Genomic DNA, 72,089 nt, shown 5'->3' on the forward strand with positions numbered 1-72,089 from the left:
TGGCTCTCCATTGAGGTTCAATAAATTCTGTAGTATTTATTTGTCATCTGTGAACCTCAAATGGTTAGTTGGGATTTTAAATGATTTGAAATGTAAATAAAAAACATTCAAATTATGCTTTATTTGGTTTTAACTGTTTTACTGCAAAAAGTTGTTCTTTCGTGGGAAAATTTGTTAAAGACAGAAAGAATGTTCTTTAAACTAAAACAAAACTATTTTAAGAACTGTTCAATGAAAGGTTCTTTGGGAACCAAAATATGACTCTTCCGTGGCATCACTGCAAAAACTAGAACCTTGAGGAACATCAACTACACTTAAAAAAAAAAAACTGCACTTTTAGAAGTACAGCTATTAATATCTACATATATAGCGCTATGTACCATCAGGGTATTACTATGAAACTTAATAGAGCTGCTGAACTGAATTCATTTTCAGTGAATTCAACTTTACAACATTGACTTTACTAAACCAACCTAAATAATGACACTATTTTCCTCTGTAAAACGGCTTTACAGCTGAAATTAATTAATTAAGCATCATCTATTTATTTTTTTCCTGTTCATTACTGTGAAGCTTCTTTGAAACAACCTGTACTGTATAAAGCATTAATGTGACTTGACTTGAATTAAGGTACAAAGTTGTTACTTTGAGGTTTCTGCTCCAAAGACAAACTGTTTGTTCCCCTAAAGCTAAAATGTTTGTATTTTTCTGAGAGCACAGAAACAGTTCAGAGAGTAGAGATCTCGTTTGTGATGTTTCTCCAATAAGCAATATGAATATCTTTGTTACATCTCTCTGTCTCCAGGAGACGCTGTATAAATTCAGTATTTATGACAGATTGAAGATTATGGCTGATTTTGAGCAGTGATGATGAAAGCCCTCAAGATGCCCAAGGCGAATCTGATCCGCTCATGATTAATGACATCTATATTTTCTCCAAAAACTCACCGAAAATGACCTCAGAGCAGCATAACATGGGAAAGATTCTTATGGTATGAGAAAGACAATGTGCATATTTGTTTTTTCAGCACAAAAGAAACATCATAACAAGTACGGTTGGCAGCAGACCATCATTTTCTGGAGGTCTTTTTTGTACAAATATATTTTTGCAATCGTCAGACATCAGTGCCATTAATCCATCAAGATGGTGCTCTGATGATCTCTTACGGGAAAAGAAAGATCCAGATGCCAACACTGTTTTTTTCTTGTTCACTGTTGTTATGCCAGATAAACGTCATTGTTTAAACAAATGAGAATTTTCTTCATTATAATTAGAGCTGGTTTTCCTTTGAACTTCAAGAAACAGACCGAAAATAAGAAGATGAGTCATTAACATTAGCTAAAATAAAACAATGATTTACGTATATGCACACCTATTAAGTTGCATTTGTTTGATAAAAAATACTGTAAAAACTATGAAATATTATTGCAATTAAAATAACCATTTTCTATATGAATATATTTTCAAATGTAATTTATTCCTGTGATGCAAAGCTGCATTTTAAGCATCATTATAAGTATATATATATATATACAAGTATATAATAGGTCAAAATTTTTCTTTTATGCCAAAAATCATTAGGATATTAAGTAAAGATCATGTTCCATGAAGATATTTTGTAAATTTCTTACCGTAAATGTATCAAAACTTTTTGATTAGTAATATGCATTGCTAAGAACTTCATTTGGACAACTTTAAAGGCGTTTTTCTCAATATTTTGATTTTTTTTGCACCCTCAGATTCCAGATTTTCAAATAACTGTATCTCGGTCAAATATTGTATTGATCCTAACAAACCATACATCAATGGGAAGCTTATTCATTCTGCTTTCAGATGATGTATAAATCTCAATTTCGAAAAATTGACACTTAAGACTGGTTTTGTCATCCAGGGTCACACACACACACACACACACACACACACACACATATATATATATACACACATATATATATATATATATATATACACACACATACAGACATACGTAGTTGTTGGTCTTGTCATAAAAACCAAAAAAAGTCCATGAATAACACTTAAAAACGAAAGAAAAAGAAATCACAGCATTTCTGTGAGAAACAAACAAAAGAAAACTCTGTCTAAAGCAAAACAATTCAGCTCTTGCTATGGATCAGAAGAAAAATGAGACATCATAAACAGTGACCCACGCTATCACATGGCCATTTACAGATCCCACATTCCCACATCAAGCTCTGGCGTCTAAGACTACTCTGAAATGGAAACAAGGGGCCAAAGGGGCAACACATTTAGAACACATGATTTAATGTTCTGGTGACAGAAGAGTTTGAAATACGATTCAAAACGCTGTTAGAACATGATACAACCTGAGACACAGAACAGCTTGGGAAACAAACGCTCCAATTCATCTTTTGACTTTTTAATCCTATATGGACTCCCTGATGTTTTTCTGCACTTCCAAGTTATTTTTGGTACTTATATGTGGGCCAAATGCCTTCGTATATGAATCTGCATAACCTAAGAATAACAACATCCAATGTATTTATTGTTCATTGTGTTTATGGTTTGTATATACATTTTTATTTATTTATTTTTTTTCATAACACATGGCAAAAACTGAATAATCATCATAAAACATGAATTAGAAACATTTAAACTGTGAAAACATGCTTTCATATGTGCCTTATAGGAATAGTTTTGGAGAAATGTAGCATTAAATTACTTGCTCAGCAATGGATCCTCTGCAGTGAATGGGTGCCGTCAGAATAAGAGTCCAAACAGCTGATAAAAACATCACAATAATCCACAAGTAATCCACACCACTCATTAAAGTATTGCAAAAGTGAAAAGATGCATGTTTGTAAGAAACAAATCTATCAAGACATTTTTAACTATAAAAAAAAAAAAAAAAAAAAAAATTTTTTATAATAATATAATATGTAATATTTCTGGTAATTTTTATGCATAACATTGATCCAGATTCATTTTGATTGCATTGTAAAATCAAATCAATTAACTTATAAAGGTGAACAGACCCTCAGCTGTAGAATTTACACATGCTTTGAATTTCCATGACACTCTAAGTCAAGGCTTAGAAAAACACAAGAAACTTGCATAAAAGCAACCTGACAATCAGAAAGTAAAATGTCGCTCATTAAGATGCCACGCCAAAAGGTTCTTAAGGTAGGAAACATGATATGCTATAACATCTGTGCTTTTAAGCTGAAGCATGCATGTTTGCGGAGGTTGAAATCCGATGCACTTTCTCCTGTCACTCGTTTTTTGTGTAATTTCAAAATGCTAGAAGTCTCATTCAACACGAGTCAAGTTTAAACAGCCCTGCGTTTGGCTTACATTTCTTAAAACGCTGCAAGGCCCGAATTTGCGCCATAATTGTGTATCGGATTTTTTTCTTTATATAATACCTGGCAAGTACTGAATGATCAGCATCAAATATGCATAAATTAGGTACTTTGTTGCACTATGCAAGCCAAACAAAAATGTGCTTTAATATAAGGCTTACAGGAAAATAAAATGGTAGTTTTTGGCCAGTGCTTATGTGATAAAACCCAAACCAGCTGCTCAATATTTTTGCATTCACTTCCTAATGATTAATACTGTGTGCAATTTATATTTTCATGCATTATTACTGTGACAGATTTAATTGGTGTAATGAAACATTTTAATGGAAAATGACTCAGATCTGTTCCTCACACAAAGCTATCATATGGCATGCATGAACTACAGTTGTCCATTTCAACTGTGCTTTTTATTATTTTTGGAAAAACAAAATAGCCTTGACAATCACTACACTGTAAAAACAATTTTTCATGGAATAGGTTTTACTCCAAAAAAAAAAAATTAAACTTCAAAATGTAATGTTTAATTCAAAGTGTACCTTGCCATTTCTCAATAATTATTTGTGATATTTACTATACATTTTTGAATGAAATTTGTTTCTGCAGCATTTTTCTTCTCTGCATGACAACTTACACTTTTCCATTATCTAAAACAATAAAAACTGAATATGTGCAATACATGGTTTCATTCCTATTAAAAACAACAGTTTTAAACATTATTCAACAGTACTGAATAATGCAATGCAGCTTTTGGCTTCACAAGACGTTAACTGAGTGGTGTGGATTATTGTGATGTTTTTATCAGCTGTTTAGACTCTCATTCTGACGGCACCCATTCACTGCAGAGTGAGTGCATTAGTGAGCAAGTGATGGAAGGCTACATTTTTCTAAATCTCATGAAGAAACACACTTATCCACATCTTGGATGGCCTGAGAGTGAGTCAATTTTAAGCAAATTTTTATTTGAAAATGAACTACTCCTTTAAACTAATATGTTGGTTAGCCACATCAGAACCAAAGATAGACAAATCGGTTACTGTGGTTTTCATTTAACCAACCATGAAAGCTGATCTCAATGTCCCATCATTTCCTCGTGAGGGATGTGGCTTCACCTGGCTCAGGTATCAGGGTTGGGCCCATTATAAGTCAATGCAGCTGGGAAACCTGCACAGAATCCTGGTACTGAGAAGAAACTAAGCTTTTCTATACAAACAAGGTGAGCAGTCTAATATGAAAACAACATCATTTTACAGCATCTAATGTTTAACGGAAATCCATTCAAAATCTAAACTCTTTAATGATGCAAAACTGTACAATTTTAGTTTTCTCTTTGAAATGCCGACCTTAACCTGTTGGGTTTGCGAGTAAATTTGACGTAGTGATTGTTGCGACTGTAGTGTTGTGCATGTGTTGGAGTGACCGGAAAACAATCCTAACACTGCTCAATATTCATTAATGATTTACTAAAGATAAATTAAGATTAATGTGTTCATGAACAAAGCGTGCATTCAGTTAGTCTTAGTTTTCTTCTCATAAAATGTGTAGGTTTGTCTTTATGTTGCAAGTTTTGTTCAGAGATGATGAAATTATATTTCATTTCATTTTAACTGCTTTTTGACGACACAAAGAACTTTCTTAATATGTTACTGATGTCCAAGGGTCAAGGCTGGAGAAATAAGGATACGTGTGCTGGAAAACACGCCTTCGGTGCTGATAAGGTTTATGGAGGCTCTCAATTGTGTGGGCATGTGCTTGTGAGTATACCTGGTGAAGCGGTTCATGATTTTCCGTCTCATTTTTACAGTAGAGACACTGGGAAATCATGCGGTTCAGCATCTTCTTCTCCGTCATCCTCCTGGGATTCCTCTACCTCACACTAGCACAAGGTAAAAACCACAAATGATGATTGTATTACAAATATGGCTCTTTTACACCAAAAACACTTCTTCGAAGTTGCAATGTTGAAGTTTAAGAAAATGTACTGGAACACATTGCACAATAGTTGATTTTTTTTATAGCATCATATAGTTTGCACATGTGAGATTCAGAAAAACAATAAATTAATGCATTTTTAAATTTCAAAATCAAATGTCAAGGGTGTACTTTGCCTTTTCAAATTATTTCTAAAGAGGCAAATTAATTTAAAATGAATTCCAATTAATTTATTTAACGGAGGAGCAATTCACGTTACAATTAATTATTTTAAATGTTGATTAAAATCATTCATGCAATGTAAAGTTTGGTAAACATTTCCTGTTTTTGTCATATCCATACCATATGGTTAGCATATTTGTAGCATGATATGTATTATATTTAAATGATATTTATTTATGCTATTTATATATTATTATTAAAGTAAATATATTATTATTACAGTATCTGTCATAGTTTTTCATATTGCATATAAGATAGTGTGTCTTTTTGGAAACAGAAATTAAAAAAGGGAATGATTATATTACTCCCATTTATCCTCTTCAGTTTAAAAACAAAAACAACAACGCAAATAATTAATTGAAAAAAATTATATAAAATGGTAAAAATGGTAAAAAGAAAAGAAAAGGTAAAAGTAACTGAAGACAGTGTGTCCGCCTCATCATGTTCCTCTAATTAGTTTTAAAAAGAAGTCACTAAACATTTCGTGTTTTCTCTGCAGTATATGTGCGTACTTTGAATAGTTATTGAATTCAGTTTCACTTCTATTGACTCTGCTAACAGTTCTCAGAAGCACCTGTGTTGTCTTTCCACCACTTCCTTGTTTGTCACTATTTAGGGTTTTATGAGACACATTCACTAAATCATCCATCTGTAATTGCCTGTAAAAATTGATATGTTATGATTCATTGATGCATGTGTTTTTTTATGCCACTGATATGTCTGTCTGTCTGTAGGCTCGTATGAGGACTGCTGTCTGCAGTACGTCAGAAAAATTAAATCGTCCACTAGGAACAGAGTGGTCAGCTACAGAAAACAAGAGCTGGACGGAGGCTGCAACATCCCAGCTGTTGTGTAAGTAATACATATATGTTACTTAATAAATATGGGCACAGAATCTGCATTGAATGAAAGATCAAAAGGATTAACACTACAGTATTTATTTTTTATAGCCCTGTTTGCTCATATATATATATATATATATATATATATATATAGTATATGTGTATGGTTGGGTCTTAATCTTTTCCGTAAATTAAGTGAGTGCATAAAATGTTTAGGCACATGACACACAGTGAAGCGATGCAATAAAATGCATTGCACTGCAGTGAACTGCAGGAGAGAGATATCTGTCTTTTATACGTGATTTCCTATTTTAAGCCTCATAATTAATAATATTTAATGCAATCGTCTCCCCGCAGCTTCACATTGAAACGTGGCCGTATGATGTGCACTGACCCCAGAGAGAAATGGGTCCATGAACTCATGCGGAAGGTGGACATGACAGAAAGATCATTTATAAAGAGGAAGGTGTGTATATTTTGAAATTGAACTATTTCAATTTAATTTTTTAAAGCTTTTATTTATCACCTATTGACTTAAATACTTCTACAGTCAGGGTTATTATAATTAGTTAAAACCATAAAAAAATCTTTACATCAAAATAAAATAAATTAAAAATAAATAAATAAATAAAGTAAAAAAATAAAATAATAATAATAAATAAATAAATATATATATATATATATATATATATATATATATATATATATATATATATATATATATATATATATATAAAACATTTAACTTATTTTATTTCAGCTAGTTGTCAGGGCAACATTTCATATGTTTAGTTTAATCTGCCTACTAATAACTACTAATAAACTAATAAACTAAAACTAATATATTGATGAGTAAAAAAAAAAAAAAAACGAAATTACTAAAACTTAACTAAAATTAAAATGAAAACAATATATATATATATATATATATATATATATATATAAATAAAATGTAATTCAAAATACTAGTATATATCAGATGCCTGCAGTGTCATAAAGTGTGCAGTGTGATCAGTTTTATTTTAATGCTTTTAAATGTAGCCTACTAATATTCCTTAATATCAATTAATAATAGGCTAAACCATAAACATGGCATGTGTGATAATTGTAAAATAATAATTTTGTCAAAAGACACACTATTTGAAACGTGATACTTTTATTAAATCACTTATTTTTTGTTTCGATGTACAGAATTCACGGGGTTAAACAAGCCAGTGGTGGCCGAGAGAGGACCAGAGGGAAAACAGCTCGAGTGTCTCGGCCAATCACGTTCTTTCTTTGAGTTCTGGCTCTTCAGCATAGATTGACTGATGTTCTCAGTAGTTCCGGTGTTCTGTGCTCTATCTGGTATCAGGTGGCATTTGCTGTTTCCAGACATTTGTCGCTTCACTGACGGATTGCTGGTTAAATGCTCAGAATGGAAGATGGCCATTATTTTCCCTTTCCACCTGCTGCTGCTGTCATCACTTCCAAGCTCTGTCGTAAAACCTTGTGAGCTCCCTGCTTGACGCATGCGCACTACAAAGATTTATTTCTTGTGCAGTGTCTGCACTTTTCTCTCCAAAGTTATGAGCGATAAAAATGTCTTTGTGCTCATTTAGACTATAATATCGCCTCCTCACACAAGCACGGTCTTTAGCAGTCAGTCTCCTCCGTATATTTTCCGACTGTGAAGCAAAGGGTGGTTCAGACAAACTGATTACTGCAATAAATAAATAAATAAATAAAACACATGCGCATACAGTACGAGTGTACTGTGCTGATGACGAAAAAAAAAATCGCCTATGAAGTAAAAAGTGACTCTGCATAGCAATCAACGCAATCAGTTAGCTAGTGTTCCTCATGTAAATCGCATTTAAATTACAATGCATTTAAATGTCTTTTACTGGTTCTTTTCAGTATTTAATAAAATGTATATTTAAATTTCTTCCGCTTTGTCCGCCATATTTCAATGCATGCAATGCTGCTTAAACCTACGGACTACATAGGCAGCTCACTAGGTTTTGGAACAGAGCTCATGTGTATAGCGTTACCTTGAGGGTCGTGTTAAGCTACTGTATTATCAACTTTCACTTTGTACACTTTGATTTACCGCTTTTGCCCCACAGTATCAATAAACAGTCAGTGTGATAAAAAATATTATTAGTCGTAGATGTGGGTGGGAAGGTTTTGCAATCAAAGCAGATAATCCTTCTATTTCCTTATGAGTTTATTATACTGCCGATGCACCTACAAGTGATTTTTGAGTTTGTACGATATTATAATGCTTTGTAAATTATGATTTGTTATTTTTCTTAATGCAATGAGCTTAATGAGTGATTATTTTATAGGCTAGTTATTGATAGAATGAATCCTCATAGATCTCATTTATATTCATAAATCGCAATTTCTGCATATTTTGTTTTATACCTTTGGTTCTTTTTTAATTTAAGTGGAACTACTGTTTTTTACTTTAATGTTCACGCTTGATCCAGTGAGAATGTATCTTTATAAAGGATGTGATGCAGTGAGTTTTGAAACTGGGTCATAAGCTCTTTGATAAAAATATTCTTTACACTACAGATATTTTCTCATATATCAAAAATAAAATATTTTGAAAATAACTGGACTTATCCTTTTTCGCATGATGCATTTTATGGTTTTATTTATTATTATGTTTAAATATCAGTTGTTTCTCCTAATATCCCTTTGAAGACGATAGACACAATAAATCAATATCTCTCATACAAAGAGTATAATGCTGTAAAATGAATGTATCAGCTGATTTTAGTTAATTTTTTGAGTTCATACAAAGATCTCTGAATTTTGATTGCAGACTTTAGTATCTTGCAGTTACATGTTTTAAGACACATGACAGTAGTAAACAAATCTGACAGCCCTAATCCATTTCAGACTATATTTAATATAGTTTTTATTGTGTTGTAACCTACTTTCACTTTCCCGTGAAACAGAAGAGCTGTTGTGCAATAAAACAGGGTCAACAAAAAGCCAGAGAATTATAGCCTATGGCGCTTGTGAAACAGATTGTTAAATTTACTTTCTAAAGGTTAACTTTTACATGAAAGTACCGTGCCAGTACCATGGTACAATGAGGGTATCAGAGAGTACTTTGATGGTAGTCACAAATAATCTTTCCTATAAGATGCTCTTTTGATGTAAACATTCAAAGTGGCACAGTATTGTACCCAAAGGTTCTACTATGGCAAATCTCCAAAAACATAGTGCCATGCCATTGTTTTCTTAGTGAAGGAAACTCTACAATGCAAGCAAGCTAATGGCGAACGCTTTAGACACGCTGTATGAATATCTGCCTGCTCTGCGGGTTCCAGCATGCTGCTGTCATCCTGGAGTTCTCATTTCACATGTAACGTGTGAAGTCCCATTTCTGCACCTTTATGGCATTTTTCCTCTCTCTTCCTCGCTGGTGGTGCAGGAGGCCAAGGCATGTCTGCTCAGATAGCATCTCAGCGAGACGTGCCTTCAGAAGTTGGCTTCCTTCGTGATAAATTGCTTCCAGTTGCTACAGTTCATTCTCCCTTGGAGGCAAAAATATCCTGCAGCAAGGTTGGATTTCTGTGCTTCAAAAGAGAAAATGAGATGTGGAGGCCGTAAAAACGTAATTTATCCTGATAATGATGTGACTGAGTCAGTTCTTTTTATCTTTCCCTGCGTGAGGAGCACAAAGCCTGAGGACTGAAGCATTACACACAAGTTGTTTTTAGTACTTTTTCTAGTTAAGTTCAGGAACAAATTACTCTCATGAGCCGGTTCTTTTTAGCGAGTCAAAAAAATTCAGTGCAACCAGGGTAGTCCCATTCAGAAAAATGACTAATAAATTGGTTTATTTTAGTGAATTAACAACATGTGTACTTTGCGACTAGTGTAGTTAAACACACAAACAAATAACTCTTATAATCCAGTTCCTTTTAGTGAGTCAAAAACATATATAGGCTACTATGCGACTAGTATCTCAATTCATGAACAAACAATTGTAATGTGCAGGCTCTTTTTAATTAGTCAAAACATTCAGCACAACCAGCATAATCAATTATAAAAATAATTTTTGGTGAATTAACAACACAGAATGCAACTAGTGTAGTCTAGTTAAAGAACAAAATAGACTCTTATACACTGTTTTTTTTAGTGAGTAAAAAACATTCACACGTAATAGTGTAGGTCAATTCACAAACAAACGACGAGCTCCTTCACTGACCACTCGTTCTAAATGAACTAGAGAGAGTACATAAGAGTTGGGTATACTTACTAAATCATCAGCTGACTCACTTAAAGAACTACAATTCATCCTAACTTTCACCGATGTCCGTACTGAAAGCAAGAACTTTTCATCTAAACAATTTCATTGTCAGAACACCAAAAGTTCTGTCCATTTTAGGTGTAAACTGACCAATTTTTCAAAAGTCTGCCGAGGCGAAAAGGGATTTTAACAAAGCAATACAATAATAATGTAATACGATGCCTAAAATGTGTGCATAAATGTCTCTGAATATTGAATACATGTACCCTTACAAAAAAATGTTTTTTATTATAGTAAAACCTTTTTTTTTTCTTTGCAGATTGATTACCATTTGTATAACCACCGTTTTACTACACTGTAAAAAAAATTCTTTAAAATCTACGGTAAAAAACGGCAGCTGTGGTTGCCGGGAATTTACTGTTTTAACTTAAATTTACAGTTAAATACCGTAATTTCATTAACTGATATAATGTTAATATACCAACCTGTTAAAGTACTGAAATATGTTTTGTACCTTTGAAATACACTGATAGCCACCAAATGCAGGTGGTGATGAGAAAGTCACATGATGAACTAAAGCCCATCACAAGCAGCTTTTAAATAATAACATATATAGAAGGTGCACCGTGTCATTCACACAAGCACTAAACACCATCATGGTGAGACTCATTAAACTGAAATATGCAATAAACATTAATTTAACAACATTAGATGTAACATACAACCCTAATAAACATAACTGATAAGAAAAAAACTAAGAAGAAACAGTTATTTCAAAGAAAAAACATAAAATTCAAACAAAATTTGAAATGCAACGCAGGGAATTCTGGGAACATCAGTTTACGGTTTTTCCCTGTAAATTTCACAGGAACCTACCGTTAACAATTTAACAGGTTTTTACTGTAGCATTTTCACAGTTTTTTACCGTTAAAATCACAGTCATTTTTTACAGTGTACACATACAATGGTTAAACTATAGTTAGTGCAGCAAAACCATGGGTAATTTGTGGTTACTATGGTTTAACTACAATATATATACCATGGTTAATTTCCATTAGGGTAGGAGAAAGTATTATTCTATACTATCCTCCTTTAAGTATCCTGACCAACCCTGCAGGTGATCGGGCCCTCAGGTGAATATTATCATCAGGGATTAATGCATAAAAACCAATTCAGGTGTGCAATAAGCTCATCCTTTCAGAGCCAGTAATGCAAAATATTAGGAAAGCAAACAGCATCCAAATATGTGGGTCAGGTTATATATATTGAGGCCACAAATGTAAAAACAACATTCAATGCTCATTTTGCCTAAGGAATCACAACTCTTTCTGTTTAATGTATTTCCATTCTTTTCCATTGTTATTTTAATCCAAGATAACTGCTATCATTGGTATTGGTGGTTTCAGGAACGCATGCATAGCTTAGAGGGATTAGATTTCCTCTTCAAAGAGGTTTTATTTAAGGCAACTCAGTCCTGAACATGTTGGAGCTCAGCTTTAACATGCAGGAATACACAAGCACACTTTACTTCATGCCAACTATGAGAAACATGATAAGTCTCTGAGGTTGGTGAAACATTTTGGATGAAAGGGTCCCATAAAGAGACAAACAGAAATAATTTCCCCTGAAAACTTCCTTAGCCTAAGCAATACTTTCTGAACATCTAGTGAGGCTTTGACATACTACTGTACGGGGTTGCCACTATTGCAATGAACCATGCAGTTATTTACAATTCTTACAAGAAACTTTCATTTATATGAATGCATTTGGAAGATGCTTTATTTAAAAAGGTTTATATTGCACGCATGCATACACGGCATTGCCATGCTTTAAACAGCTTCAAGGTCATGGTTTTGATTCCCAGGGAATGCATGAACTGCTATACCTTGAATGCAATATAAGTTGCTTTGAATAAAAGCATCTGCCAAATGCATTAATGTAATTGCATTCAAGGTATGCATTTTATCAGTTCATGCGTTCCCACTGGGAATCAAACTCATGACCTTGGCATTTCAGCTCAAATCTTTATACAAAGCTCATTATTTTTAACTTAATACTTTTAGTCTTAACATACTTTACTGTATGCACAATAAATACATTAATACATCAATTATTAAATTTATGCATTAACTAGTAGTCAATGACAATTTTGAGATATATTGTTTCAGTTGATGTATTTAGTGATATGACTGCACTTCGTTATCAGGAAATATGACTGAATTTTCATTTTCCATGAAAAGGAAACTAGAGCATCATATACAAACAGAAAGAATAATGAATCCAAAATGACAGTAAGATGCAACCCCTGACTATTTGAACATTAAATATAGACTTAATATATGACAAATTTTAACACAATAAAAACTGTGTTGTATATTTTTTATAGCTAAAATATACATATTTGCTGTTTTACATATTTATATACATATAAAAGCCAAAGTATCTGGGGAACTCCAAGATCTGCGGTTGCAATCTCAATGCCAAAAATGTGCTGTGGCTAAAACATGATAAAAGCAGTTGCTTTGGGGAATAGATTGTTAAGCTTAAAACAAGATGTATAATCCTCTGATAATTATGAAAATCTTTTCATTTCATACCTAGTTTGCTGGTTATAATGAACCGATTTTGCAGCTGAAATATAATCACTGACTCCATGAACAATAATTGGAATTATTTGACAGCATCTCCAGGGTTCATGAAGCAGGTTGCAGCATGTGCCATATGGTATGCAATGATCTTATTTTGTTCTGATTTCTATGTCAATATATTGTAAAATGTAATCCTGTGATCAAAGCTGAATTTTCAGCATCATTACTCTAGTCTTAAAGAGGTCCTATTATGCTCTTTTACAAAGTCTTGATTTTATTTTGTGGGTGTACTAGAGCATGCTCTCATGCTTGGTGGTTCGAAAATCGCATTATTTTTCACATAATTTACATTATTACAATACCTTTCTCGCCAGCATGGCATAAACGGCTCGATTAGTTCCGGGTTTGATGAAGGCCCACCTTCCGAAAAACGAAACGTATTGTGATTGCCAAAAGCAGCAAGTTCGTCAATATTGCCATATCAATTCAGACCTCGAGAATATTGAACAAGAGGATCGCGCAGAATCTTTGCACGCACGGATATTGCAAGACATATTAAAGTGGTAATGTTATTGTTTTTGTTCTTTTTTGGCTAAATCACATTTTAGATATGATGTCAACAACAGCTACATGTAACATGCCACAACGGTAACATGTATTATGTTTATTGTTCTTTAATTCTAACATTATAACATGAATTGCAGTGAAACTGTTATACAGTTGAATTTATTTATACCATAGTCCCACAGACTTACACTATTTGTGGCGGCATACACAGGTGCATCTCAATAAATTAGAATGTCGTAGAAAAGTTCATTTATTTCAGTAATTCAACTCAAATTGTGAAACTCGTGTATTAAATAAATTCAGTGCACACAGACTGAAGTAGTTTAAGTCTTTGGTTCTTTTAATTGTGATGATTTTGGCTCACATTTAACAAAAACCCACCAATTCACTATCTCAACAAATTAGAATATGGTGACATGCCAATCAGCTAATCAACGCAAAACACCTGCAAAGGTTTCCTGAGCCTTCAAAATGGTCTCTCAGTTTGGTTCACTAGGCTACACGATCATGGGGAAGACTGCTGATCTGACAGTTGTCCAGAAGACAATCATTGACACCCTTCACAAGGAGGGTAAGCCACAAACATTCATTGCCAAAGAAGCTGGCTGTTAACAGAGTGCTGTATCCAAGCATGTTAACAGATAGTTGAGTGGAAGGAAAAAGTGTGGAAGAAAAAGATGCACAACCAGCCGAGAGAACCGCAGCCTTATGAGGATTGTCAAGCAAAATCAATTCAAGAATTTGGGTGAACTTCACAAGGAATGGACTGAGGCTGGGGTCAAGGCATCAAGAGCCGCCACACACAGACGTGTCGAGGAATTTGGCTACGGTTGTCGTATTCCTCTTGTTAAGCCACTCCTGAACCACAGACAACGTCAGAGGCATCTTACCTGGGCTAAGGAGAAGAAGAACTGGACTGTTGCCCAGTGGTCCAAAGTCCTCTTTTCAGGTGAGAGCAAGTTTTGTATTTCATTTGGAAACCAAGGTCCTAGAGTCTGGAGGAAGGCTGGAGAAGCTCATAGCCCAAGTTGCTTGAAGTCCAGTGTTAAGTTTCCACAGTCTGTGATGATTTGGGGTGCAATGTCATCTGCTGGTGTTGGTCCATTGTGTTTTTTGAAAACCAAAGTCACTGCGCCCGTTTACCAAGAACTTTTGGAGCACTTCATGCTTCCTTCTGCTGACCAGCTTTTTAAAGATGCTGATTTCATTTTCCAGCAGGATTTAGCACCTGCCCACACTGCCAAAAGCACCAAAAGTTGGTTAAATGACCATGGTGTTGGTGTGCTTGACTGGCCAGCAAACTCACCAGACCTGAACACCATAGAGAATCTATGGGATATTGTCAAGAGGAAAATGAGAAACAAGAGACCAAAAAATGCAGATGAGCTGAAGGCCACTGTCAAAGAAACCTGGGCTTCCATCCCACCTCAGCAGTGCCACAAACTGATCACCTCCATGCCACGCCGAATCGAGGCAGTAATTAAAGAAAAAGGAGCCCCTACCAAATATTGAGTACATATACAGTAAATGAACATACTTTCCAGAAGGCCAACAATTCACTAAAAATGTGTTTGTTTTTTGTTTTTTTTTATATTGGTCTTATGAAGTAATTAGAAGAAGTAATTTGTTTTTGAGCCAAAATCATCACAATTAAAAGAAACAAAGACTTAAACTACTTCAGTCTGTGTGCATTTAATTTAATACACGAGTTTCCAAGACATTCTAATTTATTGAGATGCACCTGTATATACAAATTAATTCTTTGCCAGCAGGAGGCGCTGTTGGAGCAGGAGAGAGCGAGGTTTCCCCGCTAACGCTGTACACAAAGCAGAGCTCCGCTCACAAATGCTGCTTTATCAGACATTACATGCAAGATGAAATGAAAATGACATCCAAAATTTTCGACAGTCTGTTTCCTTCAGAAGTACAGTGATATAAAAACACCCGCACCGGGTTTCTATTTTGAAATGTGCAGTGCTCAACCAAGCTGATTTGCTGCTCAAGAAACATTTCTGATTATTATCAATGTTGTAAACAGTTACTATAAACCAATAATTTATTATCAGGATTCTTTGATGAATAGAAAGTTCAGAAGAACAGCATTTATTTGAAATAGAATCTTCTGTAACATTATAAATGCTTTTACTGTCACTTTCATTCAATTTAATGCATCACTGCTGAATAAGAGTATTGTATTTCCCCACATTTCCTTCTCAAACTTGCTGATAAAGAAGTCTTAAACAGAGCTTTTGGCGTGTTTAAACACAGGGCAAGGAACATACAGCTCTGTGGAAGAGCTGCGTGTCTGGATCTTTAGTTGCTCAATAAATTGTATCAATGTCAAGCTGCAGATCAGATCTGGATGTGTTTGAGTACAGTATCACTGCAGGGCTCTGCTGATCAAACAGTAGAGAGGGTGAGCGTGACTCACATGTTTTCATACTTCTCTGTGCTTTGTATATTTCATAAAATTACAGTGAATCAAAATGAAAAGAATTTGGCACAGAGTTCAGCTGTATTATGATTAATCAAAAGCGGGTGTGAAAGTCTTGATAGGATGACATTAACTGCTTCATCATGGTGTTTCATGTTAATGACAGCAATCGCACTGAATCTGTTTTGTCAACACGCGAACTATTAAAAACCATGAATTGTGCCTGATGGGTCATTCAGGTGCCACTCATGTGTCCCTCAAATACATGGGTGCAAAATGAGTTCAAGAATGAATAACTACTATGCTACTGTAAAAATCTGTCTTGGTTCACACTCTTTCAACTAAAGGATGCTTTTTGATCTGTACACTTTTCTGTATAAAATGCACATTTTGATGAAAACTAAACGAATAAACATTAAATACATATTTTGTCTCTGCTTTTGATCTTATCTTTGATGTTTGTAAATAGGGAGCATCTTGAAACATCCACCGGTTATAGTTTTGTAAAGTAAAAAAATGATCTTTGAAAACAATATATCAGCATTAACCCATTTAATCCCAAATTGTTCCCAGACATGAAAATATCCAAATGATGTGTCATTAGTAACCCTTTGAAATAATCAATAATAACAATATTTTATTTTTATTTTTTGGAAAAGTGTGTGAAAAATTGTGTTTTATGGTCCCGGTGGGATAATGTATGGAATTAGATTTGTGCCAAATAAAATGAATGTAATTTTTAAAGAAACTTGAATATTTGAAAATATCAAGTGAAACTGAATAAAATGTCTTTGAAACTAAAAAATAAATAAATTACAGGCAAAATCTTTGACCTCGTTTTTAATACACTGCAGGTTTTGCAACTGTTTTCTCATCTTTCATTCGTTGATCTGTACTTACAAATGCACTTCCAGAGTTTTCATTTACGCTTCTGAAGTTTTCGTTCGCCATTCTGGCACAAAGCTCTCGTGGGGGCGGGGTTAACAGCGGTGTGTTCTCATTGGCTACTGAGTTTTTGATTGACAGCTTCTTGACCTGGAAGTGAAGGCGTCAGTATCGTTGCACCTGTGTGGATGTAAGCGTCTGTTAGCGGCTTCCTATTTCATTTTAATGATATAAAATGATATATAAAGATTTTTTATTATTATTTTATCAGTATTTTTCTGCTGCTACACTACATTGATGAGATGATTTCTTAGGAATAGCACAGATGAATGATATAATCATCATGATCATCAATCATAGTTGTTATCAGGATACTCACGGTAAGTGTTCTTGATTTAGTCCAATCACAGGACCTGGTTATCTACACATAGTTACAGTCTTCAATTAGATCATATTTGCTTCGATTAGTTCATATTTCCCCCCAGCACATAGAGTGTACAGTACTAAATTTACTCTATCTGACAATAACCAATGCTATTTTACAAGCGCGCTGTCAATCACTGCGCTGTCAACTTTAGCAATGTAAGCCTTTTTACCATGCTTTTTCTTGGATATATATTTACCTCTGCCTAAATATATATCCAAATGCAAAACCTAATACATGCAAATAATTATGACTGAAAACAGTTTCCAGCAACTAGGGTATACACAGTCATGATTATATAGGGCTATACAGAGCCATCTAATGGTTACACAGCGGTATTACAGATGATTAATGGTACATAACTTTGAGGTATTTTAGTACCAAGTTAATACTAATATATATATTAAATAATTATATTGTGTATTTATTTGTTTGAAATATTTTAGGTTTGAAATGTGCCATGGGAGTTCAAAGCAGTTTGTATTGTTAGACTATGATACATGTCCTTTCTCTGTTTCCAGAGAGAAGAGCAACTCTTCCATAAACTTCTGATGCTGACCCAGAGGATGTAGTGATAGCACCAGAGATCCACTGCCCTCATCAGACAAGAATCTTATTGTGTTCAGACACATCACCTTTGAATGACTGGGATCTTGATCTTCAGGCACCTGATATTATGCAAATATTTTTACTTCTTTGGAGCTCTAGATAAAACAAACACTGTTCACAAGTACACAAGAGGTTGCACTTTATTCTTATTAGTCTATGCTGATCTTGAATTGGCATACCAACAGCATGTGATTGTTAAGGGGATAGTTCAAAAAAAAATATATATATTTTTTTAATTTTACACACCCTCATGCTGTCTCAAATGCATTACTGTACTTTCTTTCTACTGGACAGGTAAACACAAGTTAAGATTTTTAGGCAAATAATTAATCTCTGTGAGTCCTAAAGATGCTTTAAAAACCACACACAGCGACCATGACCGTAATCCATCTGACCTTAGTTTTTAAATCAGTATCTTTTGAAATGAAACAACAGATAAGAAAAACACTAATAATATAAACTTTTGACTATTAATAATCGCTTCCACTCAACTGTCAAATGTGCATGGGTTACAGTTCACTTGTGTTATGTGAATTCTCAGAGATGGATTATTTTCTTAAAAATCTTTGTGTCAAGAAAGAAAGTTATATACATCTGGAATAGCATGAAGGTGGGTAAATGAAAGAATTTTCTTTTTTTGGCGTGGACTATCCCCGTAAAGACTGATATTGCACTCCAGTACATTACATACTCATTCACTGTTTTGTAACTTATACTGTAACAGGAACATCGCAGTGTTTAAAACATATGAATTTTAAACATTCTGTATGTTATGTTCTTGTGCATTTTGTGTGGTAATGTAAATTATAATAATACTGTGCATTATGTATATATGCAGTTAGTGTTTTGTGGATTCTGGTCTTTCCTGTCACAACATAATTGCATCCAAGACTTTCACTTTGATACTTGTGTATATGCTATAGTGACAATAAAGAATGTCAATTTATTTGAATTAATTCATATTTTCATTTACATTCATTCAACTGGTTTATAAAAGTCACACTTGAAAGAGTTGATGATTGTTAAAAATATATTTCCAATTTTAAATGTTAGATGATGTTAACTAAATAAAATAACTAAACAAAATGATCAGCATGATAAAAACAATAGGCAGCAAGAACATTGTTTGTGTGGGATATGTAATAAAATGAGCTTGATTGCCTGGTTGGAGTGAGACTTTCTTGACATCTGAATATCACAGTATAGTATTGTATTTCAAATGTAACAGCTCAACCTAATTAGACCCTATAATGCAAAAGAATCAAGAGCAATAAACATATAATAAGAGAATACTGGACATTATACAATATTTCCAGTATTACAGTACTTTAATAATTAAACCTCAATATGACCTTTTTCTCTCGCGTTTTCTCATGCTCCTAAAAGCTTATGTTGACAGAGTAGTAGCAACAGATGAATACAGATTGAATTCAAAAACAAAACTCCTAACTTTATATCATTAAAATGAAATAGGAAGCCGCTAACAGACGCTTACATCCACACAGGCGCAACGATACTGACGCCTTCACTTCCAGGTCAAGAAGCTGTCAATCAAAAACTCAGTAGCCAATGAGAACACACCGCTGTTAACCCCGCCCCCACGAGAGCTTTGTACCAGAATGGCTAACGAAAACTTCAGAAGCGTAAATGAAAACTCTGGAAGTGCATTTGTAAGTACAGATCAACGAATGAAAGATGAGAAAACAGTTGCAAAACCTGCGGTGTATTAAAAACGAGGTCAAAGATTTTGCCTGTAATTTATTTATTTTTTTAGTTTCAAAGACATTTTATTCAGTTTCACTTGATATTTTTATAAGTTTCTTGAAAAATTACATTCATTTTATTTGGCACAAATCTAATTCCATAATAATGTGTGTACTGAATTAACATATTTCTACAGTCATAAAAAATTATTATATATGTTAGCCCAGCTTTTTATTTTTATTTGTTTGATCACATTCTAGGGTTACTATTATGCATAAAAAAAGCCCTTCTACAACATTGATAGGAATACTGAGATAAAAGACAAAAAATACAACCAGCAACATTTTTTGTAACATATATCATAAAATTGTTATATTAGTGCTACCAGTATTACAACATCAATATTGTAGCTTATAAGTAGGCTATTCAAATGTATACATTTGACATATACATTTGAATTTTTAATTTAGTGCAATATTTTGTCATTGCAACATTTTAGTGCAATTTTCACTGTATATCTAAGTTCACTGTTATCCCACTGGTCACTATTGTGACCATCAACATGTTTACTCACTCTGTGACCACACTCAACAAAACTGAATATAGTATGTGAATTCATATATTAATACTAGACACCCTAAAGATAATGTGTACCAAAAATCTTTGTCATATCCTTATGTTAACATACTTTACAAGCCTTTCGTTTTGGAGCTTTGATGCATCCATCATCATCTCAAGGTGCAAACAGGAATTAAACTGCTTTGGTCATGAGGCAATTTGCACTAATCATGTGAAACTGCACATATTTAATTGAGACCCTTTATTTTTTTTCCATATTTGCAGGAAGTGCACTAAAACATCAGTCAGTAAGTTTTTTTTACGGTCACTATTGTGACTGGTGGGATTAAATGGGTTCAATTCTAATAAACACATCAAGCGTCTTGGTATTAAATACAAGGCCTTTAATGTCATATTAATCTTTAATACAACTTTCTGTAATATGAGTTCTGTTACACACACACACACACACACACACACACACACAAATGTCTCATGAAATGTCTAAAAAAGAACTTTAATGGATCAGATCAGACCATTATAGTATTTAATATTTTGACAATGATATTAATATTTATCATTCAAATTGATCAAAATAGAAAGAAATGATTGCAGATGCAACGCACGTTCTGTCATCTCTACTTCACTGCATTAACATCAGTCTCTGTCGCCCTCTGCTGCTCATCAGTGGGGAAACACAGTCAGAAATGAAGAATAGCGATGCTGATTACACGATATTGCTCGGGTGTTACCTCTTGGGTTGGTGTAGTGATGAGAGAAACGAAGCTTTTGGAAGCTCCGACTCAACTGGACCAGCTGCTTCGTAAAATGATTCACTGTTTAGATGTGTTCGATACAACACAGGCTGGCGGCACCTGCTGGCTAAAACCCTGCAAATGCAACAAAAACTCACTTCAAATCATGCAGTATAATAATGACACTATTTACAAACAAATGTTTTCACAAAAGTGTAATGTAGGATAATCTAAAAATAAGCATATACCATCAAATATGAATGTTCTGTAAAATTCTCTGTACAAGTTTTTATTAATATGGAGTACTTTTCTTTTTTTGTGTGTTTGGCAAGCTAGAAACAATACTCAATCCCATCTCAAAACCAGTACAGAAGTGCCATATATGACATAGCCTATTGCCCTATATCAGTAGTGATATTGCCATATACTGTATACCTGTAAGGCAATATATTATTTTCTCATCCATACATTCACTGGGTAGATAAAGATGTAAGTTTGTAACATACAGGTGCATCTCAATAAATTACAATATTGTGGAAAAGTTCATTTATTTCAGTAATTCAACTCAAATTGTGAAACTCGTGTATTAAATAAATTCAATGCACACAGACTGAAGTAGTTTAAGTCTTTGGTTCTTTTAATTGTGATGATTTTGGCTCACATTTAACAAAAACCCACCAATTCACTATCTCGGCAAATTAGAATACTTCATAAGACCAATAAAAAAAATAAAAAAAACATTTTTAGTGAATTGTTGGCCTTCTGGAAAGTATGTTCATTTATGAATTATGTATATGTACTCAATACTTGGTAGGGGCTCCTTTTTCTTTAATTACTGCCTCAATTCGGCGTGGCATGGAGGTGATCAGTTTGTGGCACTGCTGAGGTGGTATGGAAGCCCAGGTTTCTTTGACAGTGGCCTTCAGCTCATCTGCATTTTTTGGTCTCTTGTTTCTCATTTTCCTCTTGACAATACCTTGCCATAACTTGCTCTCATCTGAAAAGAGGACTTTGGACCACTGGGCAACAGTCCAGTTCTTCTTCTCATTATCCCAGGTAAGACGCCTCTGACGTTGTCTGTGGTTCAGGAGAGGACAACTGTAGCCAAATTCCTCGACACGTCTGTGTGTGGCGGCTCTTGATGCCTTGACCCCAGCCTCAGTCCATTCCTTGTGAAGTTCACTCAAATTCTTGAATTGATTTTGCCTGACAATCCTCATAAGGCTGCGGTTCTCTCAGCTGGTTGTGCATCTTTTTCTTCCACACTTTTTCCTTCCACTCAACTTTCTGTTAACATGCTTGGATACAGCACTCTGTGAACAGCCAGCTTCTTTGGCAATGAATGTTTGTGGCTTACCCTCCTTGTGAAGGGTGTCAATGATTGTCTTCTGGACAACTGTCAGATCAGCAGTCTTCCCCATGATTGTGTAGCCTAGTGAACCAAACTGAGAGACCATTTTGAAGGCTCAGGAATCCTTTGCAGGTGTTTTGAGTTGATTAGCTGATTGGCATGTCACCATATTCTAATCTGTTGAGATGTGAATTGGTGGGTTTTTGTTAAATGTGAGCCAAAATAATCACAATTAAAAGAACCAAAGACTTAAACTACTTCAGTCTGTGTGCATTGAATTTATTTAATACACGAGTTTCACAATCTGAGTTGAATTACTGAAATAAATGAACTTTTCCACAACATTCTAATTTATTGTGATGCACCTGTATGTTAATAATATCTATATGATAATTGTTTGTATGTTATATATGTAGCAACCATAACCGTCAATAATATGTATTTTATTTATATATGCAACTTTACATGTATTGACAGGATTTAGGGTGGATGTACCTGTACATGACATACGTTCAAAAATACTATGCTACACATACTTAAACATACATATTTCTATAGGCAAGATATATGTTACCATATGAAATTTTTGACCTTGTATGTTGATTGTGCTGTAATTATTTACAGGTCTCTGCGATACACTTTAAAATCTTCCTGGAGATTACCAGTTATTTCTTTTGCATTCATCATTGTATACTCAAAGTGAAACTTATTTTTTTTCATATTTATGACATAATTTCAATAAAAATAAACATTTATGATGCATCAACTTGGTCACTGATAAACTGTGTGATATGCTGTTTCAGTTGATTTATTCAGAGATTGTTTCGTTGTCAGAAATGATGAATTTTATTGTTTAAAACTGGGTCAGTAGTTCACTGGATTTCCATATAAGATAAAATCCTCCTGGTCACAACCTTTAACTTTTAACATTACAGAATTGATTAATTGAAGTATATTCTATATATTCTACCTTTTTGGGAACAAACATCACTGACAGTCACAGTTACATTGAAACCGCAACAAACAATGAAAACAATAAAATTCAATAATATTTAAGCTTTTTTCATTATTTGACAGAAGCAGTCACATAGAGCTAAATGAAAATGTGGTTTACAAAAACCCATAATTTAATTTTAGGCATTTTATTTTAAATATTTATAACTAAAACAAACAAAACTGTCATGAGGGGTACAATAATTAGTCTTATGATGGTAAGCCAAAGCAATAAATGCACAGACTGACAAATCAGAAACAACATAAAAAATGACACATGTGTTTATGTCATAATGACCCGTCATTGCCTTGAAGGATGTGGCTTGGGCTCATTATGAGTAAGTTCAAGAAAGTGCGCTTTAACAAACAAGGTGAGCAGTCTAATATGATAAGGTTTATGGATGCTCTTTGTGTGTTTGTGAGTGTATCTAGTAAAACAGTTCATGACTTTCTCTCATTTTTACAGTAGAGACAATGGGAAATCATGCGGTTCAGCATCTTCTTCATCGTCCTCTGGGCTTCCTCTACCTCACACTGGCACAAGGTAAAAACCACACACGATGACGCTGCCGTTATGCATAAATGTACATCATTAATCCATTTGAACTATGAAAGCAGTTCTGTTGCATGTTAATGTTGTGTCTCTTAGACGAGGACTGCTGTCCGCAATACATCACGAAAGTTAAAAAGTCCACGAGGAACAAAGCGATCAGTTACAGAAAACAAGAGCTGGGCGGACGCTGTGACTTCCCAGCTATTGTGTAAGCAACATCTGTCTGACTGACTGATTTATAACTGTTTTTATGCATAAAGGTGGCCTGTATGAATCTGATGTCTATCAGAAAAATGTGTGCAATGTAAAGAAAATTATGCTTCCCAAAATGAACTGTGTCCTTATTTATTGCTTATATAGTTATAGACTCAAACATGTGTATTCTAGCTGCTTATTACAGTGGGGTCAAAAAGTCTAAGACCACATTAAAAAATCTGGGGGCTTTATTATTTATTGGAAATGTAAAAAAAAAAAAAAATACCCCACTGTATAGTTATCTGCTACACTAAATTGCTATTAAATTTCACAAACAATTACAAAAAAATGAGAAAGTAACACACTGAAATAATGTGAAATTTTGATATACTGCAGTAGTAAACCGTACTCCAATAATCTTTAATTTACAGCTTTAAAAATCTTTATTGAGTATGAATTTTGAATATGCATTCATCGCATTTCAGGTAAGAAGTCTTTCATGCAATTCTGTCTCTGCAGCTTCACACTGGAAGATGGCCGTGATTTTTGCACTGACCCCAGAGAAAAATGGGTCCATGTCCTTATGCGGAGAGTGTACAGACTGTCTTTGACAAGGAAAGTGCGTGGCGACAGACCCAGGCATAGGCAAACTTCACATCGGCGTGGTGTGGCACAAAAAGTCTTTCAGCCTCCACGGGCCCACCGACCACAGAAATCTCTCAAGAATAAGATCAATAAGAGCAATCAATATTCATTCAATCCACAGCAACCTTACAAGAGTCATCAAAACCCTAAGTTTGCTCCTAATAAACAAATATATAGACAAATGAATGCATTTTTAATTGTAGTTACATATTTACTATCTTTTGTTTGTATTTAATACAATTTCTGTTTTCAATTTTATCTGTGTAGTTCTAAAAGTTGTAAACATTTTTAATTTTGTGAGTCCTTATGCTGCTGGTTAACTACTAAATGGTTCTCAAAAATTAGCCATAAATGAGGGTGGAAAGGTTTCACCAAAAAAAAAAAAAAAAATTCGGTTTTATTTTGATTCAATTTGATCTGACTGCTGGGACAAAACAACACAATCGCTGGGTTTGTCCATATTTGACCCAGCGCTGGGTTGTATTTAACCCAGCATTTTTTAGAGTGTATGGAACAAGGACAAACATGGACTCCTCAATCCAAGCTATACTTCTGAACACTTTATCAGAGTAGCAAAAGTAAATTGTTTTCCCTGTTACTTATATTTTTATGTTGTATGTTGCCTGTGCTGTAAAGTATTTACAGGTCTTTGCAATAAACTTAAAAAAAAAAAAAATATCCTGGTGATTGCAGTTATATCTTTTGCTTTCATTATTGTACATACTAAAAATGAAACTTAATGTTTCATATTTATGGCATACATTTCTGTTATTTTGAAATTGCAATACATTTCCGATCCAATCCAACAGAGACAATAAAAAAATTATGATCAATCAACTCTGGGGTGTGATTTATTGATCAGAGACACGTGTTTCTTTGTCAGAAAGTATGACTGGGTGCCTTCTCCATTAAATGGAAATTCAGATCTTCATACAAAGCAGTTTACCTTTAGGTGTGCAGCAAATGCAGTAATTAGATAACAAACTTTACAGAAAATTATTCATTTTTGGTCATGCAATCAGGGCTGCGTTTCCTAAAAATGAACCTAAAGTTAGTTGATCATGAAAACCATTATCACCTGTGGCTGATACGATCAACTTAACTGGATGCTTCTGGGAAACACAGCTTTCATTGTTTATGAATTAATGCATGTTTTTAATCTATTCTGACCTACTTAAACAAGTTAAAAACTGAGCTGTGCTTTGCGCCGCTATTTCCTGGCACACGCAAATGTTGCTCCTTGAACTTTGTAACATCTGCATCAGTTTCATCTCTTTCTGCTCGTTTCTCTCTGTCTATTTAGATAGATCATTTATCCTTATTGTGCTATATAACAATTACAAGACTGTATCATTATAGGCAAGTACCTTCAGTAATTAAAAGAAACTAAAAGAACCTTTTCCTTTGATTGAAACTCAACATTTATTATTGACAATGTTTATTATTAAACTGAAGGAAAGATTATTTTATTTTTATTGATGAGATGAACTTCTATAGACCTCATTTATATTCATGAATATTTTGTTTCTTGTAGAGATTTTTGACATGGTGTGCTGTAAATCATTTACTGGGCTTCACAAGAAACTTGAACACTGCTTCGTAATTGCAGCTGTCTCTTGTGTTTTCTTCTTTATATCCTGCAAATGCACTTCTCATATTTCTGGCATAATTTCCTATTATTTTGTAACTTGCAATTGCATTACACTTCGTAACATTTGTCATGGTGCACACAGCAGGAAGGAACAAGGAACACTGAGACGAGGAGTAACTTCAAAATAATAGTCTTTAATGTAGACAAGGCAGGGCTGACACACAGGAACACCGGGGAGTAACGAGTAGACCAGACCAACACTAACTGAAAAGACAGGATTATAAATACAAAAGGATAATCACAGATAAATAGACAAACACAGCTGGACAAGAATTAACTGATAGTGACACTTAACAAGGACAGGAACATGACCAAATATGGAAACATGAGGGCGGGAAACAAGACACACAGAGGACTGACATAACGCCCCCCTCCCGGAAGGCGCGACCCGCGCCGTAACAGTACGACCGGGGAGGGGGGAGGGAGGGCACTCTGGAGGCCCCTCAGGACAGACATGGACAGGAAGACAGGACGGGGACCTCCAGAGCGGAACAGTCAGAACGGGCCAAGGCGGAGCTGGGAGCTCTGGAGGCCATGGCAGGTGGTCTTCGTGGCTGTGGACATGGCCTCCTCCCTCGGCCCGGCCACTACAGCCGGAACCTTTCAGACAGGACTATAAATGCACAGGATAATCATAGATAATTAGACAAACACAGCTGGACAAGAATTAACTGATAGTCACACTTAACAAGTATCTAGTAGATGTAGGCAATAATTATAAACATTTATGATGTATCTTCATCAGGTGCTGGTGACATGAAGCTGGTGAAATCTTATTAACTAATTTAGAGTCGCAATAAAAATAAATGAATTGCATATGGATTTGGATAATGCATGTTGATACATTAAATGTCTTTGTTGTGTATCTCTTAGAAGAGACCTGCTGTCTGCAGTATGTCAGTAGAGTTAGACATAAAGAAAAGAGTAATAAGCTACAGAAGACAAGAACTGGACGGACGCTGCAACATCCCAGCTGTTGTGTAAGTGACATCAGTCTGTCTGTCTGCAGATTTCATGTTTATTGCAAGTCTCTCTCTCTCTCTCTCTCTCTATATATATATATATATATATATGACCTTGGGCCACAACACCAGTCAGGGTCAGTTTTTCAAAATTGAGATTTATACAAAAAATCTAAATATTGAGAAAATCTGTCTAAATGAACTCCTTAGCAATGCATATTACTAATCAAAAATTGCATTTTGATATATTTATGGTAGGACATTTAGAAAATAAATTCATGAAACATGATCTTTACTTAATATCCTAATGATTTTTGGCATGAAAAAAAAGAGATAATTTTGACCCATAAAGTGTATTTTTGGCTATTGCCCGTGCTACTTAAGACTGGTTTTGTGGTCCAGGGTCACATACTGTGTGTGTATGCAGTATATGATTGGCATGGAGCATGAAATAATTTGTTTTGCTGTAATGAAGATTACTAGGTTGAACATTTTGTTAAACAAATTGTCAAAATATCTTCAAGTTCAGCTGTTTTGGGGTGAGATGTTCTGACCAGTGACAACATGCAAAGCCGTCTTCAATGAAAATGAAGTATTTGAATATCAAAATTTTTCGTACCTTGCCATCGCAGAAATCAGCATATGTTTTTATTGTGTTTGTCATGTCTGTGGGCAAAAGCATTTAATGCTACAATGTTCTTTACGTAAACAAATAAACATTTTAGACTTGAACTTTTAGAGAAAATAGCATTATATTATGGTGCAGACTGAACCTCCTCATCTAATTCTGATGCTCATTCTGAAGTTTAAATGTTAAAAGGAATGTAATTTAGTGAGGGGGAAAATCAGTTAAATTATGTGGATTTAAACATGGTAAAAAGGAATTGATCGGTGTAGAATTGAGGGACAGGATTTGTTAGACTAATTGGCTGAAGATCAGGTCCACAATACAGCTTATTTTGTTCTTCACACTCTCAGAAATAAAGGTACAAAAGCTGTCACTGGGGTGGTACCTTTTCAAAAGGTACATGTTTGTACCTAAAGGGTCCATTTTGGTACCTTAAAGGTACATATTAGTACTTAAAGTACATATTAGTACTTTTGAAAAGGTACCGTCCCAGTGACAGCTTTTGTACCTTTATTTCTGAGAGTGCATGGCCAAGAACTTTTAAGGGTGTGTTTATTGGAAATGGACCAAAGAGAGTGGGGAGTGTTGAATACGCAGTGATTTATAACATCATTATTTTAAACAATTAGAAACTAGATAAAGGGTTAAACTCACTCCTTTTCATGTCCATCACCCTCCTGAGGAGACAGTAGCAGTTGGAAGACTCCAAAGGATTTACAGAACAAAAATCAATTAGAGGTAAGCAATGAAAACATCACATCTAGCCATAATTTGATTTGTGATCATGTTAATGGATGTTAATTGACAGTTAGTCATCTGAATCTTGAATTTGATATAGAAAAACCTTACTCGTTTGGTCATTTCTTTCTAAAATCCAGCAGAGAGGATCTGTGTGAGCAGCCATGCACGGGAGTCTGTTTGTGCTGCTTGTGTTGTCAGGTTGGTGTGGTCGTTTATAATCTGTATTGATGATGATGTGCTCATGTATTGATGGTTTAACATCTTAATGTGAACAGGGCTCTTCTGGAGCAGTTCTGCTCTTTCTCGTCAGTACCACTATATAAATGCGAGCATGTCGTGGCCAGAGGCTCAGAGTTTCTGCAGAGAGAGATTCACCGATCTGGCTACTGTAGACAGCATTGCTGATGTGAACAGGCTGGTAAATATAGTGGATGCTGGATACAATGGATCAGTGTGGATTGGACTGAAGAAGGGGACACAGAAACGCTGGGGTTGGTCTAACGGAGATGCAATCGGACAGTTCAATAACTGGTTCAACGGTGAACCACAGAGTTCAAGCGACTGTGGTATAATTGAAGTAGATTCATGGAGGAGTTTTGTATGCTCATATTCCACTCGCTTTTCATGTTACAATAGTGAGTTAAGAGTTTATGTGAATAAATATATTGTTTAGGTGAAAATAAAGTTGAGATCTGATTGAAAATTTTTTTCACTTCTTCATAGAAAGCACTGGATACCTCAGGATAGATTTGTCGAAAAATTGGACTGATGCTCAGAACTACTGCAGAATGTATCACACAGATCTGTCCACCATGCACAACAGAGAGGATTCATCTCGTGTACATAAACTTATTACATATCCACAGCTCATGTGGGTTGGTCTGTTCCAGGACTCTTGGGAATGGTCTGACAACTGTAGCCGCTTCTTCAGATACTGGGCAGCAGGTCAACCATCCCAGAGTTCAGGATCTGGTGACTGTGTTGGTATGTCAAGAAATAATTCTGGGAAATGGGCTCAACACAGATGTGATCTACGGCAGCCTTTTGTCTGCCATGGAGGTGAGTTTCCCCAGTTCACAGAAGCAGATTATTCAAATAAAAGGTTTTTAAATCACTCTTGAAACAAATATTACAAACAACTGTGATATGTTTACATGTATTTTATATGTTGAGGATGACTTTAGCTCTGTATTTCTCTAGATGAAAAGTTTGCTAGAAAACAGACTGTCAGACTGAAATTGTCCTGCAATGGAAAATGCGCATTGAATGATCGTTCAGTACAGACGGCCATTCTGAATGAGGTTTGTATCTGCCTTTAACACTGTGTGTAGTGTCATTGTCAAATTCTGGTGCAGAGTATGTACTGGGCTTTAGGAAAACAATAATGTGTTAAAATACATTACATTACAGCTAGCCAGCACTACTCATATCATCAATATTGTTGCAACTTGAGCTTAATGTTGATATGTAGCCTGACATGATTTTTCATTTTTCATTATTTTTTAAAAATATTTCTTTCTTGCTGGTCTTCCAGATAAGAGAAAAGCTGAAGAGCATGGGGCTGGGAAATGACAGCAAAATAAGCTGGAGAAGGGTTGAAGGTGAAGAGGTGTTTCATGAAGAGATCAACCGTATGCCCAATTCTAATAACACATATAGAGGACCGTAATCTTCAGTGCAAATCTTTTAAAGTAAACTATAAAACTGACTTAAAGAATGTAAAGTTAAGTTTGAACTATATTGTTTAGAGGAAATGGGAAATAGTAGTAGAACTGCTCATAATTTAAAAATCATGAATGGTCATATTATGTAAGTTATAGTTCAGTAATTACTGTACATTAATGAATCTAACTTAACTTGAACTACAAACAGTTGCATTCTTACAATAATAAACTTTTCTTTGACTAAATTTACCATTTAATGCCATCTTTTTTCTAAAATCATTAAAAGTATAAATAGGACCTTTGAGATATGTAATCTAGTGATTATCTGTATTTGATATGTACTGTAATGCCATTCTAATAATACATTTTGAAGGGAATTAGCTTATTATTCCCATTTTCATGATTTTATGCTTTTGATTATGCCCAAAAGTATTTGGAAATCAGATTTGCTTTGTAAAATCTGGAGGACTAAAGGATCGGATTGATTTCATTATGGAATTAACACTTTTCACATTTAGACTAACTAATAATAGTGAATGTATGATGGAAAATGTTTATTCTGATTCTGCCCAATAAATTACTAGCATGGAGCATGAAATTATTTTAGATTTACTGAGGGTTAGATTATTCAGTGTCAAAATATCTTCTATATCAAGATGAGACATTTAGGACAAGATGTTCTGCCCAGTGACAACATGCAAACATGTCTTCAATGAAAATGAGTTCTTTGAATATCAAAATGAATCATGTCTTGTGATGAAAAAATGTGCATATAATTTGATTATGTTATGCCTACATGTGGGCAAAAGCATTAAATGCAACAATGTTCTTTTGGTAAACAAATAAACATTTTAGTTTGCTCTCCTGTTTCATCAGGAGAGCAAACATACGGTGAGCTCAAATAGTAAAATAGTAAAAAAAATAGTAAATTTGGTTTTAAAAGTGATGACTAATAGTATGACTTAAATATAATATTCTTTGCATGCCTTTAACATTTGAAGGATGTTTTTTTCTACATTTAGATGCAAAAGCTTGAAAATAAGTTTAATAGAAAACTCCTTAATTGATTGTTTTATTTATTAGTATTTCTTTTACAAAGTACTATTGTTGACTACCTGAACAATGCTGTTGTGAACTTTTATCTTCTACGAAGCAGAGACCAGGAGACGTTGGGATATCTTTTATCCAGAAGTTACTCTTTATTGAGAACTCGCTGCGCGTCGCTGTAGTCATCCAAGTCTAACTAAAGCAGTGATACATTGTAGTTTATATACATTTAGGGGGCAGTGCTTAGGAATGGAAACAAAGCACCTGGGTGACGACCTTAAAGCATGCAAATGAAGTATTCAGGTATAGCAACCTGGCCCATTTAACCCCTCCTAATCTAATCAGCCTAACTGCCCAAAGATTGGGGCAGGGGCATCAAGAGCAATTACAAACAAAAGGCAAGAGTCTCCGTCGTCTGGCTCATTTAACTTACAATAAGAGAACAGGAACTGGCAGGGACGTCTTGAATCGTTCATCTGATGTCATCATCTTCACCATAAATGCTATATACAATGTATATAACTTCTTCAGTTTGTACACTATTACATTGGAATCTAAATTAAACATTTAAATAAATTTGTAATCCCACAATGCACATTGCTTATTTCATTTCAAGGGCAAACAAACCACAATGGCTACTGAAACAGTGTTGTGATTGTCTAGACCTTCGCTACAGTACAACTCGTAGTAATTTAGAAAAAGTTTTTTATTCGTAGTAATAATCATAATCTCTATAGTAGATGTAGGCCATAATTACAAACATTTATGATGCATCTTCATCAGGTGCTGGTCACATGAAGTTGATTTAATTAGTGATATGATTATTTGTTCAGAAGCGTACCTCCTTACACATTCTGAAGTTTAGTGCTTAAGATTTGTTCAGATCACTCCACTATGACATAATACATTTGAAATATTGGACTAGTTTTATCATACTTTTTTATTTTTGTGTGTGTGTGTTTTGGAGATATTCTTGACAGTTACATTGACAGTGTAACTTAGTCAACAAAATTGTGAAAACTGAAAGAATATATGCAGTTCATGGTTTCATTTGAAGCTGAAAGAAACAGTTAATGTTTTTTTTTTTCAACTCTTAAAATTGTTTAATAGTGTTTAATTTTTTTTTTTTTTTTTTGGTATGGTATGGTTCCTGGATTTATGATGATTATGATGAGTTAAGATGAATAATTAATCATACTATAGTTAGCCAAAGCAAAAATTGCTAAATCCACAGATCAAACAAACCAGCAACAACACAAACAACAGCACATGAAGGTCTGTCTCATAGTGTCCGATTATTTCCTCGCAGGATATGACTTCACCTGCTCAGGTATCAGGGTCAGACCCCTAATAAATAAATTCGGAAACATGCACAGAATCCTGATACTGGGAACAAGCTACTGTACTGTACTCTTTTATTCATGAAAAAAGGTGAGCAGTCTAATATGATATGGCATAAGAAAGCTCTGCATGTGCTTGTTAGAGTAGCAGTTCATGATTTTCTCTAATTTTAAAGTAGAGACACTGGGAAGTCATGCGGTGCAGCATCTTCTTCATTGTCTTTCTAAGCTTTCTCAGCCTCACACGGACACAAGGTAAAAAAAAACTGCTGTTGCTGTTTTGCTTGTGCTTCAAAAAATCATGTTCCTTTACAATGCTTTCATATTTGTAATGCTAAAGTTTGAGAAAACATACTCATATGTTTGCACATGAGATTAATTGCACATCTATTAAATAAATGTCTCAGATTTGCCTCAAGGATGTGTAGTTTACCGTTTCAAACAATTGGCAATGTTACAAGGCGAACGAGACGTGAGACGTGCGGATCCATATGCAAGGCTTTATTCCAAGATGTGAGCTGTGTCCCAAAGCTCAGTGTACGCACTTTGGAGTGCATGGACTTCGAAGGACCCACGAAGGACCCTTGTAAGTGCTTGAGACGGTCCGCCTTTGCAGGATTTCCTAATTGCGCCACCAGGTGTTCCGGATTGCTGCTCCTGTCGCATAGCAACGGTGCTAGAGGAGAGATGCCCTCCTGACAGGACAGGTGGAGCCAGAGTTGATCATGTTTTTGTTTTACGTCATAAGACGGTGATGTACCTCAGGCTTAGCCAAGACCAAAGCCAGGTAAATTACACTGGTTTGCTGCGGCCTTAATTGCCGGATTACAACTTTAAATGCAGGTACTGCTTGGAGATTACTTGAATAATGGAAAAACTACAAAATACACACACATAGCAGTTCAAATGCTGACTGATATCTTACAAAGGTGCGATTTTATATAGTTCATTGTCTTGACCATGCATATGTAGACAGGTTTGCAACCCGGATTTTTTTAGGCAATTAAGCATAAAAATAAAACAGTGAAAAATAAATAAATAGGGCATTGAACAACTCAATGTTCAGCAGCAGCTGTGACAGCTGACCAGTGCCCTGCATGGCCAGTCCGAGTCCTTCCGATGCAGCCTCTGATATAGTTAGCATCAACTTGTTAATATTCTGACAAAATGTTGCTTTCGTTTTCAAAATAATCAGTGGTGGACTGCAAGGAAGTACATTTAAGTATTCTCGTACAAATTGTTGTAGATTAAACCCAACAGTATATGAAGTAGGCAACTTTAAATTTAACAACCTTGAACATATTCAGAAGTAAAATGCAACACATTAGTGCAGCAGTAATATTAATGCAAAACCATCCTGACTAATTCTTTTTCAGAACAATACTGTAGGCTTATACCTTTACTCTCAATACCTTAAGTATATTAGAGTATGCAAGATAACACTTTTAATTAGAGGATAGTTCACCCAAAAATGAAAATTCTGTAATCATTTACTGCATCCTCAAGTTTTTCCAGGTTTGGAATTTTCATTTTTGGTTGAACTATCCCTTTAACTACAGTTTTCTTTTAAATATGACTAGTAGTTTTTCCCCAGTGTGGTATTAGTAGTTACTACAAGTAGTTTACTAAAGTATCTCAATATTTCTTTTACCAATTACTTTGTCATAGCTCTAAACAATTTCTCTTTTCCTTCTTTACCTAAATCATACGACGGCGTTTTAGTGCCTCGTTAAAAAAATAAATAAATCTAAGATTACGAGATTAAAGTCGTAATATTTCGAGAATAAAGCCGAAACTACGAGAATAAAGTCGAAATGTTACGAGAATAAAGTCGAAATCTGACGAGAATAAAGTCGAAATATTACGAGAATAAAGTGGCTGGCTCACTACAAATAACGAATGCAATGGAAGACATGAAATATTATTTCCAAGCATACTGTCCCCGCGAGTATGACACATGATATGATTTCTGCTAATAATCCCACATATATTTGTAGTGTATTAAAAAAGGGTTAAATAAGAGAGCTACAGCGCCCCCCAAAGGAATGTCGATTGAGTGTGTGAGCTGATGTTAAGATAAACAGTTGTTCCTGTTCAGTCTGTTAATAAATATCATATTCTTGATATTAAGCTGTTTCCGCGAGTCCTTAAAATTGACATCCCAGTAAGATGATGCGGCCGCTCGGATGCAACAATATTCAAATCAATTCCGGTGGCCTGCAACTTCTCCCGCTGCTCTCAACGCGGGCTATTTGCATGCACAATATAGGCTATATTCTCAAAATATTATAACTTTAATTTCTACGATTTAAATTCTCAAAAAATTTCGACTTTATTCTCGTAATATTTCGACTTTATTCTCGACACATTTCGACTTTATTCTCGAAATATTACGACTTTAATCTCGTAATCTTAGATTTTTTTTATTTATTAAGGTGGCACTAAAACGCCGTCGTAAAATCAGACCAGACCCCCTGTACTGCAGGATAAAGCTGAATGTGCCAGCGCTGGACAGGTTTTTAATGGTTTTGGGCTGGATCTTCGGAGAAGTGCCACAATCCAGACTCTGGTATTTCTCTTCTGTCTGGCCAGTGGTGCATCATACAGAGTGCTCTCCAGAGTGTTTGGCATGCCTCGTTCAACTGTCCACTGCATTGTCCTCTGAGTCGCTGATGAGGTGCTGGGCTGCGCTCAATATCGATGTTGTTTTTCTGATGTTAAACCTATGTTGTAAATATTTGTGAAAAGTACTTTCAGTAATGTATAGAACAACTGGTTTTAATGTGTAAAACATTTATTTACAGGGCAAAAAAATAAATAAATGTATAGAATAATGTTTTGTAAGCTGCATTAAAAATGAACAAATGTACACAAATACTTCCCTTTTATTTACACGTGAATATGCATAAAAATACAAAATGTACAGAAAGTACTTGGGTTCATTTACAAATAAATTACATTACAAAAATGAATAATGTATACAACTTACCATTTCGTTTTTAACTTGCATCACAACAATAAACTACAGAAATTGGTTGTTTCATTGACAACGTGACAAAAGAACATACTGAAAAATTATAATGTACCCATTTTTTTCCACCATTTTCTCTTCTTGAGAGAAGGGTTAATAAATAATTTATTGTCTCTCTGTTCTCCCCCTGCTCTCCTGTGCTCTTCTCTCCTCTGTTTCTCTGGAGTTGGATGTCCTCTCGGAGTAGCTCCACCAGCTTCCACTCACTCCCTCATCTGTCCCAGGACACCTGCAATCCTTAAACAGAGCAAATAAACCATGCCTGTTAACAACGACAGCACAATGAATTTCAGATTGTCTCTAAAAAAAAAAATGTGTCTAACTTACTTAGTATTTAAGTCCTTCCCAAACAGGCTGATTTTTTCCAGAATAGTTCTAAAACAAGAGAAAATGGAAACACTTATGGGAAATATTTAGACAGTGGTGCAATCTTTGAAAATATGTACAACATATTTAAACATATATAAAAATTGGTGCAGCATTAGAAAATATGACAGCAGGGCATACATACAAAATACTGAAGTGCTCAAGTTTGGTTAAAACATTTGTGGACATATCTTACATGACAGCACTACAAAACACAACAAAAGTAAAGACTATTGCCTTATATAGTGGTTGTCTTATTGTTTGTGGGCTTTGTGTTAAAAAAATCCCTGGCTTTTAACATTTGTTTCGCTAGGTATTTGAGTAAATGATAACACAACTTACATTTCAATGTGAATTCCCCCACAGAACTCTCATCCGTGCGCTATGAATTCTGGGATATGGTAGGGTGCGAAGTGTCCATCAGATGACGCATTTGACGTCGCTTTAGAATTATGGCAGCCTTCGTTGCGCCGCGGTGACGCAATCAGCCTCGGAATGCGGTCTTCGGAGGGCGCGGTCTGAATTGGGACAGCTTACGTCGTGAAGCTGTGACACAATCACGCTTGAAATACACCCCTTGGAGTCCACGCACTTCAGTTTGGGACAGCCCACTGTGACGCATTCGCACTTAAAATGCGCACTCCGAAGTGCGTACACTTAGCTTTGGGACACAGCTGTGGTCACAAAAAAGGCAAGAGTCAAACAATGGCAAACAGGCAAGGCAAAGAATATTCCTAGGGCTAGCGTGGGTCTCAGTCAAAGTCAAAGTCAGTTTTATTGTCAATTCTGCCACATGTACCGTACATACATACAGAGAACTGAAATTTCGTTACTCTCTTACTCCCTGGTGCATACAGATAACACTAAGTACTAACAGTAGAACGCAAAAATACAGATAAGTACAAATCAAATATATATATATATATATATATATATATATATATATATACACAAATACACGTACACAAAATGCAATTATTACAAATATACAAATAAGGACATGTAAAATAAAAATAAAATAATATAAAATGGATAAAGTGGCATAAGGCACATGGTAGATAGAGTGCAAACCAGTGAGATAGACAAACAAACAACAGTGCAGAATATAGATGGTATAGTGCAAAGAGCTTATTGAGACTATTTTGTTTAAAGTGACGAAGAGCATTCTTTTATTCAGACTGACAGAAGAGGTAGTTGAGTGAGGTCAGGTGTGTGTATGTGTGTGTGTGTGTGTGTGTGTGTGTGTGTGTGAGTGTGTGTGTGTGTGTGTATGTCATATCAAGGACGGGAGGGAGTTCAGCCTGTCTAGTCACTGTCTACGAACAGCAAACAATATCCAGAGAGCTTGACGAGGTGTAATCCAAATAACACAAGCAATAGTCCAGGCGAGGTGCAAACACAGTCCGAAACAGCAGGCAAAGGGTTAATCCAAGATACACAGGCAGAATATCAGGAACAAGGCAACACAAAATGACTAGACTTAAACTAGAACTAGAAACTAGGACCGGAAACTTGGAATGGCTCCGTAATGTAGCTATTGCTAGAAGAGTGATATACACTCAACAACACTCAGCCACTTGAGCAGGATCTGAGTGTGTGTTATATAGTGTGTGTAATAGTTTTTAGGGGAGCGTGTGATTGGTACAGCTGTGTGTAATCAGTGCAATGTATGATGGTGATGCATAACAGTCTGCGTGGTGTGAAAGTCAATATAATGGAAGGGCGACCTCTGGTGGTAATCGGACAGAAGGTCACGGACCGGATTCGTTACAGACAACTTAATTTCAAAGGGGGGAAACAAACCAAAAGAACTGAATGATAATGATAAATTGCATGATTTATTAATCACAAACCTGTTTTATTAAATGATTTAGTTAAATTGCTTTTTTTAGTCATAAGCCATATAGGAGAAATATATATATATATATATATATATTTTTTATTTATTTATTTATTTTTTTTTAATTACACCAGTCTAGTCAAATGTTTTCTGTAGAGAATGTCCTGGAGACTTCACAAAATCTTCTTTTTTTTTTTCAGTTTTTCTCAATTGCTTAAACACATTTCCTGAAATTATGCCTCTTTTTTTTTTAAACTCTAAAAACGAATCCATAACTTCTAACTCAATTCCCCCAAACTGCCTATATGCAGGTCGAAATGAAGCGCTCCACTCAAAACACCTCAATCTTGTGCTATAGCAAGTCTAACTGAGTTTGCTTTCATTGGGATTTCTGTTCTACCTGCCCTGACCTAGTTTTCCTTAGTTCCCTGATTATCATTTGTATCACCTGTTCCTTGTTAATTTATGCCATTAGTTTCTTTCGTTTGGTTAGTATTTATAGCCCTGCCTTTCCCGTTTCTTTGTCCTGTCTTACGTTATTTGAAGAGGTAGTGTTTTTGCATTCTGTGTAGATTTATTAAAAGACTCTGATCATTTGCATACCTGACTCCTTCATGCTGTATTGAGCTTCAAGCCCCAAAAACCCGTGACACTAACTAGTTTGTCCCTGATATTTCCGGCTCTTTTGTAAGAAATAAGAGGAGGATCTTTGACTGTGTCCCTAATGGATGCATCATCTTGCAGAAAATGCCAGTATTCTACAAGAGCAACAAATGATATCAAATCTAAACGTACATACACCAAGTAACTTTTTTTTTTTGGTTTACAATTCACAACATTTATATAATAAGCAAGTATATCATAAATCCTTCTTTCAAACCAGTTGTATTTGTAACCATCTGTGTTATCCTGAATCATTACGGTATGCCTATAAAAAGTGTTTAAATTCAGACTATAAGAAAAAGTAGCGGTCACACTTTATATTAGGTGGCCATAACTACTATGTACTTACATCAAATAATAAGTACAATGTACTTATTGTGTTCATACTGTATTGCAAAACACTGTTGCTGCTATTGAGGTGGGATACGGGTAAGGTTAGGAAGGTTTGGTAGTATGGGTAGGTTTAAGGGTGGGTTAAGGTGTAAGGGATGGGTCAACAGTGTAATTATAAATGTAATTACAGAAATTAATTACAGATGTAATTACATATAGGTATTTTAAAAAATATAAGTACAATGTAAAAACATTTATGTACACAATAAGTGCATTGTATCAAATGATTAATTCAAATGTAAGTACATAGTAGGTAAGGCCACCTAATATAAAGTGTGACCAAAGTAGCTTTTACGTACAGAACAGAAGGTACAAACTAGACGCTCTGAAAATGGTCTAAATAATTAAAAAAAAAGGTCAGGTCTTACATGTTGTACCACTTATTCACCAAAACCTTTTAATATAAATAATGTGGTGGGAAAATTCTGATATATTCGGCAATATGATCCATCCCTAAAGGATACATTCAAAGATCTTGCTCTTATTGCTTACAATAGAGCCAGAAATATCAGGGACAAACTAGGTAAAGCATGTTCCCCAAATGAGTCTGGAACCAAGACCCTTTCAGGAATAATATATCTCAGCAAAAATATGAAAAATGCCAAATGCTTTAAACATTAGATTTATAAAGATGATATAAACAGTACATGGTTTATCACATGCAATACTAAAAATGTCAGATATTTAAGCATTTATGTCAGAGAAACATCTTGTCACTTAAGAGATCATATCACTGAACACAGGAGTTTAAATAAAAGGTGATATAACAAAACCAGCAGCTAAACCCTTTAAAGAATGTCATCATCCTGTCCTTTTTTTTTTTTTTTTTTTTGTATTGAGCACATAATTAATTTAAGCAGATGTGATATTGCTCTAATTTTAAAAGAAAAGATGCATTTTGGTTACTACTGGGATGAATAAAGAATTGGTTTTAAAAAAAAAAATTTAAAAGCTTTTGTTGTTATAAATAAATACTTTTTGGTCCTCTTTAGGTTTAAACACGTGCGGTGATGTATATGATAACCAGGGCCTATGTTCATTTCAGACATTAAGAACCAAATTTTGTCTACCAGCATCCGCATATTTTGTCTTTCTTCAGTTACGTTCTGCTCTCAAAGCGTATGGCAATCCTTGGTCTTCTCCCATCTCCTCTCATCCTATGCAGGACTGGATTGCACCATCTGTTGGTCGGCCATCTGTTTCTTTAATATATAATAAGATTATTGATTGCATTACAAAACCTCTTTCTATTAAATCTATTCGGAATAGGGAATTATCTGACCTTAATTTATCTGTCGACTGGGAGAGAGTGTGGTCTAATCTCAGTTTAACATCTAAAAATCTGGCTCATCGTCTTATTCACTTCAAAGTCATTCATAGGGCATACATAACTCCTTACAAAAGATTTAAAATGAAACTACAACCAAATCTCAACTGCCATATATGTAATACTACATCATCAGGTACTTTTCTGCATATGTTTTGGGAATGTCCTGTCGTCATCAGTCTATGGACACATGTAAACCTGGTTCTATCATCCTTACTGCATATTGATTGGTCTGTTAATCCAAGTTTGTGTCTTCTTAATGATGATTCTGGTCTCTGTATAAGTTCAATACAAAAGAGAATGTTGTTTGCTGGTTTTACAGCTGCGAAGAAGACAATAATACAAAACTGGTTTACACCGCACATGTGTGGAAAAAACATATTGGATCCGTAGCCTCCTGCAAATAGTGACTTGTGAATGTACAACAGCACGAATCAATGAGGCCAATCCTTCTACCATTGATGCTTGGCAGTGCTTTCTCTTTGATATACGTGACTGTATAAAAGAGTGACTTTTGTGTTTTTCTTTTCCTTCCCTCTCTCCCTCCCTTTGACTGGACTTTGAGATATTGAGTATGTGTCTGTTGTTGTTTTTTTAATTTTTTTTATTTTTTATTTTATTATTTTGGATGTTATATATGAAAAATAAAAAATGTTGATAACAAAAAAAAAAATACTTTTCATAAAAACGAGTTCACCTCTCCATATTTCTCTAATGATGCTTGCTGGTTAGTGGACATTTTGTGTTTTCTTTGCATTATAAGTCTTATTAACTAATTTAGAGTCACAATAAAAATAAATGTATTGCATATGGATTTGGATCAATGCATGTTGATACATTAAATGTCTTTGTTGTGTATCTCTTAGAAGAAACCTGCTGTCTGCAGTATGTCAGTAGAATCCATAAAGAAAAGAGTAATCAGCTACAGAAGACAAGAACTGGACAGATGCTGCAACATTCCAGCTGTTGTGTAAGTGACATCAGACATCAGATTTCATGTTTATTGCAAGTCTCTCTCTCACTCTCTCGTTTCCGGTGTGAGCGTGAGCCTTTGGAGCGTCGTGAGTGTGGAGCGTGTTTTTCTGAGTGAGTTTTTCTTTTTTTTCTTCTCTCTCTCTTTTTTTCGTTTTTGTTTTCACTTCTTATTTTTTTAGATCGTTTAGTTCGTTTTTTGGGGTCGCGTGGGGTTTTCCCGTCGCGTGGCCATGGCGGACTCACGAGTTGGTGTTCTAAAGAATCTCACGCGGCGTCACGGTGTTAAAGTGGCAGCCGCGGTGAGTGTTGAAGATAGTTGTTTGGCAATGGGTGAAGTTGTTGGCAACGACAGTATTTTGTCGGCATCTAAAATGAATAGTGCTGTTGTGGTTTTTTTGAAGTCAGTTGAAAAAGCAAACGAATTAGTGGAAAAGGGAATTGTTGTAAATAATCTCTTCACACCTGTTCTTCCGCTTTCAACACCTTCAAAAAAAGTAACTTTGTCTAATATCCCACCTTTTGTTTCTGATGATACACTGGTTAAGATCCTTTCCCGCTATGGAAAGCTGGTTTCACCTATCAAGAAAATCCTCATTGGTACTGCTTCACCACTGTTAAAACATGTAGTTTCTTTTAGAAGATTTGCCTACATGATTTTGAAAGATAGTGAAGAACTTGACTTGACTTTTAACATTAAGGTTGACAACTTTGATTATGTTTTCTATGCCACAACGGATAAGATGAAGTGCTTTAACTGTGGTGGGGTAGGTCATCTGATTCGGAATTGCCCTAAAAGAAATAAAGAGGATAATGCATCAACTGATGGGCAAAACATGGAGGTTAGTCTAAACAGTGGTGATGAGGAAAGGGTTGTAGCAGGGACTTCTAATGCTCCCATTCTGAGTGTGAAAAAGGTGACTGTTGTAGAGAATAATGGTAGTGTTTCTGAAGCTCAGGATGTAGTTTCTGATATCACTGAACCAGTAGTGTCTTTGCAGGAAGATGAGTTGAATGCTACTGCTGTAATGAGTGAAGGAGTCAGTGATACCATTACTGAATCAGTTTTGACAAAGGATAAAAGTGATAATGTGAAGTGTCAATTGTTCGAACTGTGTGATGATGTTGATCTAGAATCAGATACAACTGAGTTTAAGATTCCAGGTAAAAGGAAAAGTTCAAGTGAAGTTCAAAGTGTAAAACAGAAAAAAATAAATATTGTTGATGATGATGATGATGACAAAGAAGGGATAGAAAGTGGGAATGAATCTTCGGATTCAAATTTCAGTTTTTCTCAAAGAGCTTCATCCAGTCGTGATTATGAGTTAGAAGACATTAAAATATTCCTCAAAGCAACGAAAAATAAAAGAGGAGTACGTGTCTGTGAATACTTTCCAGACATCAAACAATTTGTTGACAAAACAAAGATGTTCATGGCGGAAAGCTTGTTCACAAACAAAGAAATTTATTGGTTAAAAAAAATCGTAAGAATTTTAAACCCTGATCTTGTCAATGATAATAGCTAAAAAGGCAAACTTGACGCGTGGGTTTCTAGTTTTGTTTTTATTAGCTTTTGTTTGTTTTTTATTTTCTTCTTTTCTTTTAAACATGAATGAAATTAATGTTGCCTCCTTGAATATTAATGGAGCAAGAGATTTTAAGAAAAGAATGGAAATTTATGAATTTGTGAAACAAAATAAGTTAGATGTGGTGATGTTGCAGGAAACTCATAGTGATCTAAAAAATGCTTCTGATTGGGTTAGAGAGTGGGGTGGGCTTTCGTTTTTAATTCATAATACTTCACTTAGTGGTGGAGTAGCCATTCTTTTTGCGAAAAGTTTTAACCCACATTCTTTTCAAATAGAAGAAATAGTAAACTGAAAGCATCAACACTGGAATTTCTGGCCCTCTGAGTATGAGTGAGCTACAGAAGGCACTTCAAGGGATGGTGTCTGGAAAGACACCAGGCATCGACGGTATACCAGTGGACTTTTACAAGTCTTTTTGGTCAACAATAGGAGAAGATCTCCTAGAAGTGTTGAATACCAGTCTGGCAAGGGGTAAACTGCCTCAAAGTTGCAGAAGAGCTGTGTTGACCCTCCTACCGAAAAAAGGAGATCTTGGAGATATAAAGTGTTGGCGTCCGGTTTCTTTGCTCTGCAGCGACTATAAGCTTTTATTGAAGATCTTAGCTAACAGACTGGCTAATGTAATGGATTGTGTTATTCATCCTGATCAAACCTACTGTGTCCCAGGTAGATCGATATTTGGCAATATTTATTTTATTCGTGATCTTATTGAAGTCTCCAAGATGCTAAACTTAAATTGTGGTTTTATTTCGTTAGATCAAGAGAAAGCTTTTGATCGGGTAGAACATTGTTTTTTATGGAAGGTTTTAAATGCATTTGGTTTTAGTGATAGTTTTATTAACTACATCAAAGTTCTCTATAATGATGTTGAGAGTATTTTAAAGGTCAATGGTGGTTTATGTACTCCTTTTACAGTTTTTAGAGGCATAAGACAGGGCTGTGCATTATCTGGTATGTTATATTCTTTAGCAATTGAGCCTTTGCTAAATCAGATAAGGTGTAAGCTTAAAGGTGTCATTTTACCAGAATGTAGGAATAAATTCACACTGTCGGCCTATGCAGATGACGTGACTGTATGAATCAATGGACAAAGTGATATTCAGGTTTTGTTAAATTTGTTGAAAACTTAAAAAAAAATATCTTCTGCCAATATAAACTGGAAAAAAAGTGAAGCTTTTTTAATAGGGGATTAGAAAAATGATAAACCAAAACTTCCTATGGGCCTAGAGTGGGGAAAAATTGGTTTTAAATATTTAGGAGTTTTTATTGGAGATGAAGCAGTTACACAAAAAAACTGGGAAGGTATAATTGATAAAGTTAAAGGTCGACTTGAGAAATGGAAATGGCTGCTTCCAAAAATGTCTTTTAGAGGGCGAGTTTTAATTGCTAATAATTTAGTGGCTTCTTCGCTGTGGCACAAGTTTGCTTGTTTAGATCCCCCGTTAACTTTGTTAACAAAACTACAAGCACTGCTTGTGGACTTTTTTTGGGATAAGCTGCATTGGGTCCCGCAAAGTGTTTTATTTCTGTCCAAAGAAGAAGGTGGTCAGGGACTGATACATCTACAAAGTAGAATAGCTGCATTCAGATTACATTTTGTTCAAAGACTTTTAACTGTTTCAGATGTTTTTAACTGGAATGCTGTAGCAAGATTGATTTTGAACAGGTTGGGTCATTTTAACTTGGGTAGGACAATTGTTTTTGATGGATCCACTGAAATTAAGTTTTCCTATGTTACCTATTTTTTATAGTAATGTTTTTAAAGTGTGGAATCTTTTTACTTTCCAAAAAGCGGAAGACTCAACATCTCTTTACTGGCTACTAGAAGAACCCTTAATCCACGGGAAGCGTTTGGACTTAACAAACAATTTTTTCCTTCCCGGACTAAACAAAGCACTTATTGACAACAAAATAGTAACTCTTGGCCGTTTGCTGGAAGTAGCTGGACTTGATTTTAAAAACAAGGAAGCAACATCTCGATGTCTTGGAATCAATTCTACTCGCGTTATAGCACAACTTCTTCAGAGATGGGAATCTGCTATAAGTGAGGAAGAGAGACTTTTGCTATTGGACTATAAAAACAAACTGTGTAATCCAGACTCGGAAGAGTGTTTTCCGGGTTTGTTGTTTTCTCTTAAGTTGGATGGGTGTGCTGGTTTTTACCTTGAACAAGTTGATTCTTTGAGTGTTGATTTTTTTTTCCTGTGACAGAAAACTTTTGTATAAATACTGTGTAATTGTTTTTAACAAGAAAAAGTTGAATAATAGGATAGATACACCTTGGCGTGGTTTTTTTAAGTTGACTGAAGACAAAAAAACAGATTGGAGAGTTTTTTACAAACCACCATTGACCAAAAAAACAGGAGACCTACAATGGAGAATTGTTCATGGTGTTATTGCAGTTAATGCTTTTACTTCTGTTTTAAATCCTGAAAGCACTGATAAGTGTCCTTTTTGTGATGACAGAGAAACTATTTTTCATGCTTTTTTAAACTGTTGTAGACTTGAACCACTGTTTTCTGTTTTAAAAGATGTTTTTAAAAAATGTAATGAGGTATTCTCACAAGAGATTTTCATTTTAGGATGTAAATATGTGCTAAAGAAAGAGTTTGTATGTCAACTGCTTAATTTTGTGGTGGGACAAGCAAAAATGGCCATCTATTTGTGTAGGAGAAAAAAAAATTGAACAGGATGTAATACAAAACATTGTTGTATTGTTTTTTAACTTGGTACAATCTAGAATCTTAATTGATTTTTATTATTATAAAAGTATTGATGATCTGCTTTCTTTTGAAAATATTTGGAGTTGTAATGATGCCTTATGTGCTACTTTTGAAAATGAATTAATTTTCACACTTTATTGATTCATTTCTTGTTTTTTGCTTTGTTGTTTTGTTTTTTTGGAGGCTATATCATTGTAACAAGATGAATTTTTGTAAATAAAAGCTTTGTGAATCTCAAAATCTCTCTCTCTCTCTCTCTCTCTCTATATATATATGACCTTGGGCCACAACACCAGTCAGGGTCAGTTTTTCAAAATTGAGATTTATACAAAAAGTCTAAATATTGAGAAAATCTGTCTAAATGAATTCTTTAGCAATGCATATTACTAATCAAAAATTGCATTTTGATATATTTATGGTAGGAAATGTAGAAAATAAATTCATGAAACATGATCTTTGCTTAATATTCTAATGATTTTTGGCATGAAATCTTTTTTTGACCCATAAAGTGTATTTTTGGCTATTGCCCGTGCTACTTAAGACTGGTTTTGTGGTCCAGGGGGCGTATTACAGAACATTTCTTATCTTAGGTCTTAACTTAAGATATGATATGTTAAATTAGGATTTTTCGCAAATTCGTATTACAGAAGCAAATCTTAACTTGATTTGGGATTCTTATCCTATCTTACAAAATAGTATCTTATCTCTAGTTAGGAAATCTTAAATGGCATAATCAAGCTCGACAATCCACTCTCAGGTCTGTTACCAAGCAACCAACACTGCTGATGAGGTAAACAAAATAATAGAAGCTACTTCACTGTGAAAATCGCCTTTTGCAAAAAAACCGTAAGGCATTAGTCACTTGCACTACAACAAATAATGCTCCGTGACACTTTTGTTGGTCTCTATAATGCTGGTTGCAGTTCCTGTGTTAATAGTAATATGTTGTGCGGCAGTCTATAATTACTTATAAGCGTTTTGTCATCAAAATTTAACCAAGAGTCTTTCTACCATTAAACATCTTCGTTCTTCATTTTCAGCTATTAATAAATGTAATACCATTGTCGGACAGCACAGTTGTAAGCGTTTTTTTCCGTTGGTTTTCAAATAATTTTGAAGTTAGGACAGCTGTGGGGTTGTCCTAAAGTTAAGACCGTTTTTAGGGTTTTTTGTCAAGTTAGGAGGTTTCTGTAATACCCCTTTCCTATCTGTAGTTAAGATAGGATAACACACTTAGGAAATGCTGTTCTGTAATAGCTTTTGTCCTAAATGTGGTCCTAACTGAAATTACCATGGTTACCAAACAGATAAGATAAGATTTTAAAGTGTATTTTTGGCTGTTGCCCGTGCTACTTAAGACTGGTTTTGTGGTCCAGGGTCACTTACTGTGTGTGTATGCAGTATATGATTGGCATGGAGCATGAAATAATTTGTTTTGCTGTAATGAAGATAACTAGGTGGAACATTTTGTTAAACAAATTGTCAAAATATCTTCAAGTTCAGCTGTTTTGGGGCGAGATGTTCTGACCAGTGACAACATGCAAAGCCGTCTTCAATGAAAATGAAGTATTTGAATATAAAAATGTTTCGTACCTTCGTACATCACAGAAATCAGCATATGTTTTTATTGTGTTTGTCATGTCTGTGGGCAAAAGCATTTAATGCTACAATGTTCTTTACGTAAACAAATGAACATTTTAGACTTGAACTTTTAAAGAAAATAGCATTATATTATGGTGCAGACTGAACCTACTCATCTAATTCTGATGCTCATTCTGAAGTTTAAATGTTAAAAGTAATGTCATTTAGTGAGGGGGGAAATCAGTTAAATTATGTGGATTTAAACATGGTAAAAGGAATTGATCGGTGTAGAATTGAGGGACAGGATTTGTTAGACTAATTGGCTGAAGATCAGGTCCACAATGCAGCTTATTTTGTTCTTCACACTCTCAGAAATAAAGGTACAAAGCTGTCACTGGGGTGGTACCTTTTCAAAAGGTACATGTTTGTACCTAAAGGGCCCATTTTGGTACCTTAAAGGTACATATTAGTATTTAAAGTGTACATATTTGAACCCAATAGGTACAAAGGTGTACCTTTTGAAAAGGTACCGCCCCAGTGACAGCTTTTGTACCTTTATTTCTGAGAGTGCATGGCCAAGAACTTTTAAGGGTGTGTTTATTGGAAATGGACCAAAGAGAGTGGGGAGTGTTGAATACGTAGTGATTTATAACATCATTATTTTAAACAATTAGAAACTAGATAAAGGGTTAAACTCACTCCTTTTCATGTCCATCACCCTCCTGAGGTGACAGTAGCAGTTGGAAGACTTACAGGACAAAAATCAATTAGAGGTAAGCAATTAAAACATCACATCTAGCCATAATTTGATTTGTGATCATGTTAATGGATGTTAATTGACAGTTAGTCATCTGAATCTTGAATTTGATATAGAAAAAACTTGCTTGTTTGGTCATTTCTTTCTAAAATCCAGCAGAGAGGATCTGTGTGAGCAGCCATGCACGGGAGTCTGTTTGTGCTGCTTGTGTTGTCAGGTTGGTGTGGTCGTTTATAATCTGTATTGATGATGATGTGCTCATGTATTGATGGTTTAACATCTTAATGTGAACAGGGCTCTTCTGGAGCAGTTCTGCTCTTTCTCGTCAGTACCACTATATAAATGCGAGCATGTCGTGGCCAGAGGCTCAGAGTTTCTGCAGAGAGAGATTCACCGATCTGGCTACTGTAGACAGCATTGCTGATGTGAACAGGCTGGTAAATATAGTGGATGCTGGATACAATGGATCAGTGTGGATTGGACTGAAGAAGGGGACACAGAAACGCTGGGGTTGGTCTAATGGAGATGCAATCGGACAGTACAGTAACTGGCTCAGCGGTGAACCACTGAGTGCAAACGACTGTGCTTTGATTGGAGTAAATACATGGAGGACTGCTGGATGCACATATTCCACTCGCTTTTCATGTTACAATGGTGAGTTAAGAGTTTATGTGAATAAATATATTGTTTACGTGAACATAAAATTGAGATCTGATTTAATTTTTTTTCCACTTCTTCATAGAAAGCACTGGACACCTCAGGATAGATTTGTGGAAGAATTGGACTGATGCTCAGAACTACTGCAGAATGCATCACACAGATCTGTCCACCTTGCTCAACAAATCGGATTCGTCTCGGGTACATAAACTTGTTATAGTTCCAGAGGTTATGTGGGTTGGTCTGTTCCAGGACTCTTGGGAATGGTCTGACAACTGTAGCCGCTTCTTCAGATACTGGGCAGCAGGTCAACCATACCAGAGTTCAGGATCTGGTGACTGTGTTGGCATGTCAAGAAATAATTCTGGGAAATGGGCTCAACACAGATGTGATCTACGGCAGCCTTTTGTCTGCCATGGAGGTGAGTTTCCCCAGTTCACAGAAGCAGATTATTCAAATAAAAGGTTTGTAGATCACTCTTGAAACAAATATTACAAACAACTGTGATATGTTTACATGTATTTTATATGTTGAGGATGACTTTAGCTCTGTATTTCTCTAGATGAAAAAAAGTTTGCTAGAAAACAGACTGTCAAACTGAAATTGTCCTGTAATGGAAAATGCGCATTGAATGATCATTCAGTACAGACGGCCATTCTGAAAGAGGTTTGTATCTGCCTTTAACACTGTGTGTAGTGTCATTGTCAAATTCTGGTGCAGAGTATGTACTGGGTTTTAGGAAAACAATAATGTGTTAAAATACATTACATTACAGCTAGCCAGCACTACTCATATCATCAATATTGTTGCAGCTTGAGCTTAATGTTGATATGTAGCCTGTAAGTATGACAAGATTTTTCATTATTTTTTAAAAATATTTCTTTCTTGCTGGTCTTCCAGATAAGTGAAAAGCTGAAGAGCATGGGGCTGGGAAATGACAGCAAAATAAGCTGGAGAAGGGTTGAAGGTGAAGAGGTGTTTCATGAAGAGATCAACCGTATGCCCAATTCTAATAATATATGTAGAGGACCGTAATCTTCAGTGTAAATCTTTTAAAGTAAACTATAAAATAGACTTAAAGAATGTAAAGTTAAGTTTGAACTATATTGTTTAGAGGAAATGGGAAATAGTAGTAGAACTGTTCATAATTTAAAAATCATGAATGGTCATATTATGTAAGTTGTAGTTCAGTAATTACTGTACATTAATGAATCTAACTTAACTTTAACTACAAACAGTTGCATTCTTACAATAATAAACCTTTCTTTGACTAAATTTACCATTTAATGCTCTCTTTTTTCTAAAATCATTAAAAGTATAAATAGGACCTTTGAGATATGTAATCTAGTGATTATCTGTATTTGATATGTACTGTAATGCCATTCTAATAATACATTTTGAAGGGAATTAGCTTATTATTCCCATTTTCATGATTGCTAGATATAATACAATGATGTGTATGCAGTACATTTTATGCTTTTGATTATGCCCAAAAGTATTTCAGGGAAATCAGATTTGCGTTGTAAAATCTGGAGGACTAAAGGATCGGATTGATTTCATTATGGAAGTAACACTTTTCACATTTAGACTAACTAATAATAGTGAATGTACGGCGGAAAATGTTTATTCTGATTCTGCCCAATAAATTACTAGCATGGAGCATGAAATTATTTTAGATTTACTGAGGGTTAGATTATTAAGTGTCAAAATATCTTCTATATCAAGATGAGACATTTAGGACAAGATGTTCTGCCCAGTGACAACATGCAAAAATGTCTTCAATGAAAATGAGTTCTTTGAATATCAAAATGAATCATGTCTTGTGATTAAAAAAATTGCATATAATTTTATTATGTTATGCCTACATGTGGGCAAAAGCATTAAATGCAACAATGTTCTTTTGGTAAACAAATAAACATTTTAGTTTGCTCTCCTGTTTCATCAGGAGAGCAAACATACGGTGAGCTCAAATAGTAAATGTAATAAACAGTAATCTATGTACCTCTTTAAAGTGAACTTTTGTAAACAACTTAGCCTGAATGATCCTGACTTAAACTACAAAATAGCTGCAGTCTTAAGTCAAATGTATAATTACATTTTTTATGTGCACTCTATGCGTACAGTGCTCATTAATCAAATTGCATTATCATATGACATAATACATTTGAAATATTGAACTAGTTTTATCATACTTTTTTATTTTTGTGTGTGTTTTGGAGATATTCTTGACAGTTACATTGACAGTGTAACTTAGTCAACAAAATTGTGAAAACTGAAAGAATATATGCAGTTCATGGTTTCATTTGAAGCTGAAAGAAACAGTTAATGTTTTTTTTTTTTTTTCAACTCTTGAAATAGTTTAATAGTGTTTAATTTTCTTTTTCTGGATTTATGATAAGTTAAGATGAATAATTAATCATACTATGGTTAGCCAAAGCAAAAAATGCTAAATCCACAGATCAAACAAACCAGCAACAACACAAACAACAGCACATGAAGGTTTGTCTCATAGTGTCCAATTATTTCCTCGTAGGATATGACTTCACCTGCTCAGGTATCAGGGTCAGACCCCTAATAAATAAATTCGGAAACATGCACAGAATCCTGATACTGGGAACAAGCTACTGTACTGTACTCTTTTATTCATGAAAAAAGGTGAGCAGTCTAATATGATATGGCACATGAAAGCTCTGTATGTGCTTGTAAGAGTAGCAGTTCATGATTTTCTCTAATTTTAAAGTAGAGACACTGGGAAATCATGCGGTGCAGCATCTTCTTTATCGTCTTTCTAGGCTTTTTCAGCCTCACACTGACACTGTCACGGCCCTTCTGGTGTGCCCTGGTTGGCCACCAGATGTCACTGTGTGTGTTAGCACATGGCTTATTGTTTGTTGTTTGTGCCATGTGCTTTCCTGTCTATTGTCTGACCCCACCCTCCTTGTTATCTCATTATTGTTTCAGTTACTTCACCTGTGTCCTCCTCGTTTGGCTCCCCATATAGTCTCCTGGTGTCTGCAGTCCTGGGCTGTTTCGTTGTTAATGTTGGATGTTTGGTATCGTGTGTGGGTTTGTCTATGTGTGCTGTAGCTCTCTGCCTGCCTGTTTTCCCCCTCGGGGTGGTTTTTGTTCATCTTTTGTTTCTTTTTTTAATAAAAGACCCACTTTTCTCCTGCACTTGAGTCCTCGCCTCATCTCTCAACCAATCCCTGACAGAACGAAACAGCCAAATGAGGACTCAGCGGAGAATGGGCTCACACCATCCACCAGCCTCTAACGTCAGCAGCCCCCTCTACCAACGCATCCTCCAGTTCCAGGCCCTGAGCTCCCTCCGTCAGCAGGGCACTGAGGTGAGGAAGTTTGCCCTGAGGTTCTGTGGTGCAGCAGAGAGTTTGGGGTACAATGATGCGGCCCTCAAGGACCTTTTCAATAGTGCCCTTGAGGAGCCCCTCAAATGGTGGAGGATGAGGGGGCTGGACCACCTGACGTTTGGGGAATTTGTGGAGTTCCTGGCACGTTCCCCAGCTAGGGTAGCTGGAGTGCCTCAGGCAGTGCTCGCCGAAGCTGCAGCACCTCCAGTGGTGGCCGACAAAGCTGCAGAAGCTGCAGGGCCCCCAGCGGCAATCAAAAGGGTGTCAGAGGCCTCGTCTGCCGCACCCAATACCTCCAGCCCGCTTCCAGAGCGTCCCGGGCTGATACGAAGCGTGCAGGAACCCCCACTGATGTCAATGCGAGCGGCGTGGTCTGCTCGCGCTCCCGAGGCGGCGGTACCCGCTCACGTTCCTCCCGAGGCTGCGGTACCCGCTCACGTCCCTCCCGAGGCGGCGGTGTCCGCTCACAAGGCTCCCGAAGCGGCGGTGTCCGCACACGTTCCTCCCGAGGCGGCGGTGTCCGCTCACAAGGCTCCCGAAGCCGCGGTGTCCGCACACGTTCCTCCCGAGGCAGCGGTGTCCGCTCACAAGGCTTCCGAAGCGGCGTTTTCCGCACACGTTCCTCCTGAGGCGGCGGTGTCCGCTCACAAGGCTCCCGAAGCGGCGGTGTCCGCCACAAGGCTCCCGGCGGCGGTGTCCGCCACAAGGCTCCCAGCGGCGGTGTCCGCCACAAGGCTCAAGCGGCGGTGTCCGCCACAAGGCTCAAGCGGCGGTTTCCGCACACGTTCCTCCCGAGGCGGCGGTTTCCGCTCACGTTCCTCCCGAGGCGGCGGTGTCCGCACACGTTCCTCCCGAGGCGGCGGTTTCCGCTCACGTTCCTCCCGAGGCGGCGGTGTCCGCTCACGAGCCTCCCGAGGCGGCGGTGCCCGCTCACGAGCCTCCCGAGGCGGCGGTGCCCGCTCACGAGCCTCCCGAGGCGGCGGTGTCCGCACACATTCCTCCCGAGGCGGCGGTGTCCGCACACATTCCTCCCGAGGCGGCGGTGTCCGCACACATTCCTCCCGAGGCGGCGGTGTCCGCACACATTCCTCCCGAGGCGGCAATGTCCGCACACAAGGCTCCCGAGGCGGCGGTGTCCGCACACAAGGCTCCCGAGGCGGCGGTGTCCGCACACAAGGCTCCCGAGGCGGCGGTGTCCGCACACAAGGCTCCCGAGGCGGCGGTGTCCGCACACAAGGCTCCCGAGGCGGCGGTGTCCGCACACAAGGCTCCCGAAACGGCAGAGCCTGTCATTGCCCGTTCCCAGGTGGCAAATCCACACATACCACTGTGGTGGCCGCGGGCTCTGCCCTGGGTCCCCATCCCGCCGGCGCTGCCTCAGTCCCCAGGTCCCCCTCTGCCGCTACATGGGCCTGGCCCACCATCTCTCCCCCTGATCCGCCTCCGGCCCACCGCTCTCCTAGACATATTTTTTTTTTTTCCTCTTCTCAGTTTTAGTGTGTGGAGCGTCTAGAATCCGCTCCTTAAAGGGGGGGTTGTGTCACGGCCCTGCTGGTGTGCCCTGGTTGGCCACCAGATGTCACTGTGTGTGTTAGCACATGGCTTATTGTTTGTTGTTTGTGCCATGTGCTTTCCTGTCTATTGTCTGACCCCACCCTCCTTGTTATCTCATTATTGTTTCAGTTACTTCACCTGTGTCCTCCTCGTTTGGCTCCCCATATAGTCTCCTGGTGTCTGCAGTCCTGGGCTGTTTCGTTGTTAATGTTGGATGTTTGGTATCGTGTGTGGGTTTGTCTATGTGTGCTGTAGCTCTCTGCCTGCCTGCCTGTTTTCCCCCTCGGGGTGGTTTTTGTTCATCTTTTGTTTCTTTTTTTAATAAAAGACCCACTTTTCTCCTGCACTTGAGTCCTCGCCTCATCTCTCGACCGATCCCTGACAGACACAAGGTAAAAAAAATAAAATAAATGTGATGCTGTTGCTGTTTTGCTTGTGCTTCAAACAATTATGTTCCTTTACAATGCTTTCATATTTGTAATGCTAAAGTTTAAGAAAACATACTCATATGTTTGCACATATGAGATTACTTGCACAACAACTATTAAATAAATGTCTCATATTTGCCTCAAAGATGTGTAGTTTACCCTTTCAAACAACTGACAATGTTAGGGGGCGAACGAGACATGAGACGTGAGACGTGCGGATCTATATGCAAGGCTTTATTCCAAGACGTGAGCTGTGTCTCAAAGCTCAGTGTACGCACTTTGGAGTGCATGGACTTCGAAGGCCACACCTCCGAAGTGCACGAAGGACCCTTGGAAGTGCTTGAGACGCTCCGCTTTTGCAGGATTTCCTAATTGCGCCACCAGGTGTTCCGGATTGCTGCTCCTGTCACATAGCAACGGTGCGAGAAGACAGCTGCCCTCCTGACAGGACAGGTGGAGCCAGAGTTGATCATGTTTTTGTTTTACGTCATAATGGAGGAGACGTTGATGTACCTCAGGTTTAGCCAAGACCGAGGCCAGGTAAATTACACTGGTTTGCTGCGTCCTTAATTGCCGGATTACAACTTTAAATGCAGGTACTTCTTGGAGATTACTTGAATAATGGAAAAACTACAAAATTCACACACACACATAGCAGTTCAAATGCTGACTGATATCTTACAAAGGTGCGATTTTATACAGTTCATTGTCTTGATCATGCATATGTAGACAGGTCTGCAACCCAGATTTTTTTAGGCAGTTAAGCATAAAAATAAAACGGTGAAAAATAAATAAATAGGGCATTGAACAACTCAATGTTCAGCGGCAGCTGTGACAGCTGACCAGTGCCCTGCATGGCCAGTCTGAGTCCTTCAGATGCAGCCTCTGATATAGTTAGCATCAATTTGTTAATATTCTGACAAAATGTTGTTGCTTTCATTTTCAAAATAATCAGTGGTGGACTGCAAGGTGTTACGGAAGTACATCCGGACACAAGAGGAAGGTTGAGGGTAATTTATTCAAACACTTCAAATATTCAAGAGTTAGCAGGTGAATAAATGAGACAATGAATCCTTGGAGATATCTTTAAAGAGAGTTATACTTGGGGTTTGCTTTGCAGGAGAACGGAGGATAGTCAGCACCGGAAATCCAGGACTTGGAGGACCAGGAGATGGGGGAGGATGCAGACGAGGAGAGCACTTCTAGGGAGGAACACAGGAGGTAAGTAAATGGGTAGATGCTTTTCAGGAGATCGCGATGTACAGGAAGGAGTCCTATATGCATTAACGAGACCAGACACTGAAGTGAGATGCTGAGGGTGCTTATGTAGAGCCCTATTGATAGAGGGTCTATTAAAATAATTGTTTAGTTTTGTTTGTTATTGTTCGATTTAAAATTCATATTTGGTGTTCTATATTAAAAGAAAACAGGGTTTAAAATTGATGTGGACTTTAAAATCAGAGTTTGTATTTTATTAAAAAAATAAAGAGAAAAAAAAGGAATGTCACTGATTATCCAAAGAGGTGTCTAGAGAATGACCCCAAGAGTGGAAGGGGCTGGGTTATGGAAATAAATGATAGGGTGATCATCTCATCTCTTTAATTTTTTTCATCCAAGAATTTAAAATACCCAGCATGTTTTATTTGTTCCAACTAAGGACTGATATCCGTGTTTATTGTTGCATCCAAGGATTGATGGACATTTTGTAGGGTTAGCAGTTAAAGGAGAATGACGTGCAACGGAACGCACGAAGACGGGGCGACTGACTGGGAGAGACCGAGGCTGTTCCGTGGCTGCGGATCGGGCCTGTTGCCATCACAGACGGAGGATTCACGAGGACATTTGTGAGTGCTCATTCGCGAGAGGACATCAGTGACGATCGGATTTGCGGTTTATTTTGATTATCCGTTTGAACTAAGTTTGGTTGTGTTACCAATGTGGGAATTGGGTCACAAGGTGCCCTAAAGTGATTTATCTGGAGGAAAAAAGAGGTAACAAAAGACAAAAGAGTCCACGTTTAATAAATGTAAAGGTTTATTGACAATCTCTTTGTCCTGTGATCTTCCTGTGAAGAAAAATTTAATGGTTAATTGTTTAATGTACAGTTGAGTAATTTCAGTGAGATTGGAATTTACACTAAGCTAGTTGATGCCATCAACTCCCTTGTCCAAACGTGTCATGTGGCTTCATCTGAGGAGAGAGTTGGATATAGAAAGCTGCGCCTTTTCTCAGGGTTCATACCGACTCCTCCTGGGGAAGATGAGTATGAGGTCTGGGTGGAGCAGACTACCCACATTCTGGAAGAATGGCAGTGTTCTGATAATGTCAAGAAGCAGAGACTAGTAGAGTGTCTGAGAGGTCCTGCAGCAGATATTGTTAGGTTTGAAAAGACTGGTAACCCATCTGCTACATTCAGTGACTATTTAAGTTTGCTAGAGTCAGCGTTTGGTACTACTGAGGATGCTGCAGATTTGATGCTAAAGTTTCGGAGCACTTACCAGAATGAGGAGAGAAGCTCTCAGCCTACATACTGAGGTTGGACAGGATGCTGCACAGTATGTTGAGGAAAAAGGGCATAGAGTATTCTGCCCTGAATCATCTTCGAATGCAGCAGATAGTCAGAGGTGCCCTTTCAAGCGACCTGGTGGCTATGCGTTTGAGGATGACCCATAAGCTGTGTGCCCCTCCGTCTTTCAATGAGTTAATGAAGGAGGTGAGAGAAGAAGAAAATATGGTGAACAGTAGGAGTTCATTACAGTCTAATGTAGCCATGTCTGTAGTGTCCTCTGCCAAGGAGTCGGCATCTGCTAACACTAATCTTGCTGACTCAGAAGTAGAGAAGCTGAAAAGGGAGATTAGGGGGCTGAAAAATTAGGTGTCACGCTTGTCAGCTGCAGCAAAAGAACCTGTAACCCATGATTGTCTTGCTGCGCACAGTCTGGCTGCAACTGTAGAGAGTAAAACACCAACCAGACCAGTGAACAAAGCTAATGTCTTCTGCTACAGATGCGGAGAAGATGGGCATCTGTAGCGTGACTGTACAAATGAAGAAAATCTCAGGAAAGTAAACTAGCGACTCATCAGAATGAGACCGTCGTCGGGAAACTTCTCCGGGGCTCAGTAGAGGAACGGCCTGAAGCTCCAGGAAAGACACGTTCCACAAAGTGCAAAATGTAAAAAATGAGCCAGCAGTTCTTCTGAGCGAGTTAGTGGGACCTAGCTTTGTTCTTCCTATCCAGGTGGAAGGAATCTATGCAAAGGCTTTGCTGGATAGTGGATCGCAAGTCACTCTGCTGTACAGATCCTTCTATGAGAAATACCTAAAGCATCTGCCATTGATACCAATAGATAATTTGGAGATATGGGGATTGAGCATGCAGCGGTACCCACACAATGGCTGTTTGTCTCTAAGGCTGGAGTTTCCAGGATCTGTGGCAGGAGTGGCAGAATCCATAGATGCACTTGTGCTGGTCTGTCCCGATCCTGTAATGAAAGGAGATGTCAACATTCTGGTAGGAACAAATACATCTGTGGTGAAAAAGCTGGTAGAGTCGTGCAAAGAGAAGGTGGGAGATGATTTTCTTCATACATTGACTGTCCATCCTGAGATCAGAAATGCTTATGAACGGGTCATTGCAGTTGAAAAGTGTGACGATGATGACCGAAGAGGGACTGTCTGGTATCGCCACCCTAAGCCATTGAAACTGCCTCCAGGGGAGATTGCTAGGGTTTATGGAATTCTGAAATACCCTGCTGCTCTTTCTGATAAGACCCTGTTAGTGGATAAGCTGGAGGAATCTTGTTTTCCTGAGGAACTGCTAGTAGCACCAGAAGTGCAGTCTACTGCTACTGTCCAGTCAAAACGGATTGGAGTTACAATCAAAAATGTCTCCTCTCGCCCAGTGAAGATTAAAAGAGGAATGTCCATTGCTCATGTGTTTCCAGTCGAGGTTGTGGCTACAGTCTCTAAACCCCAAGAGAGTAGTGGTCAGACTGAAATGAACAAGAATTCATTTAACTTTGGTGATTCCCCTGTATCAGAGGAATGGAGACAACGGCTGGTTAAAAAGATGTTGGAGAGGAATGAGGTCTTTTCATGCAATGAATTTGATGTGGGATGTTCGAGGAGTACCCAGCATCACATTCGACTGACGGAGGATAAACCTTTTCGTGAGGGGTCACGGCGGCTTGCACCAGCTGACCTGGAAGATGTCAGGCAACATCTGCAGAAGTTGAAAGGGGTGGGGATTATCACAGAGTCCAGGAGTCCCTATGCTTCTCTGATTGTCGTAGTACGGAAGAAGAATGGGCAGATCAGGATGTGCGTGGATTACAGGACGTTGAATCGACGGACTGTCCCAGACCAATATACTGTCCCACGCATAGAAGATGCATTGGCTTGCTTGAACGGGAGCAACTGGTTCAGTGTATTGGATCTCAGGAGTGGATATTATCAGATCCCTATGAGTGAAGCAGATCAAGAAAAGACAGCATTTATCTTCCCGGTGGGGTTTTACCAGTTCCAGAGAATGCCGCAAGGGATTTGTGGAGCTCCATCGACTTTTCAAAGAGTTATGGAAAAGACGGTTGGAGACATGAATTTGTTGGAGGTATTGGTCTACCTGGACGACCTCATCGTTTTCGAAAGGACATTGGAGGAGCATGAAGAGAGGCTACTCAAGGTGTTGGATCGGCTGCAGAGTGAAGGATTGAAGTTATCTGTGGACAAGTGCACCTTCTGTCAGACCTCTGTCAGTTATGTTGGACACATTGTGTCTCAAGAAGGTGTCTCAACAGACCCCTCAAAGATCAATGCTGTAAAGTCTTGGCCTCGACCACAGAACATGTCAGAGCCACGTTCTTTCTTAGGCTTCTGTGGATACTACAGAAGATTCGTGAAAGACTATTCTAAAGTGTCTTACCCATGGAATCAGTTGTTGCAAGGGTGTCTGCCGACAGCGAGTTTGAAGAAGATAAAAGCAGGACTCCTCCCAGAACGAGTAGTGTACAAAGCCTCTGATCCATTTGGGAGTAGATGGAATGATGCTTGCGAAGCTGCTTTCAATGAGTTGAAGGTTGAGACTGCTGTGTTGGTCTTTGCCAATCCTCAGCTCCCGTACGTGCTACATGTTGATGCCTGCTGTGAAGAGTTGGGCGGGGTTTTGTATCAATTTACATTAAGAAATAGAAACACAGTACACAGCGACTTCCACGCTCTCTATATATAATTTTAAACACTTCATACTGACATCTGAAACCTGGGCTTGTATATTAAGGTCTGTTATTGCTGAAATGTAAACAGCCGTTTACAATTTATAGATGTAACTCTCACACAAAAGTTTATTGTTTGTTTTGTTGAAATTCCCCCCTAGACATACTCATCATTTGAGTCGTTCAACGGGAGAGGGCTATGCTTAAGTAGTGCGTGTGGTGATGAGTAAATGGATTCCAGGTGTGTGCTCAGTAATCAAGTGATGAAGCGCGCTGGTATTAGCTGGGGTGTGGTGCCGGTTGTTCTGCGTCAGAAGGAAGTACATTTGTTAAGTATTCTCGTACAAATTGTTTTAGATTAAGCCTAACAGTATATGAAGTAGGCAGCTTTAAATTTAAATTTTAAATTGAACATATTCTGAAGTAAAATGCAACACACATTAATGCAGCAGTAATATTAATGCAAAGCCATCCTGACTAATTCTTTTTCAGAACAATACTGTAGGCCTATACCTTTACTTTTACTCTCAATACCTTAAGTATATTAGAGTATGCAAGATAACACTTTTAATTAGAGGATAGTTCACCCAAAAATGAAAATTCTGTAATCATTTACTCACCCTCAAGTTTTTCCAGGTTTGGAATTTTCATTTTTGGTTGAACTATCCCTTTAACTACAGTTTTCTTTTAAATATGACTAGTAGTTTTTCCCCAGTGTGGTATTAGTTACTATAAGTGGTTTACTAAAGTATCTCAATACTTCTACCAATTACTTTATCATATCTCTAAACAACTTCTCTTTTCCTTCTTTACCTAAATCAGACCAGACCCTTGTACTGCAGGATAAAGCTGAATGTGCCAGCGCTGGACAGGTTTTTAATGGTTTTGGGCTGGATCTTCTGAGAAGTGCAACAATCCAGACTCTGGTGTTTCTCTTCTGTCTGGCCAGTGGTGCATCATACAGAGTGCTCTCCAGAGTGTTTGGCATGCCTCGTTCAACTGTCCACCGCATTGTCCTCTGAGTTGCTGGGCTGCGCTCAATAATCAATGTTTTTTTTTTTTTACATTAAATCTAGGCTATGTATAGAACAACTGGTTTTAATGTGTAAAACCTTTATTTACAGGGCAAAAAAAAAAGATAAGTGTATAGAAGAATGTTTTGTAAGCTGCATTAAAAGTGAACAAAATGTACATAATTACTTCCCTTTTATTTACACGTGAATATGCATTACAAAATGTACAGAAAGTACTCAGGCTCATTTACAAATAAATGACATTACAAAAATGAATAATGTTTACAACTTACCATTTCGTTTTTAAATGACATCACAACAATAAACTACAGAAATTGGTTGTTTCATTGACAACGTGACAAAAGATACTGAAAAATTTTAATGTACCCTTTTTTCCACCATTTTCTCTTCTTGAGAGAAGGGTTAATAAATAATTTGTCTCTCTGTTCTCCCCCTGCTCTCCTGTGCTCTTCTCTCCTCTGTTTCTCTGGAGTTGGATGTCCTCTCTGAGTAGCTCCACCAGCTTCCACTCACTCCCTCATCTGTCCCAGGACACCTGCAATCCTAAAACAGAGCAAATAAACCATGCCTGTTAACAACGACAGCACAATGAATTTCAGATTGTGTCAAAAAAAAAAAAAAAAGCTTAATTACTTCGTATTTATTAAGTCCTTCCCCAACAGGCTTTTTTTCCAGAATAGTTCTAAAAACAAGAGAAAAATGGAAACACTTATGGAAAATTTAGACAGTGGTGCAATCGTTGAAAATATGTACAAATTTAAACGTGTAAAAATTAGTGCAGCATTAGAAAATATGACAGCAGGGCATGCATACAAAATACTGAAGTGCTCAAGTTTGGTTAAAACATTTGTGGACATCTTACATGACAGCACTACAAAACACAAAAGTAAAGACTATTGCCTTATATAGTGGTTGTCTTTTTGTTTGTGGGCTTTGTTTAAAAAAAAAAAAAAAAAAAAACCCTGGCTTTTAACACTTGTTTCGCTATGTATTTGAGTAAATGAAAACAAAAACTAACATTTCAGTGTGAATTCCCCCACAGAACTCTCATCCGCACGCTATGAATTCTGGGATATGGTAGAGTGCAAAGTGTCCATCAGATGGACACTTCATTTTCCTGGGAAAAGGAGGGCGCATTTGACGTCGCTTTAGAATTATGGCAGCCTTCGTTGCGCCGCAATCGCACTTCAGTTTGGGACAGCCCACTGTGACGCAGTTGCACTTAAAATGCGCACTCCGAAGTGCGTACACTTAGCTTTGGGACACAGCTGTGGTCACAAAAAAGGCAAGAGTCAAACAATGGCAAACAGGCAAGGCAAAGAATATTCCTAGGGCTAGCATGAGTCTACGAACAGCAAACAATATCCAGAGAGCATGACGAGGTGTAATCCAAATAACACAAGCAATAGTCCAGGCGAGGTGCAAACACAGTCCGAAACAGCAGGCAAAGGGTTAATCCAAGATACACAGGCAGAAGATCAGGAACCAGACAACAAGGCAACACGAAATGACTAGACTTAAACTAGAACTAGAAACTAGGACCGGAAACTTGGAATGGCTCCGTAATGTAGCTATTGCTAGAAGAGTGATATACACTCAACAACACTCGGCCACTTGAGCAGGATCTGAGTGTGTGTTATATAGTGTGTGTAATAGTTTTTAGGGGAGCGTGTGATTGGTATAGCTGTGTGTAATCAGTGCAATGTATGATGGGAAATGCAGTCCAGGGTGATGTGTAACAGTCTGCATGGTGTGAAAGTCAATATAATGGAAGGGCGACCTCAGGTGGCAATCGGACGGAAGGTCACGGACCGGATTCGTTACAGACAACTTAATTTCAAAGGGGGGAAACAACCCAAAAGAATTGAATGATAATGATAAATTGAATGATTTATTAAATCACAAACCTGTTTTATTGAATGATTTAGTTCAATTGTTTTAAATGTGCATTAAAATCATTAAGATCCTGTATTATTTTTAGTCATATAGGAGAAAGTGAATGATTTTTTTTTTTTTTTTCCCTCTCTTTCCTTTAATTACACCAGTCTAGTCAAATGTTTTCTGTAGAGAATGTCCTGGAGACCTCACAAAATCTTTTTCTTTTCTTTTTTTTGTCTTTTACAGTTTTTCTCAATTGCTCAAACACATTTTCTGAAATTATGCCTCTTTTTTTTGCAAAACTCTAAACACGAATCCATAACTTCGAACTCAATTTCCCCCAAACTGCCTATATGCAGGTCGAAATGAAGCTCTCCACTCAAAACAACTCAATCTTGTGCTATAGCAAGTCTAACTGAGTTTGCTTTCATTGGGTTTTCTGTTCCACCTGCCCTGACCTAGTTTTCCTTAGTTCCCTGATTATCATTTGTATCACCTGTTTGTGTCCAGTGCTGAAAACTGAGAGGGTGAAGGAAGTGCAGATGTAAGCATTGAGGAAAGGCAAGAGGGAGAGAGCGAGCGTAGGTTACGGGCGAAAGGTGACCTGTGGGGGAGTATGTGCTGTGTCCGGAGTTAGTGTGAGGTTAGAAGTGATGAGGAAGTGGTCTGAGGGGTGCAGTGGAGTAACTAGTGTGTTGTCAGTGGAGCAGTAGCGTGTGTAGATGAGGTCCAGTTGGTTACCTGATTTATGAGTAGCCATAGTAGTCACTCGCTTGAGGTCAAATGAAGTGAGAAGAGTGTTGAAGTCAGCAGCCTGGGGTTTTTCTAGGTGGATGTTGAAGTCACCGAGCAGTACCAGAGGAGTACCATCCTCAGGAAAGTTGGACAGTAATACATCCAGTTCCTCCAAGAAGTTACCCAATTGACCTGGGGGACGATACACAACTACAAAGTGGATTTTAACAGGGTAGGTAATAGTAATTGCATGAGATTCAAATGAGCTGTTGCCTGTAAGAGATGGTAGAAGCTCGAATTTCCATTCATTTGAAATAAGGAGGCCCGTACCTCCACCCCTCCCAAGTGTGCGAGGGGTGTGGGAAAAAGTGAAGTTAGTGGAGAGTGCTGCAGGAGTGGCAGTGTCCTCAGGTTTGATCCAAGTCTCAGTCAGCTGAAACCCATGTCTTGCATACGTCTGTGCGTAGTGGTTCTTGAAGCACTGACTCCAGCTGCAGTCCACTCTTTGTGAATCTCCCCCACATTTTTGAATGGGTTTTGTTTCACAATCTTCTCCAGGGTGCGGTTATCCTTATTGATTGTACACTTTTTTTTCTACTACATCTTTTCCTTCCCTTCGCTTCTCTATTAATGTGCTTGGACACAGAGCTCTGTGAACAGCTAGCCTCTTTTGCAATGACCTTTTGTGTCTTTCCCTCCTTGTGCAACGTGTCAATGGTTGTCTTTTGGACAACTGTCAAGTCAGCAGTCTTCCATGATTGTGTAGCCTACAGAACTAGACTGAGAGACCATTTAAAGGCCTTTGCAGGTGTTTTGAGTTAATTAGCTGATTAGAGTGTGGCACCAGGTGTCTTCAATATTGAACCTTTTCACAATATTCTAATTTTCTGAGATACTGAATTTGGGATTTTCCTTAGTTGTCAGTTATAATCATCAAAATTAAAAGAAATAAACATTTGAAATATATCAGTCTGTGTGTAATGAATGAATATAATATACAAGTTTCACTTTTTGAATGGAATTAGTAAAATAAATCAACTTTTTGATGATATTCTAATTATATGACCAGCACCTGTATATGACCTTGGGCCACAACACCAGTCAGGGTCAGTTTTTCAAAATTGAGATTTATACAAAAAGTCTAAATATTGAGAAAATCTGTCTAAATGAATTCCTTAGCAATGCATATTACTAATCAAAAAATGCAGTTTGATATATTTATGGTAGGACATTTTGAAAATAAATTTATGTAACATGATCTTTACTTAATATCCTAATGATTTTTGGCATGAAAAAAAAAAAAGATAATTTTGACGCATAAAGTGTATTTTTGGCTATTGCCCGTGCTACTTAAGACTGGTTTTGTGGTCCAGGGTCACTTACTGTGTGTGTATGCAGTGTATGATTGGCATGGAGCATGAAATAATTTGTTTTGCTGTAATGAAGATTACTAGGTTGAACATTTTGTTAAACAAATTGTCAAAATATCTTCAAGTTCAGCTGTTTTGGGGTGAGATGTTCTGACCAGTGACAACATGCAAAGCCGTCTTCAATGAAAATGAAGTATTTGAATATCAAAATTGTTCGTACCTTGCCATCACAGAAATCAGCATATGTTTTTATTGTGTTTGTCATGTCTGTGGGCAAAAGCATTTAATGCTACAATGTTCTTTACGTAAACAAATAAACATTTTAGACTTGACCTTTTAGAGAAAATAGCATTATATTATGGTGCAGACTGAACCTCCTCATCTAATTCTGATGCTCATTCTGAAGTTTAAATGTTAAAAGTAATGTCATTTAGTGAGGGGGAAAATCAGTTAAATGATGTGGATTTAAACATGGTAAAAGGAATTGATCGGTGTAGAATTGAGGGACAGGATTTGTTAGACTAATTGGATGAAGGTCAGGTCCACAATGCAGCTTATTTTGTTCTTCACACTCTCAGAAATAAAGGTACAAAAGCTGTCACTGGGTGGGTACCTTTTCAAAAGGTACATGTTTGTACCTAAAGGGTCCATTTTGGTACCTTAAAGTTACATATTAGTACTTAAAGTGTACATATTTGAACCTAATAGGTACAAAGGTGTACCTTTTCAGGCTCAAAATCGCTAGCCCGAGGTCCGGGGCTATTGTGTTTTCCAGTCGGGCTACTAAAATGTATCACTGCCTGCCCGACGGGCTCCTTAAATACAGATCTCCCGGGGTCTTTAAAAACTCTTAAAGTGAGTTGTATCAAAATTAAGGCCATAAAAAGTTTTAAATACATTAAATGGTATAAGAAATGTCTTAATTATAATTTCAAGAGGTCTTACAGTTGGGATACAGCTGGATTCAACTTCAAAAGGCAATGATGTCATTGAATAAATATGAGCGCTGCATACTATAAAACCTGTCTTTGTGGATGTATCTGAAGGGAACCGACTGTCCTCAGAAACGTGTCCTTGGCATTTTAATTTCATTTTACCTATAATTCCTGATAAAGCAGCGTTTATGAGCGCGGGCTAAGCTTCTTTGTGTACAGCGTTTCCGGGGAAACCGCAATATTTCAGCGCTACTAAAGCGCCACCTCGTGGCAGAGAATGAATTTGCATTTCCAATAAGCCTTTCTTACTGTTTATGGTCAGATCAATGCAAATATCAACTCATGTTTTTACGCAGCAAACACATAGAGTTGTAAATGAGAAAGAAGTGGATGTGCCTTCTAAAAATCTAAACAATTAAGACAGTAATATTTATACGTTTTAAATTGACATAATAATTTATATGCTTGATTTATCCCTTTTCATAAAAACGGTCTATAGCCTGAAACGCTGTTGTATAAGGTTTTTGTTTTTGTGAAAACCTGTATCTGCAGAGGTGGGTAGAGTACCCAAAAACTGTACTCAAGTAAAAATACTTTAAGAAATATTTACTCAAGTAAAAGTAATAGTCTGAATAGTTACTTGAGTAAGAGTAAAAAAGTATCGGATAAAAAAACTACTCAAGTAGTTAGTTACTAGTTACTTTGGATCATATACTGAATATAGTCTATTTTTATTTAGATATATAGATATTTAGATAAAATGTATATATACATACATATATATATATATATATATATATATACACACACACATATATACATACACACACTGCCGTTTAAAATACTTTTAATGCTTTTTTTTTTTTTTTTTTTCAGTGATGCAAATCAGAATTTTTATCAGCCTGATTTATTATCAATGCTGTTCTTTTTTAGCTTTCTGTTCATAAAAGAATCCTGAACAAAATGTCACAGGTTCCAAAAAATATTAAGCAGCAAAACTGTTCTCTTTTGAAAAAAACAGCATATGCTGGTAAGGTATGTTTTGAAGCATGGGATGCTGGTTTGAGCTGATTTAAGCTGGTCCTTTGCTGGTTTATGCTGGTCATGTGCTGGTCCGACCAGCTTAAGACCAGCACATGACCAGCAAAGGACCATCTTAAACCAGCAAAGGACCAGCATAAACCAGCAAAGGGCCATCTTAAACCAGCAAAGGACCAGCTTAAACCAGCATCCCAGCTTCAAAACATACCTAACCACCATATGCTGTTTTTTTCAACAACTGGTAATAAATCAATATATTTGAATAATTTCTGAAGGATCATATGACTCTGAAAACTGGAGTAACAGCTGATAACAATTCTGATTTGCATCACTGAATTAAATTAAATAATTTTAAAGTATATTAATTATGTATAATAAATGTATATATGTATAACCTCTGACACGGAGAAGAGTGAAAACTCCTCACATGACCGCTACAGAACATCTGAACATAACGAAACAAATGCACTTCTTCCATCTGCTCTGCAAAATGTAAACAAATGTAGCCTTTATTTCTGCAAGCATAAATATTGTGAAAATATCAATATTAATTGTGTCTAGGCAAGGCATTCCTCCTGGAACTAACGCGGGTTTGGCGGGTGTTTATTTCATACTCTGTGACAGCTTATTTAATGAAATTAAATACAGATCTCCCGGGGTCTTTAAAAACTCTTAAAGTGAGTTGTATCAAAAATAAGGCCATAAAAAGTTTTAAACACATTTAGCAGACGCTTTTATCCAAAGCGACTTACATTGCATTCAAGTTACAGTTTTTACATTTGATCAGCTCTTGCTTTCCCTGGGAATCGAACCCATGATCTTGGCGTTGCTAGCGCCATGCTCTACTATTTGAGCTACAGGAAATACGTTAAATGGTATAAGAAATGTCTTAATTATAATTTCAAGGGGTCTTACAGTTGGGGAAGGAAAGACATGAGTCGCGATACGGCAGGATTAAACTTCAAAAGGCAATGATGTCATTGAATAAATATGAGCGCTGCATGTTTAAAGTCAAAACGTGGCGCGGATGTCTTTGTGGATGTATCTGAAGGGAACCGACTGTCCTCAGAAACGTGTCGTTGGCATTTTAATTTCATTTTACCTATAATTCCTGATAAAGCAGCGTTTATGAGCGCGGGCTAAGCTTCTTTGTGTACAGCGTTTCCGGGGAAACCGCAATATTTCAGCGCTACTAAAGCGCCACCTCGTGGCAGAAAATGAATTTGCATTTCCAATAAGCCTTTCTTGCTGTTTATGGTCAGATCAATGCAAATATCAACTCATGTTTTTACGCAGCAAACACATAGAGTTGTAAATGAGAAAGAAGTTGATGTGCCTTCTAAAAATCTAAACAATTAAGACAGTAATATTTATACGTTTTAAATTGACATCCCTTTTCATAAAAATGGTCTATAGCCTGAAACGCTGTTGTATAAGATTTTTGTTTTTGTGAAAACCTGTATCTGAACTGTAAATCATGTAATTTTATGGCTCAATACTGTATGTTACCATAGACATTGTCCAACCCCGCTCATTCTGTGTTCATTTTACTTGTGCAGCTCTTAAAATGGGTCATAAATTGCCTTAAATATATTTTAAAAAATTCAGCAGATACCCTGTAAATAGTGAAATAAAATTCCTTCCTTCATACTTGTTGATATTTGTGTATTGATAATATTTTTGATTGACATTTAAACTCCTATCTGATTTTCTATATTTAAAAAAAAAAAATAAATAAATAAAATTAATTTTCAGGCTACCAAAATCTGAGGAGTACCTGCCCGAAGGGCTACCAGGGATTTTGAAATTTTGCGAGCCCTGCTTTTGAAAAGGTACTGCCCCAGTGACAGCTTTTGTACCTTTATTTCTGAGAGTGCATGGCCAAGAACTTTTAAGGGTGTGTTTATTGGAAATGGACCAAAGAGAGTGGGGAGTGTTGAATACGCAGTGATTTATAACATCATTAGTTTAACCAATTAGAAACTAGATAAAGGGTTAAACTCACTCCTTTTCATGTCCATCACCCTCCTGAGGTGACAGTAGCAGTTGGAAGACTTACAGGACAAAAATCAATTAGAGGTAAGCAATTAAAACATCACATCTAGCCATAATTTGATTTGTGATCATGTTAATGGATGTTAATTGACAGTTAGTCATCTGAATCTTGAATTTGATATAGAAAAACCTTACTCGTTTGGTCATTTCTTTCTAAAATCCAGCAGAGAGGATCTGTGTGAGCAGCCATGCACGGGAGTCTGTTTGTGCTGCTTGTGTTGTCAGGTTGGTGTGGTCGTTTATAATCTGTATTGATGATGATGTGCTCATGTATTGATGGTTTAACATCTTAATGTGAACAGGGCTCTTCTGGAGCAGTTCTGCTCTTTCTCGTCAGTACCACTATATAAATGCGAGCATGTCGTGGCCAGAGGCTCAGAGTTTCTGCAGAGAGAGATTCACCGATCTGGCTACTGTAGACAGCATTGCTGATGTGAACAGGCTGGTAAATATAGTGGATGCTGGATACAATGGATCAGTGTGGATTGGACTGAAGAAGGGGACACAGAAACGCTGGGGTTGGTCTAACGGAGATGCATTCGGACAGTTCAATAACTGGGTCAGCGGTGAACCACAGAGTTCAAGCGACTGTGCTATGATTGGAGTATATACATGGAGGAGTTATAGATGCTCATATCCCACTCGCTTTTCATGTTACAATGGTGAGTTAAGAGTTTATGTGAATAAATATATTGTTCAGGTGAAAATAAACTTGAGATCTGATTGAATTTTTTTTTTTCACTTCTTCATAGAAAGCACTGGACACGTCAAGATTGATTTGTCGAAGAATTGGACTGATGCTCAGAACTACTGCAGAATGTATCACACAGATCTGTCCACCTTGCACAACAAATCAGATTCGTCTCATGTACTTAAACTTGTTATATATCCAGAGCTTATATGGGTTGGTCTGTTCCAGGACTCTTGGGAATGGTCTGACAACTGTAGCCGCTTCTTCAGATACTGGGCAGCAGGTCAACCATCCCAGAGTTCAGGATCTGGTGACTGTGTTGGCATGTCAAGAAATAATTCTGGGAAATGGGCTCAACACAGATGTGATCTACGGCAGCCTTTTGTCTGCCATGGAGGTGAGTTTCCCCAGTTCACAGAAGCAGATTATTCAAATAAAAGGTTTGATCACTCTTGAAACAAATATTACAAACAACTGTGATGTGTTTATATGTATTTTATATGTTGAGGATGACTTTAGCTCTGTATTTCTCTAGATGAAAAGTTTGCTAGAAAACAGACTGTTAGACTGAAATTGTCCTGTAATGGAAAATGCGCATTGAATGATCATTCAGTACAGACGGCCATTCTGAATGAGGTTTGTATCTGCCTTTAACACTGTGTGTAGTGTCATTGTCAAATTCTGGTGCAGAGTATGTACTGGGCTTTAGGAAAACAATAATGTGTTAAAATACATTACATTACAGCTAGCCAGCACTACTCATATCATCAATATTGTTGCAACTTGATCTTAATGTTGTTATGTAGCCTGACATGATTTTTCATTTTTCATTATTGTTTTTAAAATATTTCTTTCTTGCTGGTCTTCCAGATAAGAGAAAAGCTGAAGAGCATGGGGCTGGGAAATGACAGCAAAATAAGCTGGAGAAGGTTGAAGGTGAAGAGGTGTTTCATGAAGAGATCAACCGTATGCCCAATTCTAATAACACATATAGAGGACCGTAATCTTCAGTGCAAATCTTTTAAAGTAAACTATAAAATAGACTTAAAGAATGTGAAGTTAAGTTTGAACTATATTGTTTAGAGGAAATGGGAAATAGTAGTAGAACTGCTATCATGAATGGTCATATTATGTAAGTTTTAGTTCAGTAATTACTGTACATTAATGAATCTAACTTAACTTTAACTACAAACAGTTGCATTCTTACAATAATAAACTTTTCTTTGACTAAATTTACCATTTATTGCTCTCTTTTTTCTAAAATCATTAAAAGTATAAATAGGACCTTTGAGATATGTAATCTAGTGATTATCTATATTTGATATGTACTGTAATGTAATGTAATGTTTATGCTTTTGATTATGCCCAAAAGTATTTGGAAATCAGATTTGTATTGTAAAATCTGGAGGACTAAAGGATCGGATTGATTTAATTATGGAAGTAACACTTTTCACATTTAGACTAACTAATAATAGTGAATGTATGGCGGAAAATGTTTATTCTGATTCTGCCCAATAAATTACTAGCATGGAGCATGAAATTATTTTAGATTTACTGAGGGTTAGATTATTCAGTGTCAATATCTTCTATATCAAGATGAGACATTTAGGACAAGATGTTCTGCCCAGTGACAACATGCAAACATGTCTTCAATGAAAATGAGTTCTTTGAATATCAAAATGAATCACATCTTGTGATGAAAAAATGTGCATATAATTTTATTATGTTATGCCTACATGTGGGCAAAAGCATTAAATGCAACAATGTTCTTTTGGTAAACAAATAAACATTTTAGTTTGCTCTCCTGTTTCATCAGGAGAGCAAACATACGGTGAGCTCAAATAGTAAATGTAATAAACAGTAATCTATGTACCTCTTTAAAGTGAACTTTTTAAAACAACTTATACTGAATGATCCTGACTTAAACTACAAAATAGCTGCATTCTTAAGCCAAATGTATAATTACATTTTTTATGTGCACTCTATGCGTACAGTGCGCATTAATCAAATTTCATCATCTGCATAGTACTCATACTGTAAATTAACTATTTTATTAAATAAAACATTAAATAAAGAAGTAAACTGCAGTTGAAATCTTCCAGGGTATGTAGAGAGGGGTTTGAGCTAGTGTGTGCGATATGTAAAGTATGATCATATTATTCTTATAATAGATTTAATTAAAATCTAATTTAAATCAAATCGTGCATTTTTCCCATTTTCAAGTGATGCCTAGACATGACAAAATGTGAAATTTGGTTTTAAAAGTGATGACTAATAGTATGACTTAAATATAATATTTTTTGCATGCCTTTAACATTTGAGGGATTTTTTTTTCTACATTTGAGATGTAAAAGCTTGAAAATAAGTTTAATAGAAAACTCCTTAATTGATTGTTTTATTTATTAGTATTTCTTTTACAAAGTACTATTGTTGACTACCTGAACAATGCACATTGCTTTTTTCATTTCAAGGGCAAACAAACCACAATGGCTACTGAAACAGTGTTGTGATTGTCTAGACCTTCGCTACAGTACAACTCGTAATAATTTAGAAAAAGTTTTTTATTCGTAGTAATAATCATAATCTCTATAGTAGATGTAGGCCATAATTACAAACATCTATGATGCATCTTCATCAGGTGCTGGTCACATGAAGTTGATTTAATTAGTGATATGATTATTTGTTCAGAAGCGTACCTCCTTACACATTCTGAAGTTTAGTGCTTAAGATTTGTTCAGATCACTCCACTATGACATAATACATTTGAAATATTGGACTTGTTTTATCATGCTTTTTTATTTTTGTGTGTGTGTGTTTTTGGAGATATTCTTGACAGTTACATTGACAGTGTAACTTAGTCAACAAAATTGTGAAAACTGAAAGAATATATGCAGTTCATGGTTTCATTTGAAGCTGAAAGAAACAGTTAATGTTTTTTTTTTTCAACTCTTAAAATTGTTTAATAGTGTTTAATTTTTTTTTTTTTTTTTGGTATGGTATGGTTCC

The 72,089-nt window shown here is 36.6% G+C and overlaps 2 protein-coding genes across 3 annotated transcripts; both read left to right on the plus strand.

Moving 5' to 3' along the window:
- Window positions 1-4,159: 4,159 nt before the first annotated feature.
- ccl25a (chemokine (C-C motif) ligand 25a) lies at window positions 4,160-8,916 on the plus strand. Of its 2 annotated transcripts, XM_058763972.1 has the most exons (6): window positions 4,540-4,555; window positions 4,998-5,057; window positions 5,144-5,225; window positions 6,228-6,345; window positions 6,693-6,801; window positions 7,527-8,916. In XM_058763972.1, the coding sequence occupies exons 3-6, from the start codon at window positions 5,162-5,164 to the stop codon at window positions 7,539-7,541; spliced, it is 306 nt and encodes a 101-aa protein (XP_058619955.1). In that variant the 5' UTR covers window positions 4,540-4,555; window positions 4,998-5,057; window positions 5,144-5,161; the 3' UTR covers window positions 7,542-8,916. The 2 variants fall into 2 exon arrangements, with proteins under 2 accessions (XP_058619945.1, XP_058619955.1); XM_058763962.1 differs by lacking the exon at window positions 4,998-5,057 and having other exon boundaries at window positions 4,160-4,555; window positions 7,527-8,915.
- A 20,078-nt stretch (window positions 8,917-28,994) lies between these two features.
- On the plus strand, window positions 28,995-54,505 carry LOC131528766 (macrophage mannose receptor 1-like). Its single transcript, XM_058758130.1, has 10 exons — window positions 28,995-29,031; window positions 29,109-29,468; window positions 29,557-29,896; window positions 36,511-36,526; window positions 48,456-48,780; window positions 48,869-49,204; window positions 49,346-49,449; window positions 49,684-49,780; window positions 51,997-52,577; window positions 54,398-54,505. Exons 1-10 carry the CDS (start codon window positions 28,995-28,997, stop codon window positions 54,503-54,505), a joined length of 2,304 nt encoding a protein of 767 aa, XP_058614113.1.
- The last annotated feature ends 17,584 nt before the right edge of the window (window positions 54,506-72,089 follow it).

Source organism: Onychostoma macrolepis, chromosome 02 (genome assembly GCF_012432095.1).
Source record: "Onychostoma macrolepis isolate SWU-2019 chromosome 02, ASM1243209v1, whole genome shotgun sequence".
Taxonomy (NCBI): Eukaryota; Metazoa; Chordata; class Actinopteri; order Cypriniformes; family Cyprinidae; genus Onychostoma; species Onychostoma macrolepis.

Excerpts from the sequence above, each read along its gene's own strand:
- ccl25a (XM_058763962.1), top strand. The coding sequence starts at position 5,162 with ATGCGGTTCAGCATCTTCTTCTCCGTCATCCTCCTGGGATTCCTCTAC. Across the intron at positions 5,226-6,227 it reads CTACCTCACACTAGCACAAG|GCTCGTATGAGGACTGCTGT; the intron begins GTAAAAACCACA and ends GTCTGTCTGTAG. Across the intron at positions 6,346-6,692 it reads TGCAACATCCCAGCTGTTGT|CTTCACATTGAAACGTGGCC; the intron begins GTAAGTAATACA and ends GTCTCCCCGCAG.
- LOC131528766 (XM_058758130.1), top strand. The coding sequence starts at position 28,995 with ATGCACGGGAGTCTGTTTGTGCTGCTTGTGTTGTCAG. Across the intron at positions 29,469-29,556 it reads TCGCTTTTCATGTTACAATA|AAAGCACTGGATACCTCAGG; the intron begins GTGAGTTAAGAG and ends ACTTCTTCATAG. Across the intron at positions 52,578-54,397 it reads ACGTTCCTCCCGAGGCTGCG|CTCAGTGTACGCACTTTGGA; the intron begins GTACCCGCTCAC and ends TGTGTCTCAAAG.